Below are 72,089 nucleotides of genomic sequence, written 5' to 3'. Positions count from 1 at the left end.
TCTAATCTGTACCAGAAGGATGGTAAGATGCTTGCAATAAGAAAGAAAATAAGACTATCTGGTTGTGTTGAACTTCAAAGAATTATCAGATTAGGAAAATTATTGCATAAATATATAAATGCACATTCCACGTAGCATCTGTCCATCAATACACAGAAATCTGCATTAATGACTCCCTACTTCCTTCTTCATGCTTATGAAGAAGTAAATGCTTAAGCTAATCAAATCTTTTCTTTTTATTGTGAAAATACTGTACAGAGGGGTTACAATTACATGAGCAAGGTAATGAGTACATTTCTTATCAAGCATTGTTGCCTCCTCCTTTGTTTCTCCTTTGAAACCCTTTATTACAATGGTATTTTGTAGCTCTGTTCTACTTTCCTCTTCAGCTCATTTTAACTGTTTATCATATTTGGCTTTAGCTTCCATTGTTTTTGACAAAATTAGAAATACTTGTTAGAATTTATATATATATATATATATATATATATATATATATATATATATATATACTGTGAACATGATAGGAACTGCATATATGTACTCTGATAGTAGTTCTATCATTTAAACTTTCTATCGTATCAAGAAATTATGAAAATATTTGGGTCTCAGTTTTCCTTATCCATAAATGAAATAGTATCAATTTCAATTTTACATAAATATGATAATTATTACCACATTTTCTTTATCCATTCAACCATTGAGGAGTTGATTCCATATCTTGGCTATAGTAAACAATGCTGCAATGAACATAGTTGTGCTGGTAGCTTTAATGCAGTCTTGTATGTGGTCATTCGGATAAATGCCCAAAAGGCCAGGGGGGGGGGCAGGAGGGCCGGGGGAGTGGATTTCAGGGTCATTGGGAAGCTCTATGTTAAGTATCTTGAGGAACCTCCATACTGCTTTCCAGAGTGGTTGAACAAGTTTACATTCCCACCAACAGTGTAGTAGTGTTCCCTTTTGGTCACATTCCTGCCAGGATCTGTTATTGGTAGTTTTCTTGATAATGGCCCTTTTAACTGTGGTGAGGTGGAATCTCAATGTTTTGATTTGCATTTGTTTTGTAGCCAGAGGTGTCGAACATCTCTCCATAGGCCGTTTTTTATTTCTTCTTCAGAAAAATCTCTCTTTAGACTTTATTTAGCCCACTTATTAATTGGGTTGTTTCTTTGAGGATTTGTTTTTGGGAGGTTTAATTTTTTGAGTTCTGAGTAATATTTCAGATATGAGGCCCTTGACTGATGAATAGCTAGTAAAGATCTCTCATTCTGTGGGCTTCCTATTTATTTTGCTAGCTTGCCATGACGAAACTCTTCAGTTTGATGCAATTCCATTTATCTGGCCTTTTTTGATTTGATTCTGAATCTTTACTTAAGAAGTTTTTACCTAAGGAAATCAACACAGAACTTAAAAAATGGCAAAACCTCCCATGCTCCTGGATTGGCAAGATTAACATCGTGAAAATGGCAATACTTCCCAAGGCTATGTACAAATTCAACGCGATACCTATCAAAATTCCACCCTCATTCTTCAAGGAAATAGAAGAGGCAATCCAAAAATTCATATGGAAAAATAAAAGACCCCGAATAGCAAAAACGCTCCTCAACGGAAAGAACACTGCTGGAGGAATATCAATACCAAATTTCAAACTCTACTATAAAGCCATAGTAATCAAAACAGCTTGGTATTGGCATAAAAACAGACCTCAGGACCAATGGAATAGAATTGAAAACCCAGAAATGAACCTACAGACCTATAGCCATCTAATCTTCGATAAGGAAACTAAAACAATAGAATGGAAGAAAGACAGCCTCTTCAGTAAATGGTGCTGGCAAAATTGGTTAACTACATGTAGAAAACTAAAGCTAGATCCTTATATATCACCCTGTACCAGAATCAACTCCAAATGGATCAAAGACCTTGAACTCAAAGCAGACACTCTGAAAACATTACAGGATGGAATAGGAGAAACCCTAGGTCTCCTTGGCTCAGGCCGAAATTTTCTGAATAGAGACCCGGAAGCACAACAAATCAAAGAAAGGTTGGACAAATGGGATTGCATAAGGTTGCAGAGCTTCTGCAGGGCAAATGACATAGCTAGCAAGATCAATAGAAAGCCCACGGATTGGGAGAAGATCTTTACCAGCCATACAACAGACAAGGGTCTCATATCTAAAATATACTTGGAACTCAAAAAATTAAATCCCCCAACAACAAATCCTCAAAGAAACAACTGCCCAATAAATAAGTGGGCGAAAGACTTAAAGAGAAGCTTCTCTGAAGAAGAAAGAAGGATGGCCAATAGACACATGAAGAAATGTTCAACATCCCTAGCCATAAAAGAAATGCAAATCAAAACAACATTGAGATATCACCTCACTCCAGTTAGAACAGCAAAAATCAAGAACTCTAACAACAACAGATGCTGGAGGGGATGTGGACAGAAAGGAACCTTACTTCATTGTTGGTGGGAATGTAAACTTGTTCAACCACTTTGGAAAGCAGTATGGAGGTTCCTCAAAAGACTTCACATAGATCTCCCCTATGATCCAGCAATCCCACTTTTGGGCATTTACCCAAATGTTTACAAACAAGACCACACTAAAGCTACCAGCACAACTATGTTTATTGCAGCATTATTTACCATAGCTAAGATATGGAACCAACCCAGATGCCCCTCAGTAGATGAATGGATCAAGAAAATGTGGTATATATACACAATGGAATTCTATGCCTCCATCAGAAAGAATGACATTTCCCCATTTGTTAGGAAATGGAAAGGTTTGGAAAAAATTATATTAAGTGAAGTAAGCCAGGCCCAAAGAAGCATAGGTCCCATGGTTTCCCTTATTTGCAATATCTAGTATAGGTATGAGTCAAGCAGAAAAGGTCAGATAATGTGATGTTAGGAAAATGAACCCTTAAATATGTATTTTAATGTTTTCGTTTCTTTCATGCATGTGTTTCTAATGCATTTATAAGATTATTTCTTTGTTGCTTTGTATGTCCCTCCCCCACAGTGTAACCCCTGCTTTCACTATATTTGATGTCAGTATAACATGTGGAGGAGATGGGGACAAACAAGTCGTTTAAGGATTCAGGTGGACCTGTTGCAACAATGAGAAGTACAAAATGTCATGTCAAAACCAACTTTACAATGTCGGTGTGGGTTGGGAGGGGGGTATAATTGGGTGGGGGGAGGGGGGAGGCTGGGAAGGGAGGTGAAGGGTAAACAAAGGAGGAGGCTGCAATGCTTGGTAAGAAATGTATGCATTATCCTGCCCATGTAATTGTAGCCCCTCTGTACAGTATGTTCTCAAATAAAATAAAATTAAAAAAAAAAAAGAAGTTTTTACCTGTGTCAAGGGACCCTAGAGTGTCCCTTAACCCTTCCTGTAATAGTTTCAGGATATCTGATCTTACATTGAGAAAATATGCTATATATACATAATGGAATTCTATTCTTCCAACAGAAAGATTGACATTTTCTCATTCATGAGGAAATGGAAAGAATTGGAAAAAGAAAATTATACTAAGCGAAGTAAGCCAAAACCAAAGAAACTGCATGAGTTCCCTCATTTGTAATAACTAGAATGTGTCTATAAATCTACAAGTAAACTCAATGGAAGTAAAAGACAAATAATTACACCTGGACATGATTAAGTAATCAACAATCTAGACATTCCCACAGTGAGAATAAAGGAGGATATTTTTAGGAGAAGATAGCATAGGCTCAATAGCTATGTGCATAAGATCCTATAAAATGATGCTTATCAAAATGAATTCCAAGAAGTGAAAGTAAAATTTTTTATCACGCTATTTTCAGTTCTTTTTTTAAATTTATTTTTTCTTTCTTTCCCTTTGTCTTTATTTCCTTCTATCACTCTTTAGATTTCTATACCTTTTGTCTTGTATATAAGTTTACTTGATCTGGAGAGAGGAAGGGAAAGCACAGAAATGGTGGGCCAATGGGTAAACCTCTAGACACTATGTTGGAAATGAACTATACAACTTTGAGAGAAGGAAGTAGGGAGGAGAGAAACGGGGAGAGAATGTTCAAAAGGAAATGTCTCATTATGCCAATCATGTGACTGTAACCTCTCTGTACATTACTTTTACAGTAAAATCTAATTTAAAAAAGAATAAAGACCTAAGAAAATAATTATACTAATTGAATGACTTCATAGACAAAGGGCTTAGTAAAGTGCCTATACTATGAACATTTACTATTAAGTTATAAAACCTTTACCTGTATTAGTAATGGCTCCTCAAATACAATAACATATTGAGAATGAAGTAAAGTCAGTGTCATGCTACAATTATACTGGATAATATTGCTAGTTGATTTGAGATATAAAATATTTTCAGGTTGCTTTTAAAATGAAAAAAAGTTGAGTGACTTTATTTTGAATGATATCAGTCTTTACACTAGAGCAAAGACTCTTGATCTTTGAGTCACTCAAGCTGTTCAGCATTTAGTATGATGTTGGTTATAGGTTTGTCATGAACCAATCCTCCTCAAACTCTTTCATGAAACACAAAGGAAGGAATCACTACCAACTTTATACTATAAAGCCAGCATTACACTTATTCAAAAACCAGATAGGGATTCAACAAATAAAAAGAATATGGACCAATCACTGTGATGAACTATGGTACAAAACTCCTTAATGAGACTTGCCAACTGAATTTAGCAACTAATCAAAAAACACCATGCACTACAGTTAAGCAGGATTCATCCTGGAGATGCAAGCCAGGCTTAATACATGTGAAGTAGTAAGTGTAACACAGCACATTAGCAGAACCAAAGACAAAAATTACATGATTATCTCAATAGATATGGCAAAAGCCTTCGACAAAATCCAACCTTTTAGTTTCTCCTTTCTGGAGAAATAGAATAGATGAAACATTCCTCAATACCATAAAGACTGTTTATAATAAAACTATAGCACATCAATATTTACATTACTATGTTTTTTCTTTTACTCTCTATATAAAGAGTGACACTCATTAAGTCAAACTGACTGTCCAGTTTTTCAGCATTGATTTATTACTAAAAGATGAAGAAGAAAGAGCTTAATTCTGATATTGCCTCAAAGTAGCAATTCTTTCTTCAGATCAGAGTATCTGTGAATGCATTGATCAACAATGCCAGTGTAAGAAAATTGCAGAAAAGTGAATAGTTAAATATATATTTAATTTTAAAGCAACTGTTTAATTTATCAACACAAATTTCAAATTATGTATCTTATAAATAAACAAAAATTACTGCAAATATTTGTTTTAAGAACTGAAAAAATAGCTGGGTGTGATGATGTATTACTGTAATCCCAGTGGGAGGCTAAGGTAGGAAACCTGGGATACTTAGTGAGATTCTCTCTCATAAAGTTTTCTTAAAGATGTGGGGATACAGATCAAAGGTAGAGTATTTGCCTAGCATTCATAAGGACCTGGGTTCAGTACTAATCACCAGAAACACACACACATACACACACACACACACACACACACACACACACACACACACACACACACACACACACACAGAAATGGAAAAAGTAAAGAAAAAATTCACATATATTCAGACATACAAACAAGTATGTTATACAGTGAAATTTCTAGGTGATGAAAGATAAATGGGAAGCCTATCTGCTTTTCAGATATCTTGGCCTGAATAAAATAGTGAGTTAATTCATGTTTAATACAGAGAATAATTTAGTTGTTCAGCAATTTTAGGAAATAATTTTAGGAAATCTATGAATTATTACTTTCGCACAATAGTATGTGAGCTTTTGAATTATTCAGCTTTTAGTATGGGGGAGTCATATTTAATTCTAATTTAGAACTAATAAAAGAACAATTTTTTGGACTTGTCATTCACTATTCACATCCAGAGCACTAATAAAATCATATGACATAATTCACAGAATACTAGAAGCTTCCTTTACTTTGCTGATCTTAGGAATTTTCGTTTATTTTCTCTATTAGAGCATTTTTATTAAAACCTTTTTTCATGAAATGAAGATTTTATTCCATATAATGTGGAGCAGTGCAATGACCTGTACAACCTATGATTGTTATTAGCATGATAAATAAATATGTACTTATATTGTGTTATTAATAGAATTAATTTACATATATGTAAATATATATACTCATTTAAAAATGATACCATTTGAGTCTCTAACAGAATATTTTTAAAAACCTGCTTGATTTATTTTGTCAGCGTTTTCATAGATTTTTAACTTGCTTTTCTATTTTAAACTTTATATTAGTAAAGGAAATAACTGGGATATGATTCATGGTATCCATAAGTGCTGAAATGCTTATGGTCACAACATGTATTTTCTTTCATTTGTCATTAGGAAAGTCTGTGATAAACCACAAAAAAGATCACAAATGGAGACATAAGCTCAATTATAGTCATTTAAAACACAGCCATTTGTAATTGAATAATATTTTAAAGATAGTGGCAGACTATATTTCCTGATATTCTTCTGTATGATGTAACATTGATTTAGAACTGCTTCAGTTCATTGGATACTAAAGTATCCATTTGAATGTACTAGAGAACACTCAAACAAGAAGAATCTGCAGAGTTTTATCTGATTTTGTCGTCATATATGATAGACTTTTCTCTTTCTTCAGCTAAATTGTAGACTACATGTATGTGGAAATTTTGACTTACAATAGTAATTCTCTCCTGTTCTTTAGAGCACATGCAGAGCTTATGAATTGATTAGTAATTACTTGAAAAAAATATTGTGTTTTAATGAGAAATTGCCTGAGGTATCATATACTCCTAGTCACAAATTATTTGAGTGCCCATTGCATTAAACATGGCAACAAGGAATTGGGCCTGGAATGAAAACTCTGACATTCTTTACTGTAGGTCCAGTAGGCCTGGTCCTTAGGCCAGTTTCCGTGCTGAAATTCTGGTTAATTGCACTTACCCAACTTTACAATGATTTATATTCTGCCCACCTAAAAAGTATTGATAATTTTAGGAATCTCTGCTGAATAAGAGGCATTTATACTTAGGTAACCAGTATAAAATATTATGTTAGAATTTCTGTATATAAGTATCAAGTTAGGGCTTGGGAAGGTGGCTCACTGGTAGAGTGCTTGCCTTGCATGCATAAGGCCCTGGGTTCAATTCCTCAGCACCATATAAATAGAAAAAGTCAGAAGTGGTGTTGTGGCTCAAGTGGTAGAGCTCTAGCCTTGAGCTGAAGAACTGAGGGACAGCGCCCAGGCCCAGAGTTTGTGCCCTACAACCTACCAAAAAAAAGTATCAAGTTAGTATTACGTGTTATTATTTGAAATGAATTTGAATCTTTGCTTGGCCCATTAGATTTGCAGTATCTATCACTAAACCTTGATTATATAATGAATGAACAATAGAATGAATAAAAATGATAGATTAGAGAGGAGTACAGGTAGGAGAAAAAGTGTACAATCTGTTTTTCAAAGCATAGAACCACTAAATTTTATTTATGAATTGTGAATTAAAAATATAATGTATGAAAAATTAGGAATTATTTTCCTTAACTGTATCCTCTTATAATCCTTTATTCTAATGATAATTGGTTACTATTTATTTTGTCAAGTAATATTTACAAGATTAAAATTTTCTTCAGTTTCTAGTTCTTTTTTGGCAAGTGCAATGAAAATCTGATACCTTTAACAATAGGTTTGAAAGCTTAAAAGCTGTTTATGCATGTTTTTGGTGATTAATATTTATGCATTTTTTACCTGAGTGCACACCTGGAATAATGTTCCGTGAATGTATGCCTTTAGAAACAGTCATAAGTTGGTGTTTGTCTTATAAATTTCCTCTTTTCCTTGGAAGATTTTTTATATTACTTGCATAATTTGAATATGAATGTGCATGATTTATATGCAATTCATTTGGTAGAAGACTACTTTAAGACGAAAAGAGGATCATAGAAAAAGTGCTATTTGTGGCCTCTTTTGAGGCTCCACCTGCTCCTGAGTTGCTCTCAGGCAAGTATGTACCATGTGTGCTTCTCCTAGGCCCAGCCAAGACATTGACCTCAGGCAGCTGCAGGGGTAGCTCAGCACAGATGTTAGGATTGACTCTTTTTATAGTTCCCCAAGCTCAACAGTTCTGGACCCCCACAGGGCCAACTCCCACTACTTCCTTCAAATTCTCATATTGGTTCTGTTCACAGCTTTCTTCACCCTAACTTTGACAATTATAAAAATCCCAGACTTTTATTTACAAGGCTTCTGGCTCAGAGCCTCCTTCCAATACTGACAATAAAGTTTGTCTCAATTTCTTCTTTGCAGGTTGCATCAGATTTGAGTCTGGCGACCTCCACACAGGGATGGTGAGTGTGGTGGCCATGTACACTGTGGGGAGGGGGGGGGAAAGGGTTCCTCTTGTGTTCAACCTGTCCTCTTCACATTTTCCTTTGTTGACATCTGCCGCCTTGAGGTACAACTGATGATTAGGCTTACTGTTCTCTAGTGTAAATAACAGGAAAGGATAGTTCAATGTTTAGCATTTTGAGGACCCTCTATACAGCTTTCCAGAGTGGTTCAACAATTTCCATTCCCATCAACAGCGTTAGTAGAGTTCCTCTTTTGGCCACATCCACATCAGCATTTGTTATCATTAATTTCTTCATATTGGCCATTCTTACTGGGGTGTGGTGGAATTGCAATGTTGTTTTGATTTGCTTTTCCCTCAGGGCCAGATGTGTTGAACTTTTTTTTTTTCATGTATCTATTGACCGTTTTTGCTTCTTCTCAGAAGTCACTCTTTACTTTTGCTTTGTTAAATGGCAAAAAATACAGTACACATCCTAAAACTTAAGAAAATGTGGAAAATATAGGTTGAGAGAGATGGATGAGAATGTTGGATGGATGACACTGATAAAGATGCATTATATTCATAAATTGCTTTGCTGAATGGAAACTCCTTTGTATAACTACTGAGAGATAATAAAAGTATCCAAAAAAACCCCCCAAACAAGACAAAATCCCCACAAAAAAAACAAGAAAGGAAAAGTTCCAGAACTTTCTAGGCGTTCTTTTTACAACCTACATTACATTGGGATTATGGTGAAAATCATGAACAAACACACTATGGCACTATCATTTATTTACTTACTTTCTAGGTCATGGTTACATTTAGAAATAATGATACTAAAACTTTGGGATGTGTTTAGAAATGCTCCAATCAGCACTGAGCTGAATGTGCATCTGTCATCAACCTCATCAAACTGATCTCTAACATGATTTCAAAGGTTTGAGGTTTAAAAAATGGTGATAAAAAAGGAATGTCAATAAGATAAACCTGCCATCTGCCCTGAATTCCATTGAAAGTAAGAAAAGTATTGGAATTTAATTTATTTTTCTTTAAACAAAATGCTACTCTTGCTAAGCAGAATTAGACACTAGGGCTACTGGGGTATATTCTCCAGATGCAGACTCTGCTCTCATGAACTCATAAGCCATATATACATATATATCCCAGAGAGTTAAAAGGAACAATGAACTTATGTTCAGAACTATTGAGAAGAGCAAACTAACAGAGCCTCCAGGTCAGGGAGTCTTCCTGGGAGATGATGTCTCACTTGAGTGTTAAAACTTCCCTGGGAAAGATCCAGGCATATTCAGATGACATTCTCAGCAAGGAGAATGATGTTCCAACTTCCTCGTAGAATCTTTGCTAATGGAAGTATTACCTATTTTCTTTTTGGAGCTTTTCTTCTCCCCAAGGCAATTATAGAGGCAAAATTTTCTGTATGGAAAACACTCAACCCAGGCTACTTTGTAACTTGGCTGTAACCATCAGAAAATCCCCAGCTAAACCTGAATGGAAGAGATCTCCAAGGAGTAGTGGGGATAGAGAAATGAGAGAGGTATTCAAATTTCAAGATTCCAGAAAGAAAGAGAGATCAAGGAGAGGAGAAGAGGAAAATGGGGAGGGAGAGAGGAGAGGAAAGGGGTGAAGGGAGAGAGAGAGATGGACAGAGAGAGAGAGAGAGAAAGAGAGAGAGAGAGAGAGAGAGAGAGAGAGAGAGAGAGAGAGAGAGAGAGAGAGAGAGAGAGAGAGAGAGAGAGAGAGAGAGAGAGAGAGAGAGAGAGAATATCAAAACACCTTTCCCCTGAGTAGCAGTAATGCTGAGCAAAGTTGCTGGGTTATCAGTGCTGAGAATAAATGGTGTCAGCTTGACATTTTGCTGCTGGCAGAGGCAGAACACCCTTGAGGAAAAGACACTGATCTTAATTTTGTTTATTCAATTGAGGGTGATGTCTTGGCAGGTTGTGATAAATGTGTTTAGAAACTGAAAGGGATATGGCTATTGTGTGGTTTCTGCGTATTGCAGTGTTGGTGTTCCCCATCTGAATTTCAGAGTGGCTCCCAAGTGGTGCATATTTAATCCTCAAACCATCAGGCAATCAAGACTGTGGCTAGTGACTACTAAGAGGCCTAGTGATGCCCCTCAAACATTCTTATCCCATTAGCCAAGCCAGGCAGTGTTTGCACAGGATTTCAAGAAAGATACCTTATTCCCCCTAAGAGCTGGTCACTGATGCATAAAATTCCTTTAAGTGAGATAAACTTTTCTTTCTGTCTGTGGTGGCTGAGGCTTAAAATGCAAATAGCCTTTGGGAGATAAGACTTTTGATTTCACTACTTTTCAATGAATGAGATGAATGAAATCTTATCTTTAAAAGTGAAAATTTAAATGTACTTTAGTGACTGGAGCTGCTATGTGAAGAAGAGAGTAAAGGAGGGGAGAGGCAGAGGGACTGGGAGAGGGAAAGGGGTGAGAAGAAGAGGAAGATGGAGAGGGAAAGGAGAGGAGGGAGCTAGAGAGACAAACAGAAAGAGGAGAAGAGCAGACAGAGGAGAGGTAAATAGAGAAAGTAGGCAGATTAGAAGAGAGGAAGAAAGAGAGGGAGGAGGAGAGGGAGAAGGGAAGAAGAGGGGGAGAGTAGGGGAGAGGAACAGGGAGAAACTAATGAGAAATGTGAAGAGGGTCTATTCTTTATGAAAGACCAGCTTTGGTTTGGGCCTAGGCTTAGTGGATATACAGGTGTAGTTCTGAATTTAAGATGAGGATACCTGCATACATACATATGTATGTATGTATATACAGGCACAACTTGGTAATTGGTATTTTTGGAAAGCAGGACACTTTTGTCTACAACTGTTCGGCAGTTTGTAACACCCTTCCAGTTCCCCACCACTTTGCAAACTATTGGCAAGCCTGTTAGATACATTGTAGGAAACATTGATAATAAATTAATGCCAATAAAGTTTACAGCTTTGGCAAGACAAGATCAGATAATTGGATACTCTTACAAGTGAAGAAAACACCTTTGGATGACTGTCAAGAAAGGAAATCTGGCTTACTAAGAACAAACCTTTCCTAAAATCAACCCTAAGTAGGAGTTTTTTAAATAAAATGAATTTTTAAAATAAAATCTTATGAGGCCCTGTTCACTTCTGAAGAGTAAACATCCTGAAATGGCATTAAAATATAAAATGTCCCATATTAACAACGTTTCCATAGCCATGAAAAAAACAGTACCATAGATACCGTTCTTTATAAGCTCTAAACCTTTACTGTCTTGATCTGTAAAATAAGCACACTAACAGATAATGTCTTATAATTCCTTTCATATTCTTATGACTATGGGAGGCAAAGGAACCTGTCTAGGAGTAGGGAAGTAAACAAAATGGGAAAGGGAAGACAATCATTATTATCCAATAGACTTGACAATAGACACCAGAAACTTAATTCAACTGAAGGCATTCCACTGTTATGTTAAAGACCACGTAAAGGCTAGGCAAGGGAGCAGGAGATCTGTGCCTTAAACTTTCGTGAGCATTATTGGAGGGTATCCTTGCAATCATAATTCACTTGCTCTTATACCCTGTTAATTATGTGGCGGAGATGGCTCCAGTAGCCTTTGAAAAACTTCTGGCTAGCAAAGTCTCAGGATAGTTGGAAGTTGGAAGAGCACTGATGTCAACAGGAAGAGAAAGGGGAATGTGAACAGTGGTGGGTGGAAACCATCTGCCACATCCAGTATTCATTCCTCACTTTTGCCAGCACACAAACCACATATGTGACAATTCCGATCGTATGATTTATTAATTATCCCGTTTGCAAATTTAGTACAAATATTTGTCCAAATTTAGAGGACATCTCATGTATAACATCTGTTTTCCTTATTTTTATCGTTCTCTCCTTGGAGAGAAAACTTTAAAGATGATAATTATAGGGTGGTTAAGGCAGTGGACATCAGTATGTTATGAACTTATAGAGTTTAAGAAAAATATGGAATCAAATCTCTTTTTCTTTAATCATTTTATAAACAGTTAAACCCTCCTTCTGTACATATCCTGCTGGCTGTTCATTGCATTATTTGTGCTTATTTATACACAGTTTTTAAAGAGAGTATGTTAGGAAATTTTTTTCAGTTTGAACTCAAGAATAAGGGCATCTTGTTTGGTTAGAAACTTGTACTACAGGAAAGAATATGCCTAGATTTGTATATTGCTGGTTTTAGACTATTATTTACAATATCGTGTACCTAACCAGTTTTCAAAGTACAGAAGTAAATGTTCTAATTTTATCATTTTTTAAATATAGGAACTCAAAAACAATTGACTGTGATTGAAATATTCATGAAAACCCACGTATAAACATATACCAAACAACCAAAACAACCAAACCAGTGATTATCATAAAATGAGATGTTTTTATTTTGGATATTACATATTCAGTAGTGAGTGATATATTATGACCTAATAGCCAAATATGTTTTCCACCTTATTTTGTAAATAAACTTTTATGGAAATACATTTTCACCTATTTTATGGTACTGCTGTCAGTGTTGAAAGGTTAAGACAGAGTTCTAGTTACCTGCAAATTTAAAAGTAATTATGATCGATTACTAACCACTGGTTTGTGAAGTGTATTTAGGAGATACTATCATTTATTCTCTACAACTACCAAATTTTAATCACTTTGATTTAATTTCAGCTAGATTATTTTATGGTGGTCAAGTAATACCTTTAATAAAAGTATAATTAATATAGTACAAAAATATACATGGGATAATATACATTTTGAAAAATGAGTGTAGGACTTTTAGAAAAAGCAGTTAGATAAATTGTGCATATGATAGACTTTGGACCCTCTCCTCTGTTTTTCTGGAAATGGGAACCTGGAACTAGCTAATGGTGAATTCACCATTCAACATTGTTGAAAGAGCAATCTTTTTCATTTCCTTACGAATGGGGCAATGTCATCCTTTCTGATGGCAACATAGAAAATCATATTAAGTGAAGTAAGCCAGACCCAAAGAAACATAGGTTCCATGGTTTCCTTAATTTGTAATAATAGGATAATCCTAGCAAAAGATCACAATAGCTCAATAGCTATTATAATAGCTAATATACATATGACCATATAAAATGATGCTAATCGAAATGAACTTCAAGATATGGGAACAAGAAGGTTGTTTATTTTCGAATGTACTTCGTGAAGTTATTTCCTTTTTATTCTATTTTTTCAATGTTTGCCCCTTTGGTTATATAGTCCTGTTGTCACTGCTTTTGATTTTGTTACACTGTATCTTGTATATATGTTTATCTGATTTGGGGAAGGGAAAGGAATAACAAAATGGTGAAATAAAGGACAAAGGGTGAACAATGCAACAGTGATACAAAACACTATGTTGGAAATGATCTTTACAACTTGGGAGAAGGAGAATGGTGGGGGGAGGGAAAGTGCCAAAAAGGAGGGAGGGGGAGCACTCATGACTTTACTTGTCTAACTCTAGCCCCTCTGTACATCCCTTTTACAATAAAATAAACTTAAATTTTAAAAAAGCAAGAGAAAAGTCTTTTGACCACTGGTCATATATTCACTTTTCTCTTTCTTTTTTCTGTTTTCCTTTTTTGTCAGTCATGGGGCTTGAACTCTGGGCTTGGGCGCTGTCCCTCAGCTCCTCAGCTCAAGGTAAGCACTCTACTGCTTGAGCCACGGTACCATTTCCCTCTTTCTTGATGATTTGACTATTTCCTAAGTGAGAGGAAAGAAAACTTTGGTTTACAATGATTAGATTTCATTGTTGTCTTTTGTCTTACATAAGTTACCTAATAGCAGCCCAAATACCCACTGAATTCTGCTTTAAAAATAGCTTTGCAGAATCTTCTTTCGAGAGTCATTTAAAAGCTTTTTTGACTGTATCTCTATAAAATTAATGATTGAAATGGGATAAAATCAAGTTAATAGACATGTTTTTTAAAATTAATTTTCTTGTCAGGATGATGTTCAAAGGGGTTACAGTTTCATACATAAGGTAGTGGCTACATTTCTTGTCATTATTACCCCCTCCCTCATTTTTTCCCCACTTTCCTTCCCCCCATGTTTCCTCACAAGTTGTAAAGTTCATTTCCCACATGTTGTCTTGTGAGTATCGCTGTTCCATTGGTTCACCCTTTGTCCTTTGTCTCATTGTTGTTCCCCTGCCCTTCCCTAATTCAGATAAACGTATATACAATACACAGGGTGCAAAATCAAATACAGTGACAACAAGGGACAAATCATGGGGGGGGGGACAAAAATGCAAGAAAAAAGAAATAACTTTCAATAGTACATAGACCTAGAAGAAGATCACAATTGTTCAATAGCTATGTATATATGATCATTGATCATGATGCCAAGTGAAATGAACTCCAAGATATAGAAACAAGAGGTTTTTCTTTAGAGTTGTTGTTTTTTAAAGTACTGGTTGAAAACACATGATTTGGCCTATTCTAATGGTCCATGTTTCTGGAAGATGAGTCTTCAGGGTCATGGGGTCATTGGAGGACAGAGCCTCTCAGAGGTGAGGTCTGGTGGGAGATCCTAGGGTGAGTGGAGGTGTGAAACAGTGTTCTTATGGCTTCTTGGTAATTCTCCTGGGCTGCACATTGCGAAAGAGCAGGTCTGATGTCCCCCTTCTTTACGTGGTTACTTGTACACAAACGTGCTTCAACCATGAAGTGATACCAATTGCTGTTAAGCCTTATAAGAGGTAGAATCAGTGGGACCTGCCTGAAGTTCCAAAATTGTGTGTTAAATAAGTATTTTTTTCTTCATATGTCTCTCGTCTCAGGCCTCAGGTATTTCATCCTAGTGATAAAAGATGTGCTCTTTCAATGTCATAGTATGTAGCTGAAAATTGGAATATTCTGTGACTATTCTGTGACTATGAATGAAACATACCCTCTTTCCAAATTTTCTTGTTTTATGCAATCAATCATTTATAAACTTTATAAAATGAGCTGGGCACTAGCGACTCACACCTATGATCCTACTCACTCAGGAGGCTGAGATCTGAGGATTGTGGTTTGAAGCCAATCTGGGCAGGAAAATTGTGAGACTCTTATCTCCAATGAACTACCAAACTAAAAGTTAAAAAGCTGGAATTAGATCTGTGGCTTACGTGGTAAAGCACTAGCTTTGAGCAAGAAAAAGCTAAGGGGATGTGCCCAGGCAGAGTTCAAACCACAAGAGTCTCTCCCTCCCTCCCTCCCTCCCTCCCTCCCTCCCTCTCTTTCTCTCTCTCTCTCTCTCTCTCTCTCTCTCTCTCTCTCTCTCTCTCTCTCTCTCAAATCACAGGAATCTCTCTCTCTCTCTATCTCACACACAAACATTTATATAAAGATATGGAGTTAATAAAAATACTACATTATAATATACAACCATGTAGTATGATTAATAAGCAAACATAGTACTTTTTGGACAATGGAAGTATTTTCATTTATAGGAAGATAGGTTAAAGGAAATTAATGTAAGTAAAATTTGAAAAACTTCTTAAGTTCCTCTTAGGTTAGAGTGCTTACAAGATGTTTGGTATTCTACCTGGTTGAAGAATAGAATTGTTAATGCAATAAATGGAACATATACAGATTTCCCATTTGTCAAATGCTCTAGCAGTCCCCACAACTTGGAATCAACTTACTGTTGACAACTTTTTCAATAATCTTCAACATGACATGAAAACCACTTTGAAGGTAAAGAGTTTCTTTCACTTTAAGACATTAAGTTGGTTTTCCAAAAATATCGAAGTTGAGAAATGCATTATAGTCATTGATGGACAGTTTCCTATAGGCACTTTTCTTTATGTATATTTTCATTGTACTGTAAGGTTCTGATTAGAAAAGTTCAAACTTTGTAAATAAAAAAGCAGACCAAACATGGTTATTGAATTAAAGCCATAGTAGCACTAAGAATATAACTTCAGTGGAGATAGAGTGGTAGATAGAAAACCCAATGTTATATTTGTGCTAATAATGTGCTTGTTTTTGGAAGGTCATTATCCAGGATGGACACTGGTGCCAGGTCCTCCATTTATTTTTGAGATAAAAAGAATAACATTTTCCCCAGGCCAGTCTGGACCACGCCCTGCCATTTGTGCTTCTTGATGTAGCTAGGATGACAAGTGCTCATCAAACCTCGCTTGATTATTGAGATGAGGTCTCCTGGATTATTTTGCCTAGAACCATGATCCTTCTAATCTCAGCCCCTCCTTTACTGTTTGAAATGGGCTCTCCCAAACATTTCTCCTGAATTAGCTTGGAAGGGTGCACCATTTGTTCTTCACTTCCCAACTAGCCAAGATTACAGATCTGAGCCATTGGCACCCAGCTTGTGTCTGGCTTACTTTGTTTAATACAATCCCTTTGAGATGCATCTATGCATCTGTGTTCTTGTATAATAGTTGATTCTTTTATTTTTTATTATTGTGTAATGTAAAATTCATGTACAATTGTTTATATAATCTACTATTTATGAATACTTGCAGTGTTTGAAGTTTGGGTTATATAAAAACATACCAAAGAAAATTCAGGAATATGTGCAAGCCATTTCATTAATTCCCTTAAATGTGTATCTGGAGGTATTTTTTTTTTTTTTAGTAAATGTGGTCAATGTTACACAATTGCTTCACTACCTTACACTTTCACCACATTGAAGCCAAAGTTCCATAGAATTAATAACTTGCAGTATTGTCTATTTATTTGTTGGCATTTTAATGATTTTTTTCTTTTGCATTCTGATAGGTTAGTTTTAATATCGATTTCTCTGATGCGGTATGGCACTTTGAACATTCTTTAGATATTCTCTTTGTGAAAATAATTTTCAAGAGCTCTATCCATTTTTATTGGTTGTCTTTTTTTATTAAGTGCTTAGATTCTAAATACTTGCATATCATTTTTATTAACTATTTCATTGATTTTTCAGTCCACTTTAATTAACTATTTAAGGATGATTTATGTTGTAAATTATTTTACATTTTTATACAATTATCTGAAAGTTGCATATATTAATACAAAATGTGAGTTGTGATAGTAAATGTTTTGTGTTCACCTGAATGTGTATTCTGCATATATTTACCACTGTGTCCCAAGAAAGCAATGAAATGGAATTAGTTGATAACACTATTCATATCTATAGCAGTTTTATTTACTTCTAGCATTTAATGAGAGAAGTTTCTTGAAATGTACAACTATGGTCATGGATTTATCATCTGTTCTCATTTCTGTCAAACTTTACTTCTTTATATTTTAATAAATCGTAAGCTATACAAAATTTCAGTGTATTAATCTTCCTGTTTAATGTATTCCTTGCCTAATGAAATACCTTTGTATATTTCAAATAATATTTCTTCCCTTCAAGTGCCTTTTGCCTGGTATTAATCAGCTTACAATAGCTTTCCTTTCATTAGCATGTTTCAATTGTTTAACTTTCTGCCTGTGATCTTTCTATTTATAGTGAATTTCATATAAAAAAGTATAGAAGTAGGTTGATTCTTTTCATGAATCTGACCATATTTCCTTTTAACTAGAGTGCTTAGTCTATTTCTAGTTAAAACAATGACACCTATTCTTGGTTTAAAATCTGTCATGTTGGTCCTTGTTTCCTACTTGTCTCGTCAGGGCTTGCTCCTTTATCTGTCATTTTCTGTATACCTTTATGACCTGCTTTACATCTATGCTTAATTATTCTTCTCTCTAAGTAAACTTTCTGGGTTGCCAAGGGAACCTAGAGCACAGAGTGCTAAAGCCTAGTAGAATTCTCTTTTATATGAAAGACTTTACTTAATTCTATGCACTCAGGAAGGGGTCCTCTTAATCACCTCTAAAAGGCCAACATTTTAATAACCCAATTTCAAATTTCTGAGGTGACACATTATGTTAGCCTTCTTTCTTAAAAGGAGTAAAATGCAGATATACTAACATCTTATAGCTTAGATTTATTGGTTTAAAAATTTTATTAATTATTAACAGCTATTAACAGCTACCTTCTTTGTAGGTGATCAATACTATAAGAGCATTTTTACCTCTAGTAGTCAGCCTGGGCTAGCCTCGAACTGCAATCTTCTAGATCTCAGCCTCCACTGTATTTAGAATTACAGGTATATGTCACTGGTGCCCATAACTTTTATTATTGTGTATTATTCTATTTTATTATTGGAATTTTCTTTTTTATTTTTTTTGGGTCCGGTCGTGGGGACTGAACTCTGGGCCTGGGTGCCGTCCCTCAGCTCTTCAGCTCAAGGCTAGAGCTCTACCACTTGAGCCACAGCGCCACTTCTGGCTTTTTTCTTTTTGCTTATGTGGTGCTGAGGAATGGAACCCAGGGCCTCAGGCATGCAAAGCAAGCACTCTACCACTGAGCCACCTTCCCAGCCCCTGGAATTTTCTTATGCCTTGTATTATCTAATTAATCAACTCAGTATTGTCATAGATATGTATGTATAGAATCAAAGCAAACACAAACAATGGTGTTTGAGACTCTAAATGACGTGTCAGTGTCTATGGTTTTTAATATGCCACTATATATATGCCAGCATATGTTTATCACATAATGCCTATATGCTTAATATTCGTAATTATCTCCTTTAGATGTAGCATACCGCTTAAACAGTATCTACTGTTTTAATTTATGGTATTTAATTAAAGGAAAATCTGGAAATGAGAAGGCCTCTTTATCAATAATGTGTTTAGCAAAAGAGTAAATATGATTTCAATAATAACATAGGATTAGGTCTTTTGAGTCATCCCCAAAACTCTATTTACTCATACTTATTTGTGTAAATGACAAGATCTTTCTTTGCTCCATTTTTATACTACTAGATCATATTTAAATTAGAAAAATTCGGAGATATGTTTCAGGTAAATGCATTTCATTGTAAACACTATACATATAAGAATTTGCAGTTTTATTTGATATTTTATTTGGGTCTTATTTGCTATTTCTTTTACATCACCTTATTATTTCATCACTGTATAATTTCATTGTTGCTTTATTTCCTTCTTATTGGTTCAAGGCAGGAGCATTCTTAGGCAGTAACAATGTTTTCCCAGGAAAGAGCAGGTAAATTCAAGTTTATCTTCTGCTTTGGAACAGAATTAAACATGTTGCCCTGCTTCAACAGAATAGAATATTTTTTCCCTTTTACATCCCACAGTAGTAAAAGAGGACGACCTACAAAATTTGTGGAGTTCAGTGAAAAGTGAAAAAGAAGATTCCTTGCTCAAAAGTAATGATTTAGAAATAATTTCAGGATACTTTGTGTCACGATCCTTAATGTTTCCCTAGGTATGTGTAGCTTCTTCCCCCACTCCTGCCCGACGCCCCTGTCCAGCTCATCATGGAGTTATTTTTCACTTAAGCATGACTATGGCTCTGAGGGAACTTACCCATTAGTGAAGGAAAGGCTTAGATAGCATTGTAAAGTCTATCGCCATCTGGCTTTGGTGATCCTCCAACACAAAGCAAAATCAAGATCCATGTTGTTCTGATACATTTCTGTCACATAACCAGATCAACTATCTGATTAATTAGAAAGAGCTACCTTAACTTTCAGACATGAAATCTATTGCTTTCCTATGTCTGCTGTCTATAAAACTAAGATAAAGTAGCACCTACTCACTCTTTTCTACATGACTTCTGAGAATTTTTTTCATCCAATGTCTCTAAAAGCTGAAATCCACATCGCCCCCAACACATAGCTTTCCAAAAACCCTTAAAGCCTTATATTATTGAGAAAAGAAAAAAAACATACTTTTGATATCATTTAGGAAGCTACAAAAAAACCAAAATCATTCTTCTCTCTAATTTGTACAAATATTACTTGATTACGTCTATATTCTAAAGAATGTCCTTGCAGTATCTATTTCCAAGAGTAGTAATTACAAAGCAAAATTTAATCTCACAGAAAATTACATTTAAATGAAAATAATTTTTAACTCTTGTGAACAGAAGAGGAATGAAACTATGTGATATTTTTTATACTCATAGCCCCTGCATCTTATTGAACCAGTATACTGCTAGGATCATCAAAAAAGGTGAAAAGAATACCATACTCTAAGTTACTTGGAGGAAGGGGAAAAATGCCTAGGCTATTTTCTTACAAAATTATTTTGCCTTTTAATTCCAGAAGCTGAATAGTATGTCTGTCTCTCTCTGTCTGGGTATTAGTTATCCTATTTGCAATATGAGGTGGCTTCATTGTGATATTTCCCTTATGTACATAATGTACCTCAAATGAATTTTCTCCTTCCAGTTTTTTTAAAATTTAATTTTATTGTCAAGGTGATGTACAGAGGGCTTACAGTTGTATAGGTAAGGTAGTGAGTCTATTTCTTGTCAAACTTGTTACCTCCTCCTTCATTTTCTCCCACTTTCCCTCTCCCTTCATCGCCCCCCCCCCCATGTTGTACAGTTCATTTCCAACATGTGCCTTGTGAGTATCGCTGTTGCATTGATTCACCCTTTGTCCTTTGTCTCACTATTTTGTTGTTCCCCTTCCCTTCCTTAATTCAGATAAATGTATATACAATACCCAGGGCAAAATCAAATACAGTGACAACAGGGGATAAACCATAGAAACCATAAAAAAAACGCAAAAGAAAAGAAATCACATAGTACATTAAAAACAACAACAAGGGAAACCTCTTGTGTCCATGACTTGGAGTCCATTTTGCTTAGCATTATCTTATATGGTGATATGTACATGCTATTGAGCAATTCTGCTCATCTGCTAAGATTATCCTAGATGTATACTAATTATTACAAATGAGGGAAACCACTGGGTCTATGTGTCTTTGAGTCTGGCTTACTTCATTTAATATGATTTTTTCCATCTTTCTATTTCCTTACGATGTCATTCTTTCTGATAGAATCAAAGAATCCTAATATATATATATATATATATATATATATATATATGTCACATTTTCTTGATCTATTCATCTACAGAGGGGCATCTGGGTTGTTTCCATATCTTAGCTATGGTGAATAATGCTGCTATAAATATAGCTGTACTGGTAGTTTTAGTATGACCTTGTTTGTGATCTTTTGGGTAAATGCCCCAAAGTGGGATTGTTGTGTCATATGGCATTTCTATGTGGAGTCTTTTGAGGAACCTCCATACTGCTTTCCAAAGTGGTTGAACAAGTTTACACTCCCACCAACAATGCAGTAAGGTTCGCTTTTGAACACATCCCCTCCAGCATCTGTTGTTCTTAGCTTTCTTGATTATAGGCATTCTAACTGGGGTGAACTAGAATCTCAATGTTGTTTTGATTTGCATTTCTTTTATGGCCAGAGATGTTGAACATTTCTTCATGTATTTATTGGCCATTCTTATTTCTTCTTCAGAGAAGTCTGTCTTTAAGTCTTTAGCCCACTTGTTAATGGGGCTATTCTTTCTTTGAGGATTTATTTTGGGGGGATATAATTTTTTGAGTTCTAAGTATATTTTAGATATGAGGCCCTTGTCTGTTGTATGGCTAGTGAAGATCTTCTCCCAATCCATGGGCTTTCTATTGATCTTGTTGTTTGCCATGTAGAAGCTCTGCAGTTTCATGCAATCCCATTTGTCCAACCTTTCTTTGATTTGTTGTGTTTCTGGGTCTTTATTAAAAAATTTTTGACCTGTGCCAAGGAGCCCTAGTGTTTCTCCTATTCTTTCCTGTAATGTTTTCAGGGTATCTGCTTTTACCTCAAGGTCATCGATCCATTTGGAATTGATCTGGTACAGGGTGATACTTAAGGATCTAAGTTTAGTTTTCTACAAGTGTTTAAGCAATTTTGCCAGCACCATTTGTTGAAGAGGCTTTCTTCTATCCTATTTTTTTGGTCCTTTATCAAAGATTAAGTTACTGGAGCTGATTTGAAACTTTGACAAAGTAGCAGGGTATAAAAGTAACCCTCAAAAATAAAAGACTTTTCTGTGTGCCAATAATGAAAAGAGTGAGACTAAAACCAGGAAAACAACTTCTTTTGTAATAGCCCCCCCCACAAAAGATGAAATACCTAGGCATTACCTTGACCAAGGAAGTGAAAGACCTCTATGATGAAAACTTTAAAAAAGGAAAATTAAAGGAAATTAAAATTAAATTAAAATTAAAATTAAAAGGAAAATAAAAGGAAATTAAAGCAGAACTAAAGAAGTAGAAAAACTTCCCATGCTCCTGGATTGGGAGGATTAACATCATGAAAATAGCACTACTACCAAGGGCTCTCTCCAAATCCAATGCAATACCCATCAATATCCCATCATCATTCTTTAATGAAATAGAGGATGCAATCTAATAATGCAATCTAATAATTCATCCTGCTGAAGCTCCTTTCTCAGCTCGGAACCATTTTCATGCATTTTCATGTACCAGGTGCGCAGGACACCACATGCCTTGTGTCCTAGTTTGAGGGAGGTTTCTGAAGAATGTGCCATTTGGCTGGTGTCTCCTTTCAATCCTTTCAGATATTTTCCCTAGATATAGTCATATCTTAAGTCTATACCACATGGTGTCCTAAGTAGCCTTTTATATCATTTTTCTTCCACATCATGTCTGCTATACTCCAATCCTTAGCAGAAAGAACGGTGCTGGAGGAATATCAATACCAAACTTCAAACTCTATTACAAAATTATAATAATAAAAACAGCTTGGTACTGGCACATGAACAGACCTGAGGACCAATGGAATAGAACTGAAGACCCAGAAATGAACCTGTAGACCTTCCTTTCTGTTGTTGTTGTTGGTGGTGGTGGTGGTTGTGGAGCTTGAACTCAGAGCCTGGGGGCTGTTCCTGCACCTCTTTGTGCTCAAGGCTAGCAGTCTACCACTTCCAATTTTTGAGTGGTTTATTGGAGATAAGAGTCTCATGGGTCTGGGGACTTTCTTGTCCAGGCTGGCCTCAAATTGTGATCCTTGGATCTCATCCTGAATAGTTAGGATTACAGTCATGAACCAGTGGTACCTGGCTTTATCTTTTCCATTATATTCTTATTTTTCTCAACTTTCCTCCCTCTTTTCTCAAACAGAAATTGGTAAGTTATATTATGTTGTATTTGATGTGTGTATGTGCATGTACATACACTTGCATGTGCAATGGCTTTCAGTTTCTGATTTTAAATAATACTAAAATCTAACTTCAAATATGCTACAATTGTACCATAGAATTTAAGCCAATATATGCTGTCCACATAAAAGGTTCCAAACCCCACCCAGCTCTGTCAATCAAGTTTTGCCCTGAGACCCTTGAGGAGAAGTTGAAAAGGAGATTGTGGGAAAATATGTGAACATAAATATGAGCATAAGACATACTTTATGTTTATGAGAGGTACACTTGGAAGGGACAAAGGGTAAACACATGCAGCAGACCTACTCACTAGATATTATGTTAACAATGAACTATACAACTTGTAGGTGTGATGGAAGGGAAAACCTAGGAGAGAGTGAGAGAATGGGTGACATTGATCAAAAATAAATGCAAAGCTGGGAATGTGGCTTAGTGGTAGAGTGCTTGCCTAGCATGCATGAAGCCCTGGATTCAAGTCCTCAGTACCACATAAACAACAAAAAACCCCAAAACAACAGAAGTGGTTCTGTGGCTTAAGTGGTAGAATGCTTGCCCTGAGCAGAAGAAGCTCAGGGACAGTGCCCAGGCCTTGAGTTCAAGCTCCAGGACTGGCAAAAAAAAAGTTTTCTTTCTTCTTCCTTTCAGTATGGAGCATGCTTATGCTAGTATGAACAAGTATAAATAGGGTGTATTTAGGGATGAATACTCTGTTTTCAGTATTTACTCTGACTAAAGAAATTAGTTTGGAGGAGTACTTTCTGCTTTGCACTTAAGGAACTAGTTTCTGCAAGAGTTCCCAAGAGGAGAAAGACTCAGAGATTTCTTCCAAAGTGGCTGATCCTCCTGGGATAGCCTCTGGCTGATTTCGGAGGCCACTGCCTGCTGTTTCCTGCTCAAAGGCCCCGCTGGCATTTGGGGGAATCGAGCTGGCAGAACAGATGCTAAATGTAGGACAGAAGCCCACGGGGTGCAGCTCCATCCTGCTGAGGCTGTTTTCTCAGCTCGGAACCGTTTTCATGCATTTTCATGTACCAGGTGCGCAGGACACCACGTGCCTTGTGTCCTAGTTTGAGGGAGGTTTCTGAAGAATGTGCCATTTGGCTGGTGTCTCCTTTCAATCCTTTCAGATATTTTCCCTAGATATAGTCATATCTTACGTCTATACCACATGGTGTCCTAAGTAGCCTTTTATATCATTTTTCTTCCACATCATGTCTGCTATACTCCAGCATATAACATGGGGACTATTAATACATTTGCAAATGTAATAAGTGATTTCTGTGCCCTTCCAATAAGATTGTTTTGCTGTTCAATGAAATAGATTGTTCTCAAAGTCAGTACCTTTTTTCTGAGATAGAATATGGGGAATAAGTGAATCCTCCTCTCCGTGAATTGTGTTATCTCCTTTCTTCTCCATAGATACCTTAGGTTTTGTGAGACTTTCAGGCTTTTAATCATAGTAGCTGCTCCGTTTACATATGTGCAAATAGAGGAGTACCATTTTGGAGGTTCACGCAAAGGCCCTTTCTCCCTCATGGTTGCTTCCCTATTTTGACATCCCAATGCATCTTGCCACTTTTCTCCTGGTCTGCTATTAAAATCTTTGCTGCTCTTAGTTAGTGTTGATTTTAATATTGATCTTTTAAAATCTACTGGCCTCATCAAAGTATGGTATTGAAGTAATCTAGCTCTAAAATGCTGTGGTCAGAATGAGACACCCATTTGCTACTATTATTGTCTTCATCCATCTTCTCTCTCAACACAACTTCCCTTTAAGAAAAGATCTCTTTTCCAAGTGTCACACTATCTAAGCTCTGCGTGATGCTGTATTTCCCCCAAGATACTATGTGACTTCAGCAGCTGAAACACAGAATGGGCTCTCTTTGACATCTTTCTAATTACATTAAAGAGGGAGGAGAAAATAGTACTAGAGACCAAAGAATGAAGTGAAGTGAACAGCACCTGGGACAGTGCTGAAGCTGCTGTACAACCCTTCGTGTTTGTTGGCAAGCACAATGGATAGCAAGTTACTTATCCCAGGGAATGTTTGTGTTGTTGCTTTCTAGTCTTCGCATGGCCTACATTGGTTTCCCTTGATGCTCACGCTTCTTGTATGATTTCACCACCTCTCATCTCCCCAGCATTTATTAAACACGAGGGATGAATGGCTTTAATAACCAAGGACTGCTGTAGGTGGGTCCAGTCTTAGCATGGAATAGTTCCATGAATTAAATTCTACTAGTCTTCTTTCTACTCCCTTTCTCCCAGCCTTCAGCTATTTATCTACTTTCAGTTAGAAGAACAACCTATTAGCTGACTGCTTTCCTCCAGTCTTCTTCTTTCGTTTGATGTATTAACAAAACCATCCATCTGTCTGGTTGGCCAGGGCCTTGCCTGTATCCATCACTGAATGTTCTAAACTGAAACAAAAGTATAATATGGTTAGCTATTTTCTAGTATACCTTATAGATTATTTCCCATCTATCAACAGTTAACCTAAACCAACAAACCCTTTCTAAAGAAATTATTATTATTATTATCATTATTATATGTGTCCTAAATTGGACCACTCAGTCTAGAATTTAAAACTTACATTTCACTAATAGCACAGAGGTTCAACTTAAAAATAATATACATGTATATATTCTTTCTTTCTCTTTCTTTCCCTCCCTCACTCTCCCCCCCCTTTCTCTCTTTCTTTCTTTTTTTCATATGGCTTGAACTCAGGATCTGGTTGCTATTCCTGAGGTTTTGGGCTTAAGGCTAGTGCTCTACCACTTGGAGCCACAGCACCCCTTCCTGTTTTCTGGTGGATAATTGGAGATAAAAGTCTCAGGAACTTTCCTGCCCAGAATAGCTGCATAAGTCCCTTGACTTATAATTTTTTCTATTATTATGAAATATTATTATTACTATGAAATAGTCTATTTTTCCTACTCAGAATAAAGTGGGAAATGAGAATTTTTAGAAACTGAAATTTGTTGAGATAATATGGTAAATGCCAATGGCTTCATATTCTTAACTTCAGAAAGATTCTTATTGGTTCAATTGATCCTTTTACTATCTTTCTTGATAACTTTTTGATAATTGTAACTGAAAGACTACCCCATGTAACTTTCCCCTAGTTAGCATAACAATGGTACACATAAAGTGTTAGATCAACAAAGAAAGTAGTTATGCAGTTATGATCATAATTTTATTTTACTTTCCCTAATGGAACATTTTGAATTGCCAAATATTTCCAATTGTTTTATTCTAAGAAGACTAAGAACACTTTTCTTTTATTTCTAATGGGAATAGTTTTAATCAATAGAATTGTGAATGTTGGCTTTTCAAAACTGAAATAGAGAGCTGGATGCTGGTGGCTCATGCCTGTAATCCTAGTTACTCAGGAGGCTGAGATCTGAGGATTGTGGTTCAAAGCCAGCCAGGGCAAGAAAGTCTATGAGACTCTTATCTCCAATAAACCACCAGAAAACCGGAAGTGGCATTGTGGCTCAATTGGTAGAATGCTAGCGTTAAGCTGAAGAGCTGAGGAACAGCACCCAGGCCCAGGGTTCAAGCCCATGACCGACAATAAAATGAATAAAAAAATTGAAATAGAGGTATTCTATTTCTGTTTTCTTTAAAATGTCCTTTGCTGGGCTCACATGTAGCTTATCTCCCAATAAAAGTCACTAGCTAGGAGACCCACAAATAAAAAGGCATCTCTTTTTATATGCTATATTTGTGTGGTAGAAAAAATTTCAAAATTGACAATGGCATTAAAACTTATTCAGTATTGATATTGTTAGTCATTGGCTTGCTGATTTCTCATAAGTACACCATCATGCCTTCTAAACTCTTCCAAATGTATTCAGTGAATATGTACATTTCAGGAAATGAGCGACAATCACTGGAGAATATTCCCAAAGGAAATCTTGCTACCAACATATAAAATGGCTCAATGCTCTTCATTCAACAGAGGAATAACTAGAAGCATTAGTGTTTGTGCTACTGGTTATAATCATCTCCGTAATTAGGAGTTCACTATCAGACCAATGTGAAGGTATTCGATTTCCAATCTAGGTTTCTTTTCACTTGATAAAAAAACTTGGTAAGTATGCATGAAGTACAAAGAATAAAAGATTTCCCAGACATATACTTCCTTCAACTCAACATACATCTCTCTGTAGGATAAGCCTGCCAGAAATGTGATTGATGTTCACATGTGTCTTGGGAAACCAGACTATCTCCTCCATATGTCACAAGCCTCACTGGTGACAGAGTTGGGCTCCTTATTATAGCGAATATATTAACAGATGATGTCATCGCATTAACTATTTAAATCAAAATCTTAAACAAATTTAAAATTTAGCTTAAAAATTAACTGTCATTTAAGTCACAATCTGTAGATTGGTTGAAACCTGTGCCAATCTAATTGGCAATCAGGAATATGGTAATTGCTTTTGGCATATGAAGGTGGGAAACATCTCCAGTATAAAATAGTGCCAAGTTGTGCATTTCTGAATTCCTTTTCTTTCTGACAGTGTTAATATTCTAATAATTTATTAGTTGGCATTCTGCTTCAGGATTTAAAACAAGGTTTAGTTTGGAATTTCAAGCAGATATTATCTATTTGTCTATCCATTCATTCATCTACCTACCTGTTATCTATCTCCTTATGTGTAGAGAAGGGTTTCTTAAGTTGGATATGGCTAGGATTTTGCTGTCCTTTCCATGTGGCATGGTTATTAGAAGTCTCTCAGTCCAATATCTAATGGATGCTGCCAGGCCTTCCTCCTGATAATCAAGACACTAACCATGTCTCTGGGAATTGTTTCCAGATGAAATAGCAAGTAGAGTGCATCTATTCCAGAAACTGTGGTATCTTGAACACACTCACTCACATGTATGATTAATGTATTCAGGAAAATGTCATCCTAAAAGTCACAGAGAAATTAATGTTAGGGACCATGCTTAGCTCATTCATAGCCCCACTGCTGATATCAAGCTGTTTCAAGAAAAGGACATTTATTCTTCTTTCATGTAGAAATGTTGCCTGTTTCCTATTTGAAGAAAGAATGGAATTTATTCATTTATTTTATTTATTATTGTACATTAATTGTACAAAGGGTTTCTACCATGATACATACTGTGCATACATACTGCACATTTATAACATCCTATATTGCTCTTTCTTTTTTTAATAAGATTTTTGTTGTGAGAATACTGTACAGAGGAGGGGTTGCAGTTTCATGGGCAAGGTAATGAGCACATTTCTTTTCAAGCATTGTTGTCTCCTCCTTTGTTTTTCCCCTATCACCACATTTCCCCACTATTTTTCAGCAGCTTTCAGTGGCTTTCCTTGTACCATCTTCCTATATAGACTCAATAAATTTTAGTATTATTTACCTGTCATTGTTATCTTTCCCTCTGTTCCTCCACTCATTCTATGTAGTCAAACCTCGATTACAATCTCTTTCTATATGTATGCATATATATATATATATATATGTGTGTGTGTAGATGTACATATATCTGTAGGCATGCATGTAGCAATATACTTTTATTCTATCCACATATGAGAAAACTATTACTTGTTTTAGTAAAGATATTTGACTTTTGCATAGTAGTGCTCTTACAAAGTTCATATAGTTTATATGTGTATATGTACATATGTGTTTATTAGTAAATAAAAATGAGCAGAAAATGGTAGTTGTGAAGAATTGCACTGGGCAAGTCCTCCCTGTGGAAAGAGCTATTTGTGGCCAGGTGGATTATGCTCGACTTTAGAATGACCATACCCTGCGCAGCTTCTTCGATGTTGGCCTAGATAAGGAACCTGGCATTTGCAAAGATTGTTTTCTCTATACCAGGTTGCTAGGAAACAAGAAAATTAGGAAAACCTTTATGAAGAATAAATGAGCATTCATTTACACACCTTCAAACCATCTAGAAAAACAGTCTCCACTTCCATCACACATTCTCTGAGAGAAACATCTTAGGTTCTAGCTACACTTTCAGACACTTGACTTTTAAGTACATTTTCAGGAGCATATTTGGAAAGAAAGTAGATTACTTTTGTTCCACTATATTTATATAAAATTATACAGCAGATGCAGTTTCCTCTCTCCTTTTCTTCTTTCTCCTTTCTCTTTCCTTCTTTCTTTCCTCTGTCTTCTCTCCCTTCCTCCCTCCGTCTCTCCCTCTTCCCTCCCTTCCTCTTTCCATCCCTTTGTCCCTCTCTGTCCCCTCTCCTCCCCCTCCCTTCCTTCCTTCCTTCCTTCTTTCTTTCTTCCTTCTTTTTTCCTCCCTTTTCTCTTTTCCTTCCCTTCCTTCCTTCTTTCCCACTTTTCATCCCTCTATCTTCATTCATCCTGTTCATCTACACACCTCTTTTCTTATTAATAATCCAACTAGTGCAGGACCCATTTTATATTCCTTTTATTCATTTTTCTAGTGTATGCTGATTGTTCAAAATGGGTTTCATCATCACAGATGTATAAACGGGATTTTAATCAGATTAACCCCCTGGTTTACTCTTACTGCCTCATCCTCCTCATTCCCTGCTATTTAACAGCTTCAGTGAGTTTCTTTTTGCTATTATGTTCCATGACATCTTACTGGATATTCCCAGAAGCAGTAACAGGTGGTAAAGAATGGAACGAGAGAAAGAACTCTGGGAATATTAGCAATGGCAGAACAGTATTCTCAGCCTTTTTGAATCATACATAAAATCTGAAAGGGCAACAAGATACCAAAATAAAAAATCAGAGAAAGCAAGCACAATATTTAAACAAACTAAGATTATAAGACATTGTTAATTAAAAAAATGTTCAAACCAGACATGGTGGCACATACCTATAATCCCAGATATTCAGGAGGTCATCTTAAACAAATAAGTTGGAGGCCAACCTAGTCAAAGTTAGTGATATTCCTTTTCTAAAATAACACAAATATATGAACAAAAAGTCGAAAGAGGGGAGGATCCAGCAACAGGGTGCTTGTCTAATATGTCCAAAGCCCTGAGTTATTTCCACTATTAGAAAAAAGAAAGAAAAAATATTAAATAACAATTTTAGAACATAATATTTCTTCAGGAATAGGGACCATGCTAATTAAGTTTTTACCACTTAAGTAACAACCACAGGCATCTTGTGCTTATTTATATTGTTAAGATAGGATATTGATAATTTTGTCCTTTGCTAGAGCTGGTGTCCTGAAGAACTCATGATCCTCCTCTTCTCAAGAGTCACTGGGATTATAGGTGTTCACTGTCATGCTGGGCATCATTAACTCTTCAACACACATTTCTGTAAAAAGAAAACATACAGTGTGAGTTTTCTCTCTTAACTGTGCATCACCAAATGCAAACTTCCTTAAGCTATTGGAAAAACAAAATGTATAGACAAGTTGATGAGAAAAAATTAGGAAGATAGACAAAGAAACAGTAAGTTTTCTCATAATGGTACCTGATATATTATCTTTCAGCTTCTATAAACAAAACGAAGCACTTTCTCTGCTTCATACAGAGATTCCCAGTTCTCTACCAGTGGAGCTGCCATCATGGATACAAAGGACACAGATAGCAACCTGAGGGATGTTACCTGAACAAGGGAACTAGTGACTTTGAGGTCAGGGTATGTCATAGGTTCTTTGTTCCAATGAGAAATACAGCCAGCATTTCCACACTAAGGAACAACCTTCATAAACTCTTATGAGATTATTTTTTAGAAGTTTCTGACTCAGTAACCTCATCCTATAAGGATCAGCCTGCCTCATTCCATCCAGGGCTCCTAGACTGCTATTGGACCTCTTTATCTCATGCTTCATTCATATCTGTGTTATTCCACTGAAAACAGGAACCACCAAATTTCTCATACTGAACTCACCATGTCATAAGGAACAGCATGCTTCCTGATTTTGTGTTTTTGGTTTAGATCTACTTGATGGAATAGTCAATTGGATAAAGAGGAAAATCTCAAAAACTATTCCGTGTGTGTGTGTGTGTGTGTGTGTGTGTGTGTGTGTGTGTGTGTGTGTGTGTGTGTGTGTGTGTGTGTGTGTGTGTGTGTGTGTGTGTGTGTGTATGAAGATTGGTACCTTTCTTGCTAGCATATAAAGACATTTAAAGGTCCTTGGGAACGATTCCTGATGTCTATTTTCACAGCCAGAGTTACATTTTCCAATAGAATTCTAGTAGATTTCTGTTAAATAGAGTTATAGAGGCTTGCTTGGTAAACAGATTTCCCCTATGCAGTTATTTTTGCATGTACATGTGTTTTAATTTCAAGAAATAATTTATCAAATATCTTTTGAAACATGGCCCAACCACTGAGTGCAGACCACCTATAAGCAGCTGACAGACTTTCTAATGCTTTTGTCTTGCACTGATGGTCTGTACACCTGGTATACTCTAAACTTCTGCAGAGTAGAAACCCAAAGGGTATATTCTTTAGCTTAATATTACCTGTAGTTGTGGAGATGGGAGGGAAGGGATGGGAAGGGGAAACAAAGGAGGAAGCTACAATGCTTGATAAGAAATGTACTCATTATCTTGCCCATGTAATTGTAACCCCTCTGTATAGTATTTTCACAATACAAAAAGCATCTAAGTATCAAAAAAAAAGAAATGTACTCATTAACTTGCTCATGTAACTGTAACCCCTCTGTACAGTATTTGCACAATAAAAAACATTTAAAAATATTACCAAAGGCTAATTATGTAACCATACAAGAGATATAAAGGTGAATATCATATTGGATCTTGCCCCTGGAATTTATTTTACAAGGGAGAAATTTAATATGCAATAGAATAGGAAAGTACTTCTGTTAAGGTAAACAATTTGCTAAGAGAGCGTTCTGGAAGAGATAGAAGTTTGGCTGAATGGAGTTGGGAAAGCTCTATAAAGTAAAAGTTACTTAAGCCAGGTATACAAACATAAGCACAAGTATACTAGAAAGAAGAAGGGCAAAGCATAACTAGGTTTGAGAACACATGTGTCTTCTGTTGAAAATTTTCAGGGTGATTCAGTTTCAGTTTCTCATCCTCTGCATTGTAACCCTTTATATACTGTTCAAACTTCTGTGTTTTTCCAGAACATTAATGCTTAGCTAGGATTCTCTAGTTCTATTTCCAAATTGTCCCAACCACAATCACATTGCTTCCAAAATAGCTGACCATGGAAACTTTCCATCTTTTTTAGATTGTAAATGAGAAATGAAAGGTCTTGGAATTGTGATCAGCTTCTCTTTACTTGCACATCATAAAACTCTCCAGGAATTTTCTGAGATAGGGCACAAAAAGCTATCCTTACTGAATCTCTTTCCACTCCATGTTTTATCCATTCTGAACTGACCCCATACACCAATATGCACAATGCTCTCTTTCTGTCAAGATTTTGCCTACCTTGTGCCTTCTGCTCTGAGCTTATTTGTGACATGTTAGCCTACTTTATTTCTTCTTATTGCTTAGAATATACTATTTTAGTGTTATTTTCTTATGTAACCTTTTCTGAATTTCCAGACTACCAAACCATTACATATTAAACCTCTTTGACTTGTCTATCTCTGAATCCTATTTCTTTTATTAAATAATGATTGCAATTGCTTATAGAATATCTTCATCCACCAGGAACCTGCATATTCTGTGTAAGTTTATTCCGTGCCTGTTATAGTTACTATTCAATTCTCAAAAACCTTAATATTTTTTATGAAAATAGAAAGACAAAGGGTGCATGTTGTCTCTTATATGTGGACCTTAGACCCAAAATTCCACCTCCTACATAAACACACACAAGGGCATATGCATATAAAAATGCATTAATTAAAATGTAGTATATGAGGCAGTGAACATCCATGGAGTAAGCCTTTTGAGCAACTAACTGGTAGTTTAACACAATGAATATCAGGAAGCTGAGAACATATTAAAATAATGTTGCAACAATATTGAATGGGAAGTCCAGTGGGAGGAGGGTAGATAGATAAAACAGGAACGGGGGACAGATAGAGCCAGAATTTTCAATGTGCATATGTAATACAAGAAGTAGGACACATGAAATGAGTCTGGGAAAGGGGCAGATGAAATAAGAGGAAATGGTGAAGACGCGATTCTGATCACATAGCAGTGGGCACTTGAAAGGATAGGTTAAATTATAGCACCCTCTTACAACCTTTGGAAGTGCAGAAAATGAAGAGAAATAATAGAAATTTTTAAAAAGTTGAGTAAATGAATGAACAACATGTAAACCAATCTCTCAGTAACAGCTTTTCTTTCTGTATTCAACATTCATTAAGTTCCAGGAATTTTCTATACAGAAAAAATATTTCCATAATCTCACTTTAATATAATTTTTAATATAGTCATATATAAGGTGTTGCTATCCATGGTTTCAGATAAAGAAACCGAGACTTGGAGTGAAAGCTTGTCAGAGATTTTACTGTTTAAAATGAGGCCACACTGACAGTATTCAAAAAGCCTTATTCTCTCTCAATGTGGTTCTTTTCATAAATCATTTAGCCTAATACCATTGTACAGCTGTCCTCTTTGTAAGAACTCTTGTATTATCTATTTTTAGAAATAGACATGCATATGCCAAGAGTCAATAAACAGACACCTCACGTAGTTCAAACTTGAAAGGTAGAAATCTAAAGCTTTGAGAAACATTTAACCTTGACATTCTCTTATCCTAATTGACAAGTCTGGTGTTGGTTACTTGCTGAGATAAGAGGGATTTTCAGGGTATAATATGCAGGTCATTGGTTTTAAGCTGGACCCATTATAATTTATTGGAGTCTTGGCGGTTCTAGGTGATATAAAGAAGAAAGATTGCCTTTATTAGGTGATTTTCCCATCTTCAGTAGTGCTACTTTAATAGATAATAATGGTTAACAACTTGATGACATTTCCCTGATTTTACTTTAGCATTTGGAAGGTGATGAATCCTAGGACTCAGTAATGTTGGAATGAGTTCACAGCCCAGAATAGTGAGTCTGGGAGCTGCAAAATCCATTTTTCTTCAACTTCAGCCTTGTGGCTCCAGTTCTGTGCTGTCCCAGGACAGCCTGACATTTGTATCTGATTGGTTGAGAGCTCTTAGAAGTAATTAGAGCACACTTGGATACCTACCCATATATTCCAATTTCCTATGTTTCACTGGAAAGAGAAGCCCAACTGATTATTTTGTGGCAAAGTTTAGAAAGGAAGCTTCAATACTAGTTAATATTGAGAGTCGATCTCACACTATGTAGCTTGGTAACTTTGGAGATGCAATGTCAGGGGCAATTGAATATGCAATCTCAGATCTCCTCTTATTTCTTCTCAATCCCCAGAATTTCAACATAGGAAAAACTAGTCATATCATGATTAACGATGAGGTTACAAATTGTCCTAGCAATAATAATGCTTGGATTTACATGGATATTTTGATGTATGTGACTGTTAAGGCAACTAAATGTGTCCCTTCATACATGAGTGGAATAAGAGCCCTGGCTGGCTGAAAGCCAAAAAAGGAAAGGCTACTGCATTGAAGCACCACTTCCTATATTTCCTAACAACTTCTGTTCACCGTTGTCTGTCTCCCAATGTGTTCCACTCCTTTCTCTAATCGGGCCGTGTCCAAACTCTCCTTTAGCTTCCAGGTTTATAATTGAGCTTGTTTCATTCAACACTGATTGTAAGGCAGAGTTCTCAGCATGACTCCTCAGTGACTCTTCCCTTTAAGTGAAGTTGAAAGCAATGAAAGGATCACATATTATTCTCATCCCATAACCTCTCCTTGTGAATGGATTCTTCCCTCAATACTTTACATAAAAGCCCAATGTATTCATTCCCTGGATGCCAGCCTTGTAGGACCCCAAGAAGAGAATCTATTTCAGCCAGTGTAGACTTGAACTGTGGAAAGAGTAGAGAGCATACTGGATCGTTTGTAACAATTGCAATCTCATTTCTCCCTCACACATGCAGAAGATTGTTAATACATCCTGCAGTGCATAACACCAGATTTTCAGCCCTAGAAACCCACTGTCTAAACTTCTGCCACTGATGAAGTTTCACAATTTTGCTACATTTGGCTCAGTGCTTATTGTAAGTACATTTTCTTCATTTGTAAAAAATAACATTTCTCATTAGAATATAGGCAACCCTCAAATAAATATTTAAAATAAGAATTAAAATATACTTTCAAATAAACATTGGAAAACATGGTAATAGTGAAATCACTGACCTGTCATCATTATATCCTTCTGTCTTTAATAATAGGTTTTCTTAGCTCTTTACTGTGGTTATGAGGTCCTAGGACTCGAGGATTTTTAAGATAAAAGACCCAGTGATTCTCAGCTTAAGTGAACAAAATAACCCTTATAATGAAACATTACTATATTTGTACTTTTTAATTTAAGTTTCTACCATTTATTTCCCTATATGAGAAGCACAAAATATTAAATGTCTATCTAAATGTCCAAATTCAGGAAGATTCAATAACCTGTAAACAATTATAATAGATACAGCCAATTTTAAGGGTTAGAGTTTCTTGTTGTTATGCTTTTGTAACTCAGGTCTTTCCCAAGCTTCCCAGATGTTTTGTAAAATCAATGTGTTGCTTTTTGAATTATTCTAAGTCAACAGGAGTTCCCCTAGAACAAATAAACATAAGAGTGTCTTGTAAAATCCATTGGTGTAAAGATCATTTCTTTTAATATCCTCAAAGTAAGTAAGCTCTTGACTATTTAGGAAATATCCTTCCTAGGTCTTTAGAAACCTAGAAATTACCTTATTCTTTCTATCTCTCAGTGGTAATAAAGACGTCTCACATTTTAATACATACTTGTCTACAAATGAAAGCTACCTTTCACACATAGAAGCAAAGGAAATTATTATATTATGTCTCGAACTGAAGAAAACATCTGCCAATGAAAAAAATGTCTCGGGCAGGTGTTAATAAAATCAGTGGTGAATAATCAAAGTACAAGTAGGCATTTCACTGTATCTCCATAATCTAAGGTATTAAAAGCCAACTATGTATTATAGCAGTGCATCTCAAACTTTTTTTTTGTCTGTCATGGGCTTGAATTCTGGGCCTGGGCGTGGTCCCTCAACTTTTCAGCTCAAGGTGAGCACTCTACCACTTGAGCCACAGTGCCACTTCCAGTTTTCTGGTAGGTTATTGGAGATAAGAGTCTCATGAATTTTCCTGCTTGAGCTGGCTTTGAACCATGATCCTTAGATCTCGGCCTCTTGAGTAACTAGGATTACAGGCGTGAGCCACTGGCACCCAGCCCATCTCAAACTTTTGTATGCATAGAAGTCACTTAGAAGACTCATTAAAGTACAGTTTGCCAGGTTGCACACCTTCAGTTTCTGCTTCAGTAGGCTTGGGTCCGTGCCAAGAATATACAGTTCTTACTATAACCCAGGAAACGTTGCTATTGCTGATTTGAGAACTGCAATTTGCAAATAGTGGGAAACTGACCCTGCTCCAGCTATTTTCTGATGACTAGCATGATTTCAGTGGGATGAGGAGCCTTCCAGGCCATGATGAGACATAAACTATATAAAGCCATGCCCGGAAAGAAAGTGGTAGCTTATTCCTTCTCCAATCATTTGTAGTAAAGCCCTGTGCCTGGTTTCTTAGATATGAAGTAATAACTCATCCTGATCAGTGGAAGAGGCACTCAAACAACAACATATAATATGAAGAGACTTACTGTTGTTCACCAATGTAATATGTGACAATGTGCAGACAGAAGCGAATGAATGTGGTCTTGATTGGTAATATTGGAACTACTCAAAATAATAAAGAAGGAATGGACCATGAGTTGGATATTAACTTGCAATAAAATACCTGTTATGTAGAGAAATCGGTATTCAGATGCTCCACAAAACTCATTTCATAATCTTATTTGACATGTATACACAATTACACACACACATATACACACACACAGACACACACACACAAGCATATCCTCAAAGTTAAATTTTATTAATCTTTGTTGTAGAATTACCTGCAGTTTCTTATGTAGAAGAATGGTTCAAAGTCTCTTCAGTCTTTTCTGTATTATTAATTTTTCTCTGTTGGCCAAACTTTCTTTTCTAGTAAATCAAGTATTTTCTGTTCAACAGCAGCTAGTTAGAAATCTATAGTTGTTTGCCAATTCATTTTTTGAACTTTTGTTATAGATTGAGAGACTACCATTTCACCTAAATTGTAATTGATCATTGATTTCAACTATGCTGCAGCCAATGGTCAGCTCACATTTACTAATTTTTCCCATGATAGATCAATTCTGAAAATTCTGTTCAATATAATCTATCTTGAAAAAAACTCTTACTTGAATATTAGGCTATCATGTGATTTCCTTTCTACCTTATTGCTTTTTCTTTGCCAATTCTTTATTCTCAGGCCTTTTTGACTATTTATACTTCATGACATATTTTTTTGTCTTTTATTTTTGGTACTGGGGATCGAACCCAGGACATTGCACTTGCTAGGCAAGCCACTGAGCTACATCCCAGCCCTTCATGACATATTTTTATATACAACAATATATTAAATATGTAGCTAAATTGTCTGTGAGTGTGTGTAAGTGCAGACATACAATGGATCCAGAGCATGAACTTGGGGCCTAAGATTTTTCATTCAAGTCTTGGGCTCTACCACTTGAGCCACAGTTCTACTTTGGATTCAATGCTGGGTAATTGGAGATAAAATTCTCACAGACTTCCCTTCCCAGTTTGGCTTCAAACCATGATCCTCAGATCTCAGCCTCCTGAGTAGTTACGATTACAGGTATGAGCCATTGATGCCCAGCAACTAAATTAATTTTTACAAATTTTGATGCCATATAATCATTACCTTAGAACCTGCTGGGGATAAACTGTTAACTTTACCTTGGTTATTACAATCATGCCAATGAATAGCCATGTACAATTTTTTTTGCACTCGGTGGGGGGGGGAGAGTCTTTCTTTGACTTTCACCAAAGTATAACACATGATGCACAATTAATCCTCCTTATGTGTGCATATTGTACCCATGGATTTGGCCCATTATAAATCAAAAGTAATAGAAAAAAACCCTTAACTGTGCATAATTTAACATAGGTCAATTAAAAGGGAAGCCTTGCATCTTCAGTAAACCTAATAAACATTTTTCTTATTCCTAAATAATACAACACAGCACTTATATGCACAGCACTTCTATCTTGAATTGCATATTATAAGTAATCTAGAGATGAACTCTACGCTGAACCACAATGTTGCAGTTTCAACTTCATGACTCCTTTAAAATCTGATTGGCATTCCTAAACTTGAGTTTAGGATTGTTTTGCATGAGACAGATGTGTGTGGCTTGAGGTGAGGTACAAGGTTTTGTCCTACCTTTCTAGAATGGTATCCCCACTCATGATTTGAGATCTCACAAAGTGTGGACTATAGCTGCATTCTTCTCTACTATTTTGCTTTGTAGATGATCTATAATTCCTGAGTCTCCTCAAACTAAAGTATAATTTAAAATGTTAGATCCAGAGGCTTAAAGAAACTAAAGAATCCTTCTCTCTCTCTCTTAGATCTCTATCCACCTTTGAATCATCTCTTTTTTCACCTTTCTTAATGTTCTAGAATCTGCCTACTTCATTTCATACTGGTGATTTCCTAAGCTATCTTTTATTTGAGTCTGTCCACGGAAAATCCAATTATCAAAGGAATAGAAATCATCAACATAATTTAGTTATTTTTAATCTGACTATTGAGCATTACCCAATGCCAAAATATCCTAAGCCTTCTTCCCATATCCTGATACAGCTCGAGGACTAGTGATTTTACAAATGAGAAAGCATTAACTTGTGACTAAATATTCCCTTAGACTTAAAAGTAAGAAAAACAAATTCCAAAACAAAAGCTGTGCCATTACTTATAATGAGATTGTCTACCTTTACCAATTAACATTTAAAGCTTTCTAACTTATAAATAATATCTCATATATAGTTTTATTTTTTTCAATAAACATCTTAGTAGAGTAGATAAGATAGTTTTTTATCCAATCATCCCTGCTTTCCAGATTTAAAAAAAAATGAATTTCAGGTCAATGAAGGGACTTTACTGAATGTCATTTAGCTGATAAGCATAGGGACAGGAAAGCAAACCAGGTTTCCCAAACCAAGGAAGGAAGAATTGTTTCTCATGTTATTTTGTCTCAGTCTGGGATTGTGAAGAAAGGAAATACTCAATAAAAGTCCCAATTAAACTAAAACTATTATGTGATAGGGTTAAATCTGGTATCTTATAGAGAAGAGACAAAAGCAACCTCAGGAGTTGCATCTAGGGGTTTGGAGAGACAGTGCTGCATATCTCCTTGCTCCTTTTATTATCAGTAGGCTGCCTTGGCTGCCTGTGTTTGTGGTTTGGATGGGATTTTTTATAGCGATGTTTACTCCGTTCCATATGTGTAACATTTTTTGCAAGTCATTTACTTGTGCTTTGGGAATCCGCACTGTATACTGCAGGTTACACACCTAAACTCCACATAGCTAGCTGTTTCAGAGAAAATCTCTCCACGACAGAGACTCATAAATCCCCAGTAGGTTCACCTGCAGACATAATGTCAGTGGATTGGAGCATCATCAGAGACTTATTCCTGCTTCTACTTAACAATGGAACCAGTTGTGTTTCCAGGGTAGAGACATGAATCTCTGAGAATATTTGGTGTTGATATCATCTTGATCTGATAAATTCAGAGGGAGAAGATTAGTAATTACTGCATTTTCTCCCTGCTAAAAGCATCTGTTTAGATGAATATCAGATTTCCATCCTTTTATCTGGAACAGCAACCTTACAACTTTGCTGTTAGCCTGAAACACAGATACCTAGTCCTTTCGTCTCACTTCAAGAAGTCCTAAAACCCAAATAGTATCAAACAACAAGTAAAACAGAATGAGTAAAACTAGATGTCTGGTATTATTTAGAGGAAGAATAAAGAGATTGTGTGTTGATAAGTTTCACTACCACCTAATAGCTAGTGTCAATAGTATGTTGAAGTAAAGAGATTTTTGTGATATCTGGGTTTTAGATACCACAAAAAACAAATCTTGGCTTGGAGTCTGTAATTGGGAATTTCTAATAACATAGACACCTTCGCTGTGGTCATTCTGCCCATTTCATAGCACTTGACATATGTGTGTGTGTGTGTGTGTGTGTGTGTGTGTGTGTGTGTATGTACACACACACACACACACATATAGGGTATATGTATATATAAAATTATTCATCCATATTTCCACATGAAAAATAACTAAAAAGTAAGTCTATACATGAGCATTTGACAGGCAGAAGAGAACTTACGTCATTAGTTTTTGTCCCATAATTGCACAGATGTGAAAACTAGGGCTCAGAAGCAAAATACATTTTGTCCAAGGTTATATACAATTTTTAGGGACTGAAGTAAGATTGGAAGGTAAGTGCTCAGCTGACACAGCCCTGGATTATATAATTGGCAACAAATTATTGCCATATCATTTTTAGAGATTCCACTTATGAAACTGTATTAACTGTATTAACCATATTAACCACTGTATTTTCAGTCTTAAAATTTAAAGTTAACTTAAGATTGTGTAATTGCTTAAACACCCAGAATTACTACTTCTAGATTTATTTCTAATTCTGATTTGCTGTATAGATTTTGGGTTTTTTGAAAGATATTTGAAATTTGAGAAAACAAGTTTTAATTCATTTTTTACAATCAGTTCCTGAACTTATTTTTTATTATTTAGGTTTTTTTTGGTCAATACTGGGTTTTTAACTCAAGGCTTTGTACTTGGCTTAGCTTTACCTTGCTCTGCTGTTATTCTGACATGTGAACAATGCCTTCTGACTGGCTTTTTGCTGGTGATCTTGGAGATGGAATTCTGCAGAATTCTCTCCAGGGCTGTCTCAGAATCTGAATGCTCTGGATTTCAGCCTCCTGAGTATCTAGGATTACCAGTTCCAGGCACTGCTGTTCAGCTTATTTTATTTTATATTTTATATGAGGTCATTTTATTTTTATTATTATTCATTATTATTTTTCCAAACACAATTTATTATTATTTATTTCCTAAAAGCATTGAACTCGTGGATCAGTGGTAGAGTGCTTGCCTTGCATTCATGAGGCCCTGGGTTCCGTTCCTCAGCACCACATAAGCAAAAAAAAAGCCAGAAGTGGCGCTATGGCTCAAAGTGGTAGAATGCTAGCCTTGAGCTGAAGAGCTGAGGGACAGCACCCAGTCCCAGAGTTCAGGCCCCATGACAGACCAAAAATAAAAAAAAAAAATTAAAGAAATGATATCCTGAAGGAATAAATTTCAATAATGAATCTGTTCCTTACTCGAAGGGAAATAGCATGTAGTCAGCCATTCTTTAGAAGACGATCTGGAAAAAGAAAATAGTCATTATGAGTCAGAGTTAAAAGCATCACTGAAGAAAAATGTCCCATTTTCCTCTTCACACAAATGGCATAAATGTGTTTGTGATTGTGGTGGTGGCCATTTCTCATGAGGTTTATAGCCGCGATGTGTCCCCAAAATGATTCACTGCTGCTTCAATTCACATGCCAAATTGTATCTTCTGTGTTTAAGTTTCAGATCATTCAATTTTCTAAATGTATAAATTCAGCCATTTCTGTTTGGTACAAAAATTGCAGAAAGTCAATATTACCCTCCAGTAACTTCAGTCTTCTAAGTTTTCAGAAATAACAACTCTTTTTCACATTTTTAAATAAAATACTCATTCCCCACCCTCATGACACCCAGAGGAATTTGGAAATGTGACAAGTCACAGAATCAGCTGTTGAAGGAAGACCTGCTTTTGGCTGATGTATTGAACCAATTTGCATTCCTCCTCAAGAACAATATGGCCACAAATGCCAGTGCATAAATTAGCCCAATTGTAGGCGGAAACACTCCCTTGCAAGCTGACAGAGTATCACCCCAAAATATCTCTGATAGCTCATAAATAAAGAAATCTGCTTCTCTGATCTGGTGCAGGCAGTAAAACAAAAGGAGAGGAGAGTAACTTTGAAGTCTCATAGTTCAAATAAGCGTTAAATCAAGAATTGTTTTTAAGTATGTGTGATCAATCAAGAGTCAGATAACTATTTTAAATTTCCAATGTTCTCATTTTAAATCTTATTTTATTTCTTTTTATTTTGTTTGCTGGTACTGGTAAGGATTGAACTCAGGGCCTTGGGCTCTCATTTAATTTTTTTACTCTACCACTTGTGCTACTGCTCTACTTCTGGATTTTTTTCTGGTTACGGCTTTTTAAGGATACAAGTCTCACAGACATTTTGCCTGGGCTGGCTTTAAACCACAGTCCTCAGATCTCAGCCTCCTAAGTAGCTAGGACTATAAGTTTGGTGTCTATACAAGGTAAAAGCAAGTTAATAAAGAAATGGGTAACATATACAGTAACTATCATGGAAGAGAAATAATGACCCTAAATAATGTCTGTGCATAGTCCCTAAGAGCAATGAATAAAGAAAAAGAAGTACCGGAGAGTCTACCTTACAGAGACATTTCAGGGCATCTTTCCAGGGAGAAAGGAACACGTTTTGATGAAAAGATCAATGGAAATGATGGCCCAGGGACAAATAAAATAGAGAAAGCACCTTTGTTAGGTACAAGGTTAGAGAAGCTCAGGCCTAGTTCAAGACACTTGCAGAAAGACAGGGAATTTCCCACTCTGAACGACTATAGTTTGGTTTTAACTGGCACAGATGCATCAGGAAATACCTGAAATCTCTAGGCTCGGGGTTTGGTGCTTAGACAAAAATGTGTTTTCTATATAATGTGCAAGATATGAGCTTCATAGAGACATGCAGTAATATGGGTCTGATTCACTGCTCTTTTGGTACCATTTAATCTCAGACTCGGCCTACCATCAGTGCTGCTCATTTGCTAAAGTGCAAGGATTATGACTATTCCCATGCAAAGCACTTTTCACACAATATATGGGAGGTTTTAAAGTTGGCTCTACACATTGTAATCTCAGCAGCTTCTCTCTTTTGTCTAGGCTGCTGATGTTTTTGTAAAAAAAAAAAAAAAAGGCATTTTCCTTTTTTGTGTCTGTTTGCAGACATGCTGATCAGCCAGCAGATGCTGCCCTGCTGCACAAAACTGAGCAGAGATATTTGTCTTGAAGCTTGAGCTATCATCAGTTCCCAGCGAAGCCAGCTGTGGAGGTTGGCAAATGTACTCGTCGGCACTTGAGTTTTTAAAGAGGAAAGCTCTACCAAAAGAGTCTTCCAAATTCTCAGATTTTTGGCTTAACTCCCTTGCTGGGAAATATTTAGAGTGCATCTCCTTCGTTTAAGAGGCGGTTACTGTAGGAGCCTAGGTTTTTCAGGCTAGAAGGGAATAGATGAAATATAGATGAAATTATGAATGATCAGTCAGAAGAAAAACTCCCCATGTACAGACTCAAGTAGTTCAGAGCTCAGTTTCAAGAGGTAGTGAGACCTGAATTGGAAATCTCGCCCTTCCAAAGCTAAGTTGTGCATCATTTTGGCCAAGTTATAGTGTTCTAAGAGTTAAACAAGATTAACAAGATTAATAGCCATTTTACTTTGATAATATGGTTCTTCATATTAAGCATACTGATTGCTGTTTTTAAAGTATCAAGTGCCAAAAATAGCAATGGCTTTAGATTTTTCAGTCTTTGGATTAACTACTTGGAAAGACTTTTGACTATGTGTTTAATTAATTAATTAATTAATTATTGTCTGGGGCCTGAACTCTGGGACTGGGCACTGTCCCTCAGCTCCAGCTCAAGCGTAATACTCTATCACTTGAGCCACAGCACCACTTCTGGCTTTTTCTGCTTATGTGGTGCTGAGGAATCAAACCCAGAGCCTCATGTATGCAAGGCAAGCACTCTACCACTGAGCCACCTTCCCAGCCCCATGTGTAATTTTATTAACAAACACAAATAACAAATGATTTATAAAAAGGATTATTTCCTCTGCTATACATTTTCATCTGATCTCTTAATTTTCCTTACTAACTTGATTTGTTTTGTATTTTCTTAGATTAATAATACAGAAGAAAATGAAGGCCTGCCTTTTATCAGTAGAATTTTTGATTCTCTCAAATGAACAAAGAATCCTTTAGTCTCATCTTACTTTGGTACTTTTCAGCAGATGAGAAGTTAGGCACCAGTTTGTTAATTTCTGAATATATACTTAGTAAATAATAATGCTTTTTTCTAAGGTTGATATAAAAACTTAAAATGATAAAATGTCTGAAAGTTTGCAACACAAATACCTTGTTAATGCAAAAATCCAAGACTGAGACTCACTCCTGAGGTGGGTTGGGTTTGGTTTGAGTGTATGCTCCAAAGCCAATAGCTTTGTGCCAGTTTGTTGGGAGGTGGACCATTTATGAGGGGGGGTTTAGGGGGAGGTAATAAACTGAGGACAGTACCCTTAGAAGAGATCAATGTAGTTTTCATGGAACCTTAGTTAGTTCCCAAGAGAGTGATTTAAATGAGACAAAGATGGCTCTTGAACCTCTTTAGCTTCTTGACTTGTGCTCTCTTTGAGCCAAGGGGTTTTCAGCAGAGTAAAGAAATTGGGGATGTTTGACCTTGGAGCTCCAGGCTATAAAACTGTAGGGATAGAGAATGGAAGTAGAAAAACCTCCATTCCTTATAAGTACAGTTTCAAGTGACTTGATAAAGCAACAGAAAATGACAGGAGGAAAGAACTAAATATAGTTCTCCTATGAAAAACAACCTTATCATTTACTTTACTCTCAGGAAAAACAAAACAAAACAACACAACAGAATGTCTACCAAGATGGCGACTGCATGAGTAAATAACTTAGATATGAAAGGCAAACTGATGTTTCATAAGTAAATACCTTTCCCTGGTGCTAAAATCCTTTAAAATTTGGAAGCTTTCATTTAATCCCATTGATATCTTGCCACCTGTAATTTTCACTGCTATTATATGGTCTAAAAAGCATTGTACAAGATCGGTGAGAGGTGTATGTTTTGGGAAGATAAGATGTCTACCTGAGAACTCCTGCAAAGAAACAAACCCAAGCCTTTGATTCCCATGTGGATTTGTGTCTATAATTTTACCTTGGGAAAACACTTGAGATTAAAGTGTGGTTCTCTGACAAATATAAAATTCTTCTCATAGAGATGATATTGAGTTTATATCCATGTCCATTTTAGTATATTGCGTTTATATCCATTTCCAGTGTAGTATATGTGATGGTTAATCTTGATTGCCAACTTGATTATATTGATTTAAAAAAAACCCTAGAGATTAGTAAAGCACACCTTTCGGTATATCTGTGAGGGATTTTGCAGACAAGATGACTAAAGGAGGAAGACCTTTAGTTCATGGTGGGGTATCATTTCCTAGACTGTGCCCAGATTGAATACAAAAGGAGAAAAGAGGAATTCTATAGACAGACAGCCAGAATTCTGTCTCTCAATCTCCATCTCTCATATGTCCTATATCTTCTTCTTGGCTGGCATGATGTGAGCTGTTCTGCTCCCTGTATATCTTCTGTGTTATAATTGTCTGGAATTTCTAAAACCGTGACACAAAATACACTCTCCTTAAGTTGTTTATGACAGGTCTTTTGTCACAGCAATGCAAAAGTAACATTATGAGAGAGTTTAGATCCTTTTATAATGATAATTTCATTTGTTCATAATTTGATCAAAGAGGGTACCAAAAATGACTAAAAGATTTCAAATTATATGAATTAACCTCTACATTTCCCCCAATATCAGATCATCACCAACTAATAGAAAAATACAATTTTTAAATTAAAGGAAAATCACCAGTAGAAAGAGTTTGAAGCAAGACAGCAGAATCAGTGATGTTAGAAAAATGAATTTTATTGTCTGGGCCTGCCTACTTTGTCTATCTGGTCTTTAAACTCTTTGAAATGGGAAGGTATTGTGTAAAACACAGCACCATGTAGATTAAGGCATATCATTTAATATTTTTTTTCAATTTTAACAAAACAATATTAATTGCAATCAAACCAATTCATGTTTGAAATCAGCATGTAAAGGCATCAAACCACGTATGCACACTGGAATGGAAAAATAATGCATGGGGGGGGGAGTGAAAGGAAAGAATATGCAGATCCATAGAATTTTTCATCTCCATGAAAAATGCAAATATCTCTCTCTTCAAAACCCTTTAAGGCTTCTGAAGGTCTTATGTCCTGTTTCTGTGGAGCAGTGATTGGCCAGGTAATGGCTGCACCTCTAGCATCCCATGAATAATTATCTCTGTCCTGAGTGCCTGCCAGCATGACACATCTTCATTTCATTAAGGGAAAGAGGGACAGGCTGGAATTGGCAATGGCAGAATTCATTTATCACATGTTAATGGAGAAGCAGCTCAGAAAAGGTAGACCTAATGAGATATTTCTAAAGAAATTAGCCAGTTTCTATTAAAGGACCATCTCTTCCGTGTCCACATTTGAGATGGATTATAGAGGACACAGAACAGGGAAGACTATCTCTGCCCACCTCCACCTTTGCTTTGATTTCCTAAAGCACATGATCATTTTTGGATAATCCATGTCATAACTGCTTGAATGAATCATTGTTGCAAAGTAAGAGCAAATTTTACCATAGATAACGCAGACCTGATTTGGATTTATATATACAGAGAGAAATATGCTGTGTATCTAGGCTTGGGGACCATCACTAAGATTGTTCATGTCCCAATCCTGTATCAAATAAAAAGAAAAGAAAAAGAAAGTTATCTCTCACAGATACAATGTGCAGGGCTCTTTTCAGCTAGCACTATGATCTCACATTCCACATTCTCTTCTCTAGCATGATTGCTCTTCAGTAACCAGCAAACGAAAGCTCTGAAGTGTGATGTTAGATATGTGAATAAATCATTGGTCATGTGACTGCCATACTTATTTTCCTTAATTAGAAAGGAAATTCACTCACTTGGTACAATTAGTATGCACTTAAATAATGACAGAAAAATAAACCAGGCTCTTGGGGGAATGGATATCATCAGGAGAGGGAAGCAACAGATGAGAAGCTAAAGGAAGGAGAATATGGTCAAAGGATTTTATATGCATATATGAATATAGAACAGAGGACCCTGTTCAAATTGCCTTAAGAAGGTGTGGAGGGAAGATAGAGGAGAGATCTAGAAGGGATTTGGGGAATTTTGTGCAATATATGTATGGTAATATCACAATACTTCCCGCTTGTAAAATTACTGTATGCTAACATAAATCACTGAAATATGGACAACTTAAATTTAGCAGATTCTACTGCTAAGTACTACTTAAAACTAGAAAAAAAATGGAGAGAAGTCTTCTCAACAGCATGGGCAGTATTTATAAGAAAATGGGAGCGAAGTGTAGGAATAGCTGAGTTTACTTCATTTGCTCTTGTGTCAGCCGGTGATTGGCTGTAGCTTGGCTGTTCATGAGTGGCTGCGACTCCGCTGTGTGTTAGTCTTCTAAGGTTTCCAATTTGACGGCATATTGTTAGCTTGAAGTTCATTAGGTAGGTACCTCAGATACTGGGTGCTTCAGCAAAGATTTCGTGCTCTTTTACCACTGAGATCATTAGCAAATCATTTACATAAAATTAGTCACAAGGAGCAGAATGTTATGCATATGCATTCTTTTTACAAAGAGAATTCCTAAATATGATTGATTGTGGTCTTTGCTACAAAGCAAGAAACTGGACCTTTTAAGATACATTTGTATAATAAATATTTATTCATTAACATTTAGTCTAAGTATCACAATTCAGATAAAGAGGCATATTCATGTAGACACATTTCCTTTCATGAGAAAAATATTCTTTGATGGATATACACAATAAATAAATAAGTTTGAACTGGATGATATTGGCTAACCCACCCTAAAACTTCACCAGATGTTTTATTTAAAGCTATAATGATGCTTTAGACATTAAACATTTATCCTAGTATAAAAACACAGATAATAAGTAATTAAATTGGACAGTAAATAAAATATGGGCGATATTTTAATCAAAGGTGTTGACATGAATAGATTTTCTACAACATGATTGTGGGAAGAAATCTTAGGAAGTAAATGAACTTAGGAAGATATGTGAAAGGCAAAAGAAAGCCAATACAATATTAAATGTTTCAAAGGCAGAGAGAGAGAGAGAGAGAGAGAGAGAGAGAGAGAGAGAGATTGAAAGAGATTAGGAGAAAGAGATTGAGAGGTAGAGAGAGAGAGAGAGGAGAGAGAAGAGGGGAGAAGAGAAGAGAGACAGAGACAGAGAAATCACTGACATTGATGGGAAAAATCACTAAAAAAAAATTCAAAAATATTGTAGAGCCAGAAATTGGAGTGACAAATTGGCAAAATGGAGCCATGATCTTGGCACTAGTATTTTGGGTAGATTCAAACCAAAAGTGAACAACATAGGAAACAGAAGGTTACAATAAGCAAAGCTGGGGATGTGCTGTCTATGAACTAAATGTTTGGCTCTTTGCCTTATCAGATTTCCATCTGTTGTCCGAACTTTCAGATCCTCAATAACACCTCTGCCTTGACATATTTTTTTCCTACAAGAGCTTAGAATTTTTTTTCATGAGTCATCATACAGTGAATAAAGGTTTTACAATATGGTAGTCACTGGCCACATATGACTGTGAAAAATTTACTAGCATCATATTAAGATTTCTTAGGCCTATAAGCCTTTACATGATAACCTCGAGATGACAAGTTTTGGATGAAATGGTTTTACAGTAATGAAGGGCTGCCTTGTTAGGGCTTAAATTGATACCAGGAAATGGAATCATTTCAACACCTAGTAAACTAAGAAGTAAGATAAGCTACTTTCTCTGTCTCTGATAGTTCTCCTTCCTCAGCATCTGTAATTTAAGTCTATTAACAAAACATCTTGTAACATTGCCTTTCTTTTTTTTTTTTTTTTCTAAAAATCACCTTTGCAATGGCTTTTGGAATGGCATCTTGTCGTGTCAATGAGATATTGTTAAGTAGCGGACTATTCTGTAAGAAACTAAAACAAAAGAAGCAGAATTGAACATTACTTTTTTTGCTGGTGTGGGGTTAAATCTTTTATAGAGAAAAATTCATTCATGTGCTTGGGGGTTTTTGAAGCTTTGGTTATGATTCTCCATGACTCCATTCAGGAAACAAAATTGCAGTGCTTTCCTTGCTTACACATTGTTTCAGGAACTTACTCCTGTCTACCCTGAAGTAAAGTTCTCACCTTAACAATCTTTTCCTTCTGTGCTCATAGTACTTAGTGGAGAAAGGAAACAGCTGGCCAGCATCTTCTCTGCCATTCTGCCATCACATTTTGACTGACTTCTGGCAACTGGGTTGTTTAGTCATCAGTCACAGGGGAGATTTTAGCGGTAGACACTCTAGAAAATGACACCAAATGTCAATTAAAAAATTCTGCAGGAGAATTTTGATCAAGTTGCTGCTGGCAAAGTGACCACAATCTTTTGAGAATGGTAATCAAAATGGGGAGATGATCATGACCTTATTCTCACAGGGAGCCCCATCTGGGTGTCAGCAGACCCTTTGAGGAAAATATGTCTGATAACCTCCAGTAAGTATACCTTCCGTATCCAGACAGCTTTATGGTATCCAACATAATCCATGATATCAACTCTCCAAATGTAGTAATCTTGTACTATTCTAATGGAAAGGACAAAAGACACTGGTGCAGCTTTGCTTCTGATTATGCCGGTGATGTCATGATTTATGGGAATGGTTCAATGGACTGTGGGGTTTTTTGAAACAGTAAGGTAAAAGATAGTCATTCTCCAAGAATCCCTTTTAAAATGATATCTTTTTATTTTTATTTATTATTTTATTGTTATTGTGAAGGTAATGAACAAAGGGGTTACAGTTACATAAGTCAGGTAATAAGTGCATTTCTTTTTGAATAGTGTCACCTCGTCTCTCATTTTCTCACAGATTTTCCCTCCCAACTCCCCCTCCACAATGTGTATAGTTCATTTTCAACATAGTGAGCATTATTGATGCATCTGTTCACCCTTTGTCCTACCGCATCTGTGCTCCCCCTTACCGCCTCCAAACAGATCAACTCACATATAAGACAAAAGTTACAGAAAACCAAAGGAGAAAAAACTCAAAAAGCAAAATAACAAAAAGCCTCTTGGTTCCATTTTTTGGATTCATTTAGATAAATATCATTTTATTTGATCATATATACATAGCTATTGAGACTTTGTGATCCTCTCCTAAGAATATCCTCCTTTCACTGTGTGAATGCCTAGAGTCCTGCTTAATTTTATCACTGGATGGTAAAGAGAGAAAACTACACTTGGACATGATAAGCACTATATTTTTCTTTAACAAGAGCTGTTACACCATCATCATTTTCTTATTTGTTATTCTATCATTGTTCAGATAGAAATTAATATTTATATGATGAACCAAGAGATTATAAATTTCTATTAATATCAAAAAGACTAAATTTTCCTCATTGAACTGTACGTATAATAAAAGAAAGAATTAGTAAGGTTTTCAGAGATTTGCAAATGAGATAGAAATAAGACAGAAGGAAACCTAATGTCAAAAGGAAACCTCATAGATTAATTGGTAATTATAAAAGGAAAAATATTCCATTATACTGGAGGTTTCTGGCATTGACTAATTTAATAATGTCACCAAATAATATCACTGGTAATGGAACAACTTGTCAATGTACTGTTTCCAACATGACATAACTTGGAGGTCAGAAAGTTTCAAAAACTATTTGCAAATATGTTTAGTTTGGATTGCCTCAGCTTTAAGACATAAGCTCTGCCACATAATAAATATAAGACATAGATGAATAAGCTAACTTAATAAAAAGTAGAAAAAAATACAGAATGTATTGAGTTTTGTAAGACAAGCAGCTGGTTTCTTTCTGTATTGTTGTTGTTGTTGTTGTTGTTGTTGTAAAAGTGATGTAGTTTATAGTTATATAAGTCAGGTAATGAGCACATTTCTTTTTGAGCAGTGTCATTCTTTCCCTTGCTTTCTCCCAGTTTTTCCCTCCTGTTCCCCCTGCCAACTTGTATAGTTCATTTTCAAGGTGGTGCCTAGTGAGTACCACTGCTGCATTTGATCACACTTTGTCTAATCATTTCTGTGCTCCCCCCTTATCCTCCCTAAAATAGGTAAACTTACAAATAAGACAAAAGTACAGAAAACAAAAATAGCAACAAAGGAGAAAAAAACACAAAAAGTAACAAAATATCCTCTTGTTTCCATTTCTTGGAGTTTATCTCAATAAACATGACCTTATATGGTAGTATACAAATAGCTACTGAGCCTTTGTGCTCCTTTCCTAAGATTATCCTCCTTTGATCTCACTGTGTGAATGTTTAGAACCCTGTATAATTTATCATGTCCAAGACTCTTAGCAAATCTGATTAAAAAAGAAGAAAACACATGCAAATAAAATTAGAGACAAAAATGGGAACATCATGAAATAAGCAAGATCAAGATCATTATAAGGAAATACTTTGCAAACATGTATGCCAACAAATTGGAGAATCTGGAAGAAATGGAAGTATTCTTAGAAAACACTTATATAGGACTGGGAAGGTGGCTCAGTGGGAGAGTGCTTGCCTTGCATGCCTGAGGCCCTGGGTTCGATTCCTCAGCACCACATCAGCAAAAAGAAAAAAGCCGGAAGTGGCGTTGTGGCTCAAATGGTAGAGCACTAGCCTTGACCTGAAGAGCTGAGGGACAGCGCCCAGGCCAAGAGTTCAGGCCTCACGACCTGACCCCTCCCCCGCAAAAAAAGAAAGAAAACACTTATACACTAAGGCTGAACCAAGATTTAAACCAACTAAATAGATTCATAACAAGTAATACACTTGAAATAGCAATAAGATTTGCCACCCAAGAAAAGCCCAGGTCCTGACACACACACACACACACACACACACACACACACACACACACACACACACACACACACACACACACACACACACACACACACACTGAAGTAGCTGAAAAATGAGTCACCATGTGTCTACATCATAGATTTTGGAACCTATGAAAGAATTTGCAGATGTGTTTAAAAATCATGAGTTGGGGAGATTACCTTGCTTTACCTGGGTACGTTATAATTGTTACCACAAATACCCTTTTGCAAAAGATCAAGATAGAGATTTTATCACAGTAGAGAACAATATGTCCACAGAAGCACAGCATAAAGAAATGTGGCCAGGGGTCAAGGACTGGTGGTAGACAAGAGTGGGAGAGGTAAAGAATGCATTCTACCTGGTATTCTGAAGGAAATTTTCCATGTGTTTCACTTAGTATTGTGGCCTATAACTTCATCCCATATGCCATTTAAATACTTACTGGTCATATTAAATGCACAGAAGTTCAACCTTCTAATGCATCTAAGATTTCAGGATAAAAGCCCCTGTTAGCATTGTAATAGTCATTGTTGCACTCTCTTTTCTATTTATGATAGTATAGTATCACAATTTGCTCCAAGGAAATGTATTAGGAAAATTTAACTTCCCACATTTTATTAAATACAAATTTAAACTACAACAATTGAGGGGATCCATTAAAATAATCCTACTGGAAATTCTTTTACAAATTTGATCCCTTATTCATTATTTTAAATATAAAAGTTATTGAACTAGATATCATTTTATATCTACATCTCTATGTATACAGGCAAAAAAACAGGGAGAAAATGAAATGCACTTTTAGATTCTACCATTTTCTTCTGAAGTCACATAAACAAAGCCTCCTTTCTCTGGTGTCCTATAGAATGATTGATAACCTTGCTTTGCCCTGTACTTCTTCATAGTTGCATATTCTTCCTAGTATCTGTTTTACCACTGAAATAAAGCCTCAATCACTCATAGCTTCATATATTCTTTGAATCATTTGAAGGAAATTACACCGTGCACTATTGTATGAGCTTTGTAAGAACAAGGATGACATCACGTTTAAGAATCTGGAGGTAATATGGGAAGGAAGAATAATGAGACAAGTGTGATTAAAAAATTTAAGCTGGTATTATAGGTAAAAAATGATCCAAATCCAGAAGAGAAATAACAGCTGACAATTGTAGGGACTGATAGATAATGAGAAAAATGTCTAAGAGCTGATGATGCTGGATGGAATTTTACACAATAACTCAATACTTAATAAAGAAATTATCAAAAAACCTACTTAGCATGATCTATTATAAAAGTGAGTTACTAAAACCTTCTATTAGTTTAATAATCATTTTGTAAGTGTTGAGCACAGATGTGTAATATTCTGGCTTTTCAATGAGGAAGCAAAGACACAAAATTAAGAAAATTTCCCAAGGGAACCAGGATATTAAATATCAGAGATGGAGTTGGGTCCTAATTTATCTCATACTAGATGTTTTGCCCTTTTCACTGAGTATAGTGGCAGCTTCAATAATAAACAATCCTATCATGTTCACAAAAGAGTGGCATATGGGCTTATTTGTTTAATAAATGGCAAAAAATTAAAAGTCGTAACTTTCTGCAAGCTGATTTGTATTGTCTTTCAATTCAGCTTGCCAAATGAATTCAACATTGCAAGCTGTTTCTTTGCTTTAGCAGCATGGCGCTTGCAACTTTTCAAAAATACAGGAATAATTTAAGAAACCACACAGAGATCTATAAGGACAATTGAGAAATGAATCCACAGTATTGTATTAAGAGAAAAGAAAATCTTGTTCCACCTACTATATCTCATTTATGATAGAGAGAAAGCCTACAAGATTAAAAAAAAGTTAGCAAAATTCTCTAATTTTTTTGAACTCCAACACATATCTGAAAATATATACTCAGGGACTCTCTCTCTCTCTCTCTCTCTCTCTCTCTCTCTCTCTCTCTCTCTCTCTCTCTCTCACACACACACACACACACACACACACACACACACACAAACATTTATAGGACCCCTTCTTGCTCTTAGAAATGTAATATATTGTTAAGAAAGTCTGCTGGGCTGAGGATTAACTTTTTGCCTTTGTTTGAAGATCACTAAGCTCTACTAAGATTGTGATGGCTAGTTATTTTAGGGTTTACATATTACTAAGTATGTATTAGTTACTGGGGTTTATTTATATTTTAGCATTGTAGTTTTATATTGCATTCATTATGCAAAACCATAACAATAATGAAATTTTCCATTTTAATGATCATGGAAACATTGCTGGGCCAGACATTTTGGAGATTCTGGCTTTGCTGTAATTTGACCTAAAAGGATGGCATGCCCAAATAAGGGTAATGCACCATAGGTCACAATTTTCATACTTGACATTATTCATTGTTTTGAACACTAAAGACTATGAAGGATTGATGTGGCTGTAATCCAGCTATCCTGGCTCCATGAAATCTCACTCCACTGGTTTGTCTTTTTCCTGCATCATTTGCAATCTTGTAATATACTCTTTAAATTTAACACAAAGATGAATGTGCCACTACATGTGAACTACGTACAGGACTCTCCTGAGAGTCCTGAGAGGGCAATTATGATTTCCATTCACCTTTAGCTTCACATGTGATTCAAGAGTCACAAGGGCTTGGCCTAATTAGCAACCTAGAATAATGAACCAGGAACTACCCACACTCAAATATCCTATGAATAGTAATTAAGGGGTATCACCATCCCTCCCTTGCTTAATTTGAACTTCCATGTGTAAAACAAGGTTATTAATTGTTTTGTAATTATTGGTTGCTCTTAGTTTATTCCCATAAGCAAACAAGTCACCCTTTGCAAAGGCAGTGAGATGCTCCCTCATTTACATTCAGTTTGAAATAAATGACTGATGCTTGCTTTGTGTATGAGGAAACTTATTTTTCTCTACAACTGATGAATGCCTCTCTATTAAATTTATTTTTCAAAGCTTATATTCCTCCCCTCATTTTTAAATATTTTTATTGTAAAGATACTGTACAGAGGGGCTACTGTTACATGAATAAGGTAATCAAGCATGGTTATCCCCTCCTTTGTTTTTCCCTACTATCCCTTCCCTTCTCACCTCCCCAACTTCTCCCTCCTCGCCCCCCAAGCTGTAAGGTTCATTTTCAACATAGTGTCTTGTACATCTCATTGTACAATGGGCCAATCTGTTTCCTTATTTCAGAAATTTATTATTCCCTTTCCCCTCCTCAAATTAGAAAAAAAATGTATATACAAGATTCAGGGCACTGGAATTGAAAACAGGGGTTATACTGTGGAGGAAGAACATACAAAAGAAACAAAAAAAATCACACAGTACATTACAAGTACATTACAAACAACAGCCACAAAGATAAAACCTCTGTGTCCCTCTCTTGGGGTTTATTTCGCTTAGCATCATCTTATATAGTTATATGTACATAGTTTTTGACCTTTTTTGCTTGTCCTAGACTTATACTAGTAATTACAAATAAGGGAAACCATGTCTTCCCCCAATTTTAGTCATACTTATTGTTGAGATCAGCAATGCAATATTTTAAGACTTTTAAAAAGAAAACTTCAGTATTTTATCATGTTAGTTGTAGAGAGCTGTAATTTAAAAAGCTTTTTAGAAGATTATGAAAACTGTAGTGATAATTTCAAATAAACATTCCAAATCTTGGATGCTCACATGCTAACAATCAGTGCCAAAACATCCTTTATTTCAAGTGTTTGAATATAGGATATTTGTTCAATTATTAGAAATACCAATACCTCCTGTACCACTCAAATTAAATTTATATTACAAAGCAACAATAATCAAAATTTGTTTGATGCTGGTATTGAAACAGACAGAAAACAATGGCACAAAGCAGAGTCCAAATATGAAGTCATATATACATTCTGAACTCATTTTTGAGAAAAGTATCAAGGGGACTCAGTGGGGAGCTGAAAATGTCTCTAATAAATAGCTCTGAGAAAATTGAATTTCTACATGCAAAGAATGAAACTTGACCTTTAGTTTATACCTTGTTCGAAAAAATAGATTTAAAGTAGATTTTTTGGGGAAAAAGCAGAAATCTGAATAGTGCTTGGTGCAGTGAGTTGAAACCTGGATGGCAGGCTTGTGGAAAACCCATGGATGAAAATTTGCAGCACTCCATCTCAGTCAATGTTTAGGCATAGTGCTCTGTACATAGTGCTCTGTTACACCAGCTCCAGGGAAAGCATGCTATCTGGGTGCAGTGGTGCGTGCCTGTCATCTCCAATGGCACAGGCAAGCACAAGTAGAAAATGAAAGCTCAAAAGGCCCAGGCATAATGTGAGACTCTATCACAATAGAAAAATATATTGAAGACATGGCTCAAGTATAGAGTGGGTGCTTAGATAACATGAAACCTTGAGTTCCTTTTCCAGTACCACCACAGACAGGAACCTATGACACTTCTAACAGAACATAGTATAAAATTTCTTGGAAATTTGTTGTTGCATTTTTTTCTTCTGGATAACACACTATGAACTCATAAATGCAATTATATCAAACTGAAAAGATTCTGCAGAGAAAAAAACAACCAAGAAAATGAAATGAATTTGCAAACCATATATCTGATGAAGGTTTAATATCCAGAATTTATAAAAATAACCAGAAATTCAATAGAGAAATAAACTAACTTATAATATGGGAAAATAATTAATAGATATTTCCCTAAAAATACAGGCAAATGCTAATGGGTATTGGAATGGTGTTCAATATAATCAGTTTTCAGAGATATGCAAACAAGCCAGCATGAGATATAGCTTATACCCATTAGACTGTCTAAAAATTCCAAAGACAAAAAAATGTTGCTGAGAGCACAGAGAAAAGTCTTACAAACCACTCATGAGAATGCACTTTGGCATAGCTGTAATGAGAAGGGGTATGGTAGCTTCCACAAAAAATTAAAAATAAGGGCTGGGAAGGTGGCTTAGCGGTGGAGTGCTTGCCTTGCATGCATGAGGCCCTGGGTTGATTCCTCAGCACCACATAAGCAGAAAAAGCCGGAAGTGGCACTGTAGCTCAAGTGGTAGAGCGCTAGCCTTGAGCTGAAGAGCTGAGGGACAGCACCCAGGCTCAGAGTTCAGGCCCCACAACTGGCAAAAAAAAAAAAAAAAAAAAAAAAAAGAATCAATAAATAAAAATAAAAATAAAACTTTCATTTCTTTTCTATTTATCTTGAGGAAGTAAATTTTCCACTTCATAAAAACATCTGCCATTCTGAGGTTCATTACCTTACTGAGTGCAACTGTCATAATGCAGAAACAACCAAACTCCATTGGCAAAGTAACTGTGTATGTGTGTGTGTATGTGTATACACATTGGGGGAAGGATTCAATAATTGGAAAGAGAGAATAAAATAGGCTTCTGTTGTGTTGGTAATATTGGAATCTGAATTCGGATGATATTGTTCAGATGTATTGAATTGTGAAAATCTATCTCTACATGAAGGAGATATAAGCATTATTTTGTATATATGGTTTCATTGGAGGTGAACATAAATGCTATAGTGCTTCATTAAGAGGCTACTGTTTCTACTTCTCTTGAATTTGGGTTAGTCTTATTGGCTGAAGGAATTATGAGACACGCTGAGGCCATCTACTATTTTATTAACTGTGAACAGTTCTGAGCCATTTCATGGACCTGACTATCCAGATATTGCCATGCAAGACAGGGGTAGTGAAAGACATGGTAGCACTTTGGTTGACTGTTTCCCAGTCGCTCTCACCAAGGGGAAAGGAAATGTGAGGAAAGCTGTTTAGATCTAAATCACACCAGTCAGACTGTTATCACTAAAGATACATTTCTAAACATCTATGCCAAAAAGCACTGATGATTAAGTTATATTTTTGCAGTGGTGTCTTCATACTGTAATTTTAGGAACATAGACGTTGGGTAACTTAGCGACAGTTGACAGTTTTGCTGTCTCATAAACTTAACAAGGTCTAGGTATAAACCTTATTTGGTCAAAATGATTCCATTAATTTAAAAATGTTGTGATAACTATATTTGATGTCAGTATAACATGTGGAGGAGATGGGGACAAAAAGTCGTTTAAGGATTCAGGTGGACCTGTTGCAACAATGAGAAGTACAAAATGTCATGTCAAAACCAGCTTTACAATGTCGGTGTGGGGGGGGGGGGAGGGGGGTACAATTGGGTGGGGGGAGGGGGGTAAAATTGGGTGGGGGGAGGGGGGAGGCGGGGAAGGGAAGTGAAGGGTAAACAAAGGAGGAGGCTGCAATGCTTGGTAAGAAATGTATGCATTATCCTGCCCATGTAATTGTAGCCCCCCTGTACAGTATGTTCTCAAATAAAATAAAATACAATTAAAAAAAATGTTGTGATAAGCACTATTCTCACCTTTCCAAACATTTAATAAGGAAAAACATTCTAGAATTACTTTATGGTCATAATATTTTATTTTTTAGCCACATCTAAGAAAAAAGGCTTTTTTTATTAGGTTGACAATGAGCTCAAACTTTTATTTAAACAAGCAATTGGTTACAATTATAAAATCTCAAGCATAGTATATTATAGGAGGAAAGAATACATGGATTTATAATGAAGTACATGTGCATGTTGTAAAAATATAAATCACTCTTCAGAGTGATAGGAATCCTTTTGGAAAGTGAGTTGGAGAAAAACAAATGTAACTGTCAGCCCTTCCCTTCCTGAAGTTATTTTTTTATACATTCTATACTTTTTGAACTGGAATTGGTACAGTTGGTTCAATATTGCAACAGAATGAAACTCCAGATGCTCACAGATGGTAAGCCTACAAACTTAATTAAAACTCATGCTTTATTATCCCAAAACACGAAAATTGAGAAAGCCTTGCCCAAAGAAAATGTTTATGTTTTCTCCTTCTCATCTCCAACCATCCAGAAAACTTTAGGGGTCATAGACATGGAATAAAAATCCCTTTTTGTTGCCAAGCAAGAGAGTAAAAGAGAGTTACAGACCATTAAACTAAGTACTAATTCAACTTCCACTTCAACTAACAATCATGGATTGTGTACTATATGCCTAGAATTGTATTAATGGTTTAATCAGTGTTTAACTAGAATATTCTAAAAAGAAATTAAATGTACAAGCTTTCATAGACAAATACATATTGAATATTCCTCATATTCAGGGCATTGCATATATCTGATTGTATTATTTGTTAACAGCAGAATTTTACTTTCTTTTTAAGTACACTGAAATGAAGTGAACAAATGTTATATACATTTACATGTACCTTGGGTTCTTAGAAGTTTTCCTTTCTTGTAAACATTTATAATGTTTTTATAGTGTCACATAGCTATGTAGACCATATTGGACTTCAGAGATTGTAGTCTTTGTTAATGCAGTTGCTTGTTTCTTTCAGTGTTTCCTGTTGGCTTATTTTTTTTTTTTTTACTAATACTTGAAGAGTAGAAATAAAGAAGTATCTCAAACAGGCTCACTTCAAGTTTATCACATAGAAGAAGTGGTTCCATCTTCAATAACTTCACACCCATTGAACATAAATTCCCTCACTGCCATATGAGGTCATTAACTTCTCATAGCAATAGGCAAATAGTTATATTGCTTACTTGGTAACAAAGTATATATAATACACTGTCTATCAAAATGTTTTAGACTGTTCTCTACAGTTTTAGACATCAATAACAGCAGTATACTTCAAATTATATTCTAACAATTGTTCAATATTTCTACAGAATATTTACTTTCCTGAATGTTCAGATTTGCTATTATATGGCTACCAGACTCTATTTTAAAATATTGAAAATATTGAAATTTGAAGACAGATACATATTTAAACCATCTTATTTAAGTTCATTTATTTGGTTAGGGTTTGGCAACATTTAGGGCTGTAATAGGGTGAAATATGAATTTTCTTACTTAGGATGCTCATTCTCTTTGCGTTTTCCTTTCTATCACCTTCTCTCAATTCTCTTCTCTTGTCTCCTTTATTTCCTAAACAAAAAGCCATATTAATAATTCATTTTAAGTTATTAGACAAAAGTATTATTATATTATTATTTTATTATCTTTATTTGAATAAAGAGGTTTCCATTTAACATGTCAGTTTATGAGGACACTGCTTCTTGATCAAAATCATCATTTTCTCCCATTTCTCCCAATCTCACCCTTGCCCTCAGATTTCCTAGTTCCATTGTCACATATATGCATTGAATATTACGACTGCAAAATGACTTAAAATGATGTGCTATTAGGAGGAAAATACATTATAAGGTGCATTTTACCAGATCCTCATGAAATACAATGAATTATACAATTTAAAAATGGAATAATTGATATGTCAATCCCATGTTTATTGGTTGTGACATTTGTATCATGCTGTAAGATTCAAGCTGGGTGCTGGTAGCTCTTGCTTGTAATACCAGCTACTCAGGAGGCAGAGATCTGAGGATTGTGATTCAAAGCCAGCCCACATAGGAAAGTCTGTAAAACTCTTTTCTCTGATTAACCACCGGTGGCACTGTAGCTTAAAGTGGTAGAGCACTAACCCTGAAGAAAAAGAGCTCAGGAACAGCATCCAGGGCAAGATTTTAAGCCCACCAAAAAAGCAAAAAATTCAAACATTAAGGAAACCTAAATGTAGGGTACTGGGAACATTGTGTCTTTGCAACTCTTGTTTAAAAGTGAAATTTTTTCAAAATTAAAAATAAATAACAAAGGATAGTTTAAATTATGAGCTCAATAAATGGATTACAAGAGGATATGAGATACAAAAAGAATGGAGTCATTTAAAGGACAATGAGATATAACGAAATTGTGATGTATGGTGTATGTGTGTGATGTATATAAGATAAGATATAATACAACTTTTAGAATGGAGGTCTTCCAATTAAAATATTATCATAAAGGTGATGTACAGAGTGCTTACATTTACATAAGTTAGGGAAAGAGTACATTTCTTTTTAAATGTTACCTCTTCTCTCTCTCCAAGTTTTTCTCTATCCCCCTCTAGCCCTACAAGGTGTATAGTTGATTTTCACATAGTGTCTAGTGGATACCATTGCTGAATTTGCTCACCCTTTGTCCCTCCATTTCTGTGCCTGTCCCTTACTCTCCCAAACTGTAAATCAGCAAACAAGATGAAAAGAAAAGAAAACAAAAAGTACACACCAGAAAAGTCTCTTGTTTCCATTCCTTGGAGTTCATTTTAATAAATATTATTTTATATGATTAGCTGCATGTAGATATTGTGCCTTTGTGCTCCCCTCTGAAGAATATCCTCCTCTGCTCTCACTGTGTTTTGAATGCCTAGAGTTTTGCATAATTTATCATGTCCCAGAGTACTTTTTATGAAACTATCCAGTTTGCTTACTGGAGATTTATAGGCACAGTCTAGCTACCACAAATGAAGAAAAGTATGTATCTTTCGGTCTGGCTCACTTTATTTAATATAATCTATTTCCTAGTCTTTCTATTTCCTTCCAAATGTTACACTATTCTTCTTTCTGATGGGTGATGATGAGTAGAATTCCATTGTGTATATAGACCATGGTTTCTTGATCCATTCATTCATCCAGTGAGGATTATGTGGTTCATTCCATATCTTGTCTATAGTAATAAATAATTCTGTAATGAACATTGTTGTGCTGGTAGCTTTAGTGTTGTCTTGTTCGTGTTCTATTGGATGAATGCCCAGGAGTGTGATGACTTGGTCATAGAGAATCTCTATGTTTAGTCTTCTGAGGAACCTCCATATTGTTTTGCAGTGTGGATGAATAAATTTATATTCCCACCAACAGTGTAATAGAGTTCCTTTTTGGCCACATTCATGTCAGCATTTATTATTGCTAATTTCTTGATATTGGCCATTCTAAGTGGGGTGAGGTAGAACCTCAATATTGTTTTGATTTGCATTTTCTTTATGGGCAGGAATGTTCATATGTCTATTGGACATTCTTCTCCTTCAGAGAATTCTATCATTAGCCCATTTATTAATTGGCTTCTTGATTCTTTAAGGGTTTATTTTGGGGGGGATTAGTTTATTTTAGATCTATGTGTATTTTGGGTATTAGGTCCTTGTCTGATGTAAAAAAGGTCTGGTAAAAATTGTCTTGCATTCTATGGGCTTTCTATTTTGCTTGTTAGCTATGCCATTACCATGCAGAAACTTCAATTTGATGCAATCCAAGTATTCAATCTTTCTTTGATTTATTGTGATTCTTAGAAAGTTTCTTAGAAAGTTTCTACCTGTGCTTGGGATTCCTAGTGTTTCCCCTACATCTTGCTGTAATGTTTTCTTAGTTTCTGGCCTTACCATTAAGGTCTTTGATCTGTTTAGAATTGATTCTGGTGCAGGGTAATATACAAGTTTCAGTTTTCTGCATGTGGAGAGCCAATTTTGTCAGCATCATTTGTTGAAGAGACTGTCTTTCTTCTAACCTGTGTTTTTAGCTCCCTTATCAAATATTAAGAGGCTATGGGTCTGTAGGTTCATTTCTGGGTCTCCTATTCTGTTCTATTAATCCTCAGGCCAATTCTTATGCCAGTACCAAACTTTTTTTATTATTGTATCTGTGTAATAAAGTTTGAAGTTTGGTATTGATATTCCTCCAACACTGTTCATCATGCTAAGGATTGCTTTTGTCATTTTTGACAACATTGCTGATACTGGAGGAGTTTGTATTAAGTGAAATAAGACAGAATCATGGAAAGGGGTATAATCTGTCTATGATTTATCCACATGTTGATCCTCAGTTAAAAAAGTTGAATAAATAGGAGTAGAGGATAGAACTGAGGTTATCACATTTATGATTATGAGGGAGATGAGGCAATGTAAACCACAAAGTACAAAATTGAAGTTATGTAAGTTAACTCTAAACTCCAGGAATGTAATGAATGATATTTTATTGTATACTAAAACTCTCTGAGAATAGATTTTTATGTACCCTTAACACATACATATAAAAAGTAACATTAGAATGTATTAAACTGTTAACTGTGGTAATGATTTCATGATGCTTACATAAAAAATGTTTACATGTTTACGAAACTTCATGTCACAACTTTGGGTCCAGTTGTGGGGCCTGAACTCTGGGCCTGGGCACTGTCCTTCAGCTCTTCAGCTCGAGGCTAACGCTCTACCACTTGAGCCACAGCATCACTTCTGGCTTTTTTCTTTTTGCTTATGTGGTGCTGAGGAATCGAACCCAGGCCCTCATGCATGCAAGGCAAGCGCTCTACCACTGAGCCACCTTCCCAGCCCTCATGTCACAACTCTTAAATTTATACAATATAGAAGAATGATAAGCCCATACAAATATCCTAATGGAAAAATAATTTCCCTGGACAGTGAAATCCAGAAAAAAGTAAGATAAACAGAGAAGAGTAAAACAATTCTAACTTTGATAATTGAAGCCACAAAGATAAAGGAAAAAGTGTAAAGGGCATTTAAAACACTATTTGAAGGTTTGATGAATAAGAATTTTCTAATATTAAAGAAGAGTATCAAGTCACACATTCAAAAAAACTCTTCATATCCATCAGATGAAGATGTACAACATCACAACAGGGCACAGATGTGTCACTGTTGAGAATCAAATGAGAGAAAAACCTTGAAATCATCCAGGAGGAAATAATTAATGGCTGATTTCTTGCTAAAGTAAAGGACAGGATGCAATAAAATAGCATCTTCAAAGTGTGAAACAATTATTCTAGAATTTTATTCTCACTCAAAATAGCCTTCAAAATAAAAGCCAAAAGGACCCTTCTAAACATAAAACCAATGAAAAAGTTCCACTTTCTAAACTTCCCATTATTGAAGTTCTTCACAAGCAGGAACAAAACCACACTAGGTTGAAAAACAAAAAGAAATTTAAATAGGAAATATTTTAATTTCAAAGTACTGTAATTATTCGTTATGATTGTTTACATTGCAAAGTTTTAGTTATAATGGAGTTTTAATATAAACACTTAATATGATACGTATGATATATAATGTAATAATACAGAGGTTGGATTAATTTTGGAGCTTGAGAAAAGTAAAATCTTCTACAATGCCTGCAATGATCATAAATACAAAGCAACAAAACTAAAGTATATTAAGTCAAAGATAAAGAAAAAGCAATGAATTAGACTTGTAGATTGTTTGCTATTACTATGAATGTTACTCATGGAATCTTGAAATGAGCCAGGATATATAGTTTGTTTATCTTGAAGGTATGAAGAAACAATCATGGCATATAACTAAGCAGACAATACAATAAAATATATGAAATGCTCTCATGATAATACACATATTGTTCCTCAATACAATTGCAGCTTTAACCTTGAAGAGATCAAGGTAAGTTTCCTAAAAATGTAAATGTGAAGAATGGAGATGAGTTACCTGTGGGAAATAGAGTAATATAGAGGAAATTTTGGCAAAGTGAACATGTAAAAAATACCTGGAATTGCTATAGTCAGAAGAACAAAAATCACTCAGAATGATTAGCAGGCCATTTTAAAAAAGAACATTTTGTTTATTTTAAATATTTTTTGTTTGTAGAATGATGTGTGTGTGTGTGTGTGTGTGTGTGTGTGTGTGTGTGTGTGTGTGTGTGTGTGTGTGCTTCATATCTAGCCATTGATTTAGTGGTGGAGGATAGTTAGCATTTGAAATGCCCTAATCAAGAGCAAACATCTGAAAATTTTTAATAGAAGCCAGATTTCAAAGGCAGTTCTCATGTGTGTTTCAATTAGTTTTATTTTTGATCAGTACTAAAATATATGTTCATTAGAATAATGAATTATAGTAATTTTTCACTGGTGAAATTAGTGATATTCAAGGCATTGTACTGACAAGACTTGCCTTTTCTTAAGTTCAATGTAAGACTCCATAAAGATCAACAACCTCTAGAAGTTTCATTGTAACCAATGGCCTTCATTAGATTTGCTCATAAGAGAGGGGGATTCTTATAGCTGAGTCTAATAGAGTGAAGCTTATTTCTTGCTCTGTTTTCCTCAATTAACCTTTCATGCAAGCTTCTTAGAGACTAGAGAATCAAACTACACTTGTAGATGGGCTTGATGAAAATGTTTGCACCTGTCCATTTAAAATTCTCATTGATATGATAGAATTTATTCTGAACCTTGCTAGCTAGTGAGATTACTGGGAAAGAAACCTATAGAAACATCACAGACACCACTTATTTCTAAATATTGGAATCTCTCAATACTTGCTCCCTTTTCCTCAAATAGCATTTGTGAATTAGGTTAGGATGACTTCAACAGTTGTGTATATGCATATGTACATAAATTGACACCTCTGATAGTAGTTTTGATCCTCAACTAGGGTACAAAAGTAAAAAAAAAAAACATGAGCACCAGAACATTTATTCATGGTAATAATATAATCTGATTAAAATTTTTGTCAGTGTGGATCAAGAGTGTTAAATGTATATCCTATAAAATTAAGAAAAGTGCAGGAAGGGTTGAACTGGGAGGGATGGATGAGAATGTTCAAGGGGAGACTGTGATCAGGATTCATTATATTCATATTATTAAATGGTAATTATTAAATGGTAATTCCTTTATGCAACTAATGGTAATTTTAAAAAATTTTAAAGTGTTGTTATTTTTTTATAAGTAGAGACAGGAAGTATGCCTTTTGCCTGTTAAGTAAAAGATATCTGTAAGCAGAGCTAGGATAGTTTGGGTAGTTGTGGAAGAACGGTGTTGATTTAAACTGTATACATAGAGTGGAATGATGAGGACTTGGTGATTTTCTGGTGTTTATTTTGTTGAACTTTGACTTTGCCTTTCTAAGGAATTATACTACCTGAATTCTCTCTTGAATCTACCATATTTCAATGATTACATTTGTATACACTTGCATACCACCCAATGCATTTGCTTATACATTCTTACGCCAAATCTAGCTTCAACATATAAGGGAAAATATACATTCATTGTCTCTGTGGGCCTGATTTGCTTTGGTTAATGTGTGTTTTTTTTCCAGTTCTTTCCATTTCTTTACAAATGGAACAATATCATTCTTTCTAATGGGTGCATAAAATTTCATTGTGTATACTGGATATAACTCTAACTTGGAGCAATCAAATCCAAAATATAGACTTATGCACACATGAATTGGCCCCACTGTGCTGCTCTCGTTTCTTTCTACAAGGTGAGAAGGACTTTTTTTTTAAATTTAATTTTATTTTATTTGAGAACATACTGTACAGAGGGGCTACAATTATATGGGCAGGATAATGCATACATTTCTTACCAAGCATTGCAGCCTCCTCCTTTGTTTACCCTTCACCTCCCTTCCCCGCCTCCCCCCTCCCCCCACCCAATTATACCCCCCTCCCCCCACCCAATTATACCCCCCTCCCCCCCCACACCGACATTGTAAAGCTGGTTTTGACATGACATTTTGTAAAGGTGAGAAGGACTTTTATTCACAATGAAGTTACAGACTTTATTTAGAGTCCCTAGAAGTATTATCAAAAAAAGAGGGACATAAACTTGATCAACATGAACTGATTGTTCATGGAAGATTTATCACAAATATAATTTCTTCTACCTTTATTATCAAGTTAAACCTCAAATACCACTTAAGAAATTCATATTGTTCTGTTCCGAAGAACATTTGTTAATACTTTCCATTCTATTAGAATCACTTTCCGGCAATATTAGTTGCTGTCATTTGTTTTACTGAACATGGAGAAATAAAATTTCCTTTAATGATATACATATGGTCCCAAACTCATAACTTTCTCTATTGCTTTGCCTCTCTGTCTCCTCACACTGCCATTATTTATTTATTCTGACATATACATTGATTTACGCTCCTCTTCACATTTGTTTATCCACAGTTTGTTCTCTTACTGGTTGTTTCCTTATTCATTGGCTTGTTGTAGATTATAGATACAGCCATTAAAAGTACTTGCCAACTATCCTTTTTGGTTCATAATAATCAATACATATTTATTCAAGAGCATTGATACAATGCCTTGTTTCTGCTAATACTGTATCTGCTAAATTTATTTCTTCAACATGAAAGAAGAACAAATATAGATCAATAAAAATGAACTTCACACTATAATAATTATACTTAAATAAAACCAAAATAACATCATGTCAAACAGATATTGTGTGTTTCCTAACTTAATTTGTCGTAAGTATTTCCAACCATACCTAAGTGTGGTTTTTTTTTTTTTTTGCTTATTGGTATATTTGAAAGTTGCTGTATAGTTCTGGGCATGGGAAAATCTACAAGGATAGAGCAAACAAAAGTAACAAGGTGATAATGACAGGGCAAAGGGACATGGCAGTTCTGGAAGACAGAAGAATAAGTTATCGAAGCCAATGATTCTAGGGGGCCCAATTCCTAGAGTTACCTGTTTCCCCTTTAGCACAAAGCACTCATTGCCTTACAACAGAATTCTGATCTTGAAGAGGAAATTGTAGCCAGGAGAATTGAGTCCATTCTTATCTAGTCTCTTTGAAATAATTTTAATGGACATGTATCTTTCAAATAATACTATTGGATTTGATGGTGCCAACCAGAGGTCAATAAATATTTTAATGATCAAAAGAAGAGAGAGAAATATATGAAGACACAAATCCCAAGTCACAGCAATAAATTCCTTCTTTCACAAAGGTGGACATAAAAAGGAATATTATCAGAGAAACTTACATCAGCAAACTTTGGCAATGTGCTAAGTTTCACTTTGCACAGCTTTTTCTTGCTTGTTAGAAAATGTCTATTGGCCTACAGTTCCCACAAACTTTCAAGTTCAATCTGGGGAGAAGTTTGGAGAATCATGTTTTCTTGGTACTTTGGTCATATCCATCCTAAGTTGAATTGTAGCTTGTAAGGATCAATGACCTTTATTGGCTATTTTCACTGGCATCTTTCCTCTATGACTCACCCAGAACCTTATGCAGACTATAGGTCACATCACTGATAATAATTGTTTGGTTTGATCTATTTAAAGATGACTCATTTTCACTGAACTGTAAGCTCCTTGAAAGCAAAGCCTGTGTCTTACTCAGATTTGTATCTTCAACATGTAAAATTGCTCACTTCCGGTGGAGCTCAATAAAAAAATAAAGTGTTCCAAATAAATAAATAAGACTGTAAGCTGACAGTAGAGGGTATTATACTTTCTTATCTCTTCTGATTTGTCAGCAAGTACCTAATTCCCACTACAGATTTTGTACATTTGGATGAAGACCAAGAAGAGAGGAGGGAGATGTGTTGTGTTCAGCAACAGAGTCCAATATTGAGCCTCCAGTATACACCACGCTCCACCAGAAAACAAAGTTGTCATCTCAAGGAAAATTGATAACCTTTGCCTAACCCAGCAGTGGGAGGAGCCTTAGCTAGAATCTTATTCACTGATTCAAAGGCTTATGACAATTTTGGCAGTGAATTCTACCTAGCAGAACAATGCACAGAAGGATGGACTTTACAGCAAAACTGCTGCAGGACAAGGCGCATAACCCTGGTACCAACTGGTCATGCCACTTGCTCCTCCATAAAGATTCATTTCAAGAGAACAGAGAAACAGTGCCACTGAAGAGACTAGACATTCTTCAGGAACAGCATGTTGCCCTCCAGGATCCAGGGTTTACCCTGAATTTTTCCTTACTAAAAGGAACACATAGATTAAATAGTTCAAATACTCCCACTTGACAATATTTCTGAGAATTCACCTGGGGAATTTGTAATTTCTGCCTCCAGAACTCTGGATTGTGCAACGTTAGAGAGCCTGGTTCCCAATGGCAGACGTGAAGGACATAACATATGGCAAAAGTCTCAATAGCCTTACTTCTGCCTTAGCATTTTGAGCTCCCCTATAATAAGAACTTGGGATAGAAACATCATTGATTTGGAGATAATATTGACTCAAGTAAGGAGTAAAATAAATAAATTCATCATTGAAAGAATTAGATGGGATCATATCATACACACACATAATGTTTAGGATGTTTATATTTGACATCTGATTCAATTTACAGCTTAATATTTTATTTTTACCTGGAAAGGTAGAATATTTAAAATGGAAATAGTAAGTAAAAATTTTACATGTATTCAAAAATAATATTCAAGTCATTTTTAAGACAAAATACCATATTCATTTTTTATCTGAAATCTTCACTTAATTGCACCTTAATAGTTGTAGTAAAACAACCTATATGGTAGTTACTGCATTGTATATTTATGAAGTGGCAATTTTCCACATACAGGATGTGGCAATTTTCTAAGAACACAGAAATTTCTTAATTATGGTGTCTGCTCCTTATTGCTACTTTAGAAATGTACTTCTCCATTCAAATCTATTGGGACAGAGTTTACCCATGCAAGGCAAGAACTCCAAGCTTAAACAGATATTTGCATATGTAAAGTGGAACTCATGTTTGCAAGCAAGACTGTCTACATTTCCCTGGCAGTCTTATGGAAATCCATTCATAACAAGCAAGTTGACAAGTTAAAGCAAATATGGAAAACAGTGGTATGGGGTAAGAGTGGGTTTTCTTTAGAATATGAAGCTGTGTAAGATCTTTAGCAAAGCTTACTTCATACAAAGTATCTGCAGACAATAAAGTATAAGCTGTATGCTGAGGCTTTGTCATAGTTCAACGTGTAAAAAGAATTGTCATACAGAGATTTACCAATGCTTTAGTTATTTCTTTTGAATATTCAGTAAATAAATAAATCTATGCATGTTCTTTTTTTTCTATCCTAAGAATTAACTTTTCAGCAAGCCTCAAATTGACTGTCTCTTGTAAATGTCATAGGTTCTGAACTTGTTTTTCTGATTTTAAATTTAGAAGTGTGGGCGGAGAAGGGAAAAGAGGCAGCATAGTAGGAATGTGGATTAGAGAAGAAAAGGAGTAAATGTGAAAGCTTGAACTTTAAGGGTGTGAAGAGTTCATCTAGTCTGGGTCCCTGAAAAAGAAAAGCTATAAACTATGGATAAATGATAACATCCAGATGTTGGAAAATAGAAAGCCAGTCATTTCTGGAAGCAACACACATAATAGAAAAGTAAAGGAAAGGGAAAAACCTCTCATGCACTAGTCAGTAAGCACCAGTCAGCAGACCTCCACTGAAGATCCCTGCTGTTCAACCTAGCACTTTATTTTTCACCTATAAGGTTCCTGACTACAGGGATTGAAGATCCTGTAATATTGACACTTGATCATTTCATGAGGAATATGATGGAAATGAGCTATAGATCCCCTAACAACCCAAAGATTTCTGTCTCACAAGTTGATGTTGTTAGAATTAAGCAAATATTTAGTTTTCCCCTACTGAACCCTGTCACATTCTAGGCCACATTTAACAGTTCTATTTAGCTACATCTCTCATGTATTATATATGTTTATTATCATCAAGTGCAGGAGAACGACTCTTTCTGGAATAACCAGATTGCAAGGCAAGTAAAATGGATGATGTCATAAAGAAATTCTGTGTATTTATCTCATCAGTGAAATATAATTTCTGTTGGAGCAATTTTGTTAATTTTCCCAGGTGGTGATATTTTTAGTTTTGAAGTCAAGCATGTCAATGCACAAAAAAAGAAAGCAATTTACAACTCTGCGAAGAAATACAGCCTCTTCCACTTCATTTGTGTTTCATCTTGATTATCAACACATTTGTCATCCCCCTGTAATTTATTCATTATTTTTACCAGAGGAGTATGGAGGGGGAAAAAGAAGATAAGTGCACTTGTCAAAATGTGAAACAGATGCTCTAACAATGATTGGAGACAATTAATGTTCTCAGGGAAGTAGCAACACGCTGGGTATATGTTGAGCTCCAGAATTTTCACAGCAAACAGACTTGGGAAATACCAATGTGAAATAAAGGTTCTCTATATTTTTCAGACAAAGAACAGTATACTCTGACTCCATTGTGGTCCATTTTTGCTATGATCTGATAGTTTAGATCTTTGCAGCATAAATCATCAGGAACAATGGGAGCCAAATGTAAATTGAGCAATTTTGAAGTGTGACTCAATGACTTTTCCTTTTGCATCAGCAAATTTTGAACAAGTCCTTGGATAGAAATGGCTATGGGACAAAGGATTACTAGGCAGGTTGTATGTGTATGATTACTCATGAATCCCTAGTGAAAACAGCATGTGAATGAATGGGATTTCATCTGTAATATTTCCATTTGTTCTTTTTAAAAAATTATTCTTGTTGTAGTGAAGGGTTTTCAGTTCTAGCACCTGTTAGACTCCTCACATTTTTATCCACCTTGCTTATATTCCTACTTTGGACCTCAACCTCATTGCCATTGCATGGATATCACCTACATTTTTATAGTTCACTTCCTGTTCCTATTCTCCAATTCCACTATTCCTAGTTTAGCAAGTTCCTAACCATAGGGATTTCATTAGTGTTGAGCACTTAAAACTCCCTTCTGCTCTTAGACTTACACGATGATCTGTTATGAGCAAGCTAGTCAGAAACATAGTTGGAAATGCTTTTGTTTTCCTACATTGTCAGAATGTATTGAATAACAATAAATTCACAAGCACTGTCAATTTCATTCATCTTTCAAGAAATACTGAGGTCACTTGATAGCTGCAGCTATTTGCCAAACAACAACAACAAAAAAAACAAAAACAAAAACAAAAACATCCACCACTGTCTTAACTACTTATTTCAACTCTCAGATCATATGTTATATTTGACACATTGACAATATATATAGGTACTGCTTAAAAGAAGTTAAAGAGGCTA

The sequence above is a fragment of the Dipodomys merriami genome, unplaced genomic scaffold, assembly GCF_024711535.1.
Source record: "Dipodomys merriami isolate MVZ:Mamm:240054 unplaced genomic scaffold, mDipMer1.0.p SCAF_1, whole genome shotgun sequence".
In the NCBI taxonomy this organism is placed as follows: domain Eukaryota; kingdom Metazoa; phylum Chordata; class Mammalia; order Rodentia; family Heteromyidae; genus Dipodomys; species Dipodomys merriami.
This window is presented reverse-complemented; position numbering follows the sequence as displayed.